This window comes from Pongo abelii, chromosome 1, assembly GCF_028885655.2.
Source record: "Pongo abelii isolate AG06213 chromosome 1, NHGRI_mPonAbe1-v2.0_pri, whole genome shotgun sequence".
NCBI classification, from domain to species: Eukaryota; Metazoa; Chordata; class Mammalia; order Primates; family Hominidae; genus Pongo; species Pongo abelii.
This window is the reverse complement of record NC_071985.2, coordinates 210,968,719-211,038,877: the sequence shown is the minus strand read 5'-3', so window position 1 is coordinate 211,038,877 and position 70,159 is coordinate 210,968,719. Positions and strand designations below refer to the sequence as shown.

The 70,159-nt window shown below is 54.9% G+C and overlaps 1 protein-coding gene across 1 annotated transcript; it reads left to right on the top strand.

The window, feature by feature from the left end:
- The first annotated feature begins 9,765 nt into the window (after positions 1–9,765).
- Positions 9,766–51,143, top strand: EPHA8 (EPH receptor A8). Its single transcript, XM_024231003.2, has 17 exons — positions 9,766–10,001; positions 15,545–15,609; positions 22,746–23,409; positions 33,623–33,778; positions 36,035–36,370; positions 40,481–40,605; positions 40,679–40,841; positions 42,390–42,483; positions 43,267–43,334; positions 44,470–44,634; positions 44,814–44,999; positions 45,285–45,346; positions 45,970–46,179; positions 48,218–48,367; positions 48,455–48,645; positions 48,857–49,030; positions 49,194–51,143. The coding sequence occupies exons 1-17, from the start codon at positions 9,908–9,910 to the stop codon at positions 49,306–49,308; spliced, it is 3,018 nt and encodes a 1,005-aa protein (XP_024086771.2). The 5' UTR covers positions 9,766–9,907; the 3' UTR covers positions 49,309–51,143.
- The last annotated feature ends 19,016 nt before the right edge of the window (positions 51,144–70,159 follow it).

Here is a 70,159-nt window from a genome sequence, read left to right as displayed (position 1 = left end):
CCAGAGCATCCCTTGTGTGGCACTGGCTGTGGTGATGAGAATAGTGGCAGTGACTGGGAAGGTGGCCGCCGTGGTGTGGGTGGGGGTGGCTCCGGTGTTGGCCATGACCCTGGCTCTGGCTCCTGAAATCAGACCTGCCCTGCAGTGGTGGAGCCATTGCCCCTCCCATCACGCCCTCTGCCTCGGCAGCTTGAATGAGAATCAGACACAGATCTTTAGAGCTGCTTAGCATCTCAATACATTCGGTATTGGGTATTACCAAGTCACTCTCCTTAAACCATTCCCCTGCTCGAGAGAGGTGCCCTCACCAACACCCACCCACTCACACCCACGCAGTGCCCGCCCCCACACACAAGTCACTGTCACCCAGGCACTGGCTTTGCTCTTTCTCTCTCTCATCTCTCTCATACACACACACACACACACACACACACACACGGAGACACACGCTCTCTCCCCCTCCCTCTCGTTCTGTCTGTCTGTCTCTCTAGAAAACACTGGCGTGCAGAGAGTTCCTCGCATATGTGAGAATGCCGATGCATTGTCCCCCGAACAAGGCAGAGTGGTGATATGGTTGTTTTTGAATATCAGCGACATTAACGCTCCTCTCTCTCATACCCAGCCGAGGCTTTCTCCCCCTGGGGGCAGCTTTGGGGCTGGGCAGGGAGAGGCGGGCGAAGGTCCTGTGAAGCCCAAGGACCTACTCTGTGCTAGGCATCCTTTTAATCTTCACAACCCTAAAGGACAGGGGGTGGTGGCCCCATTTTACAGATCCAGACTGAGGCTCAGAGAGGTAGAGTGAGCTCCCAAAGCCACACAGCACACAGGAAGGGTCAGGCCTGGAGTTTTTATTAAACCAGGTCTGACTCCAGAGCTCTTTGCTCCCAACAGTCTAGAGACTTTCCTTAGCCGCTTCCTGGGAGCCTGTCACCCTGGCTGTCCCCAGGGAGGGCCCCTGCACCGCCCCGTGTTCACACTTAGAAGTCAAGCCCAGCTTTGACCCGTGGACTTGGCAGAACCTCCCTGCTCCACCCACTGAGATTTTGGCCTCTCCTCGGGGCCATGAGCTCCTTGACCTTCCCCATAGAAGTCTGAGGGGCCAGAGAAGGGTCAGCCAACCCACCTGGTAACCCCCAAATCAATAACCCAGCACCCACGTGGCGCCTGCTCCGTCCTCACTGCCTACTTGGCCCCTCGCCCAGGCCTTCTGCACGCTTAGAGTCCTCCCCCTGCCGCCTGGCCCCAGCTGTCTCATGACTGTGTGCTTGGGCTTTGGGACCAAACAGATCTGAGTGTGAATCCTGACTCTGCCACTTAATAGCTGTGGCATCTTGGACACGTCACGTTCCCCCTTCCTGCCTGATCCCCATTTACATAGAGACAATGTTGATAATAATAGAACTCGCTTCAAAGGATTGTTATTAAGATTAATAAGAATAGTGACTATTCTGTCATTTTATCCTAGATGCAGAGAGCCCTTGGAGGCCCTCCCCCATGCGGAGCAGCACCCCAGAGAGGTAATGTGATTTGCCTAAAGTCACACAGGCAGGCAGTGGCAAAGACAATCCAGCCTCAGTTCCAGGGCTGGGCCAGGCCTCAAGGAGGAGCCAGGGCCTCCCTTGTGGAGGGCAGCCTGCCAGCCGGGCACTGACGAGCTGGTGTCCAGCGAGAGCAGAAGGGGCCCCTGCTCCCCAGGAGGGTGGTGAGAATCAAGGAGCCAGCTGAGGAATCCAGGTAGGATTCCAGCCCCAGCCAAGAGTGCCGCTGAGACAGACGAGGCTCTGGGACAGAGCTGACTTAGGCCAGGGGGTGGGGCAGGGGGCGGGTGGCTTCCCTGAGGACCGGCTGCCTGAGCCAAGCTGAAGGAGGAGTGAGGGGTGGTGGGGAGGAGAGGCTGAAGGAGGGAGCAGCAGAGACAAAGGCCGTGTGCAAGGAGGGGCACAGTGCCTTCCAGAAAGCTTGGGGAGCGGGAGGCGGGGACTGGAGAAGTGGTAGGGGCCAGACCCCGCCCCTCTCTCCCTGCACTTGCAGGTGTGATAAAGATTTGGGTCTTTATCCAGAGAGAGCAATGGAAAGCTCTGGAAAAGCTCCAATCAGGTCAGAGGAGGGGAGGGCAGGGGCAGGGCTGACCATGACCTTGTGCACTGAATGGCTTCCTGGCTGCAATGTGGCGAGCGGCTGGAAGGGGCCAGAGGGTGTGCACAGAGGCCAGGGATGCAGCCACCAGGGATGCGGCCACTGTAGCTGTCCCCGTGAGAGGTGAGGGAGGCTTAGAGCAGGCTGATGTCGGTGGAGATGGAGATCAGGCTGGAAGCATGGACACACTCCAGACATGTCCTGGTGGTATCAGCAACAGGACTTGGGCTGTCATGGCCACGTGGCTGGTGGAGAAGGAGGCACAGGGACAAGGTGCAGTTTCCTGACTTGTGCAACTGGGCGGCCCATGGTGCTGGGAGAGGCCCAGGGCGTCATCTGGGGCAGGGGCAGGTGGTGTTTGAAGGGCTGTGGAGGTGACAATGGGCTGTGCAGGGACTGTGATGGAGGTGATCTTGGGCTGTGCTGGGACTGTGATGGAGGTGATCTTGGGCTGTGCAGGGACTGTGATGGAGGTGATCTTGGGCTGTGCTGGGACTGTGATGGAGGTGATCTTGGGCTGTGCTGGGACTGTGATGGAGGTGATCTTGGGCTGTGCAGGGACTGTGATGGAGGTGATCTTGGGCTGTGCAGGGACTGTGATGGAGGTGATCTTGGGCTGTGCTGGGACTGTGATGGAGGTGATCTTGGGCTGTGCTGGGACTGTGATGGAGGTGATCTTGGGCTGTGCAGGGACTGTGATGGAGGTGATCTTGGGCTGTGCAGGGACTGTGATGGAGGTGATCTTGGGCTGTGCAGGGACTGTGATGGAGGTGATCTTGGGCTGTGCAGGGACTGTGATGGAGGTGATCGTGGGCTGTGCAGGGACTGTGATGGAGGTGATCCTGGGCTGTGCTGGGACTGTGATGGAGGTGATCCTGGGCTGTGCTGGGACTGTGATGGAGGTGATCCTGGGCTGTGCAGGGACTGTGATGGAGGTGATCCTGGGCTGTGCAGGGACTGTGATGGAGGTGATCTTGGGCTGTGCAGGGACTGTGATGGAGGTGATCTTGGGCTGTGCTGGGACTGTGATGGAGGTGATCTTGGGCTGTGCAGGGACTGTGATGGAGGTGACAATGGGCTGTGCAGGGACTGTGATGGAGGTGATCTTGGGCTGTGCTGGGACTGTGATGGAGGTGATCTTGGGCTGTGCTGGGACTGTGATGGAGGTGATCTTGGGCTGTGCTGGGACTGTGATGGAGGTGATCTTGGGCTGTGCTGGGACTGTGATGGAGGTGATCTTGGGCTGTGCAGGGACTGTGATGGAGGTGATCTTGGGCTGTGCTGGGACTGTGATGGAGGTGATCTTGGGCTGTGCAGGGACTGTGATGGAGGTGATCTTGGGCTGTGCAGGGACTGTGATGGAGGTGATCTTGGGCTGTGCTGGGACTGGGAGATGAGTGGAGTGGAGGGGAGACCGGGAGAGAAGGAAATGGGGAGGCCGTGAGAACAGCAGTTTGCTGAAAGGGGAGGAAAGAGGGAGAAGGCAGGGGAGTGAGGGAGGCTTTCGTTCTGGTTTGTTAGGACAGGACAGACTTGAATGTGAAGGATGGAGCAGCCTAGACCTCTGAGGCCCCTCCCCATCCAGTCGTCTTTCCACTCCAACTCTGCTGCTTGCTTAGTGGTTCCAAACTGTGGATGTGATTGATTATGTGTAAACAGCAGGAAGCAATTAGTCTGTGCATGCCTGGCCATTAATAAGCCTCTTATGTATTTAGAACAACACCTCCCTTACCCTTCAACCCGAGAACAAATGTCTGGAGAACCGCCAGGAATAAGCAGAAGAGACCTCTGGGCAGCCACACCATCGGCCCTAACCTCACACTCTGCCCATAAGGCAGTTGCTCGCTTACAGCCCCTTGACTCTTATTCTACAAACAATTCTAACAAGCATTCCTTTTTATTTTCAAAGTCCACAAGAGATTAGAAGCCACAATGCAGGAGGCAGTTAGAAACTGTCAGAGGCAGGAGACCTGCAGCAGACAGAAAAGGCAGCTGATAGCCTGAGGGAGAAGGAAGAGACAGAAACTCATTCAAGCCTGGGCGCCAGGGCAAATAAGTCCACCCAGCCCCGTGGCCCTGAAGGCACGTCTGTCTCATACTCCAAAAGCAGGGGCTTGGACGAACTCATCTCTAGGTCTTTTTTCACATCAAGATTCAGTGATTCTTGGTTCATAGTGATGACTGTCAACCACTAAGAATAGGCTAAATCACATTCAGTACTTGACGCTTAAAAAGGACTTTTTTGGGCCGGGCGCGGTGGCTCACGCCTGTAATCCCAGCACTTTGGGAGGCCAAGGCAGGTGGATCACTTGAAGTCAGGAGTTCGAGACCAGCCTAGCCAAAATGGTGAAGCCCCGTCTCTACCAAAAATATAAAAAATTAGCTGGATATGGTGGCACACACCTGTAATCCCAACTACTTGGGAGGCTGAGGCAGGAGAATTGTTTAAACCCGGGAGGTGGAGGTTGCAGTGAGCCCAGATCGTGCCACTGCACTTCAGCCTGGGTGACAAGAGCAAAACTCTGTCTCAAAAAAAAATAGGACTTTTTTGGAGATAATATTTTAAATTGTACATTTTAAGTTTTGGTGCCTTACAGTTTCTGAAGCATTCCCTTATGTGGAAAGGGGTTTTGTAATTGCCTATTTAATTATCCTGTTAGACGGAAACGCTGTGAGAACGAGGCCTGTGTCTGTGTGGCTCGCGGTCCTCTTCCAGCACCTGGCACGGTGCTATAGGGGGTGCCCGGTGCACATTTGTTGAATGAGTGAATTTAGTAATAAATTAATATTACATACCAGGTGCCACTCAATCAACAAACGTATTCTTACATCTAATTTCACCTATTTCTTTCTTTCTTTTTTTTTTTTTTTGAGATGGAGTCTCACTGTTATCACCCAGGCTGGAGTGCAGTGGCACGATCTTGGCTCTCGGCAACCTCTGTCTCCTGGGTTCAAGTGATTCTCCTGCCTCAGCCTCCCAAGTAGCTGGGATTACAGATGCCCATTACCACGCCTGGCTAATTATTGTATTTTTAGTAGAGATAGGGTTTCACCACGTTGGCCAGGCTGGTCTTGAACTCCTGACCCCAGGTGATCCGCCTGCCTAGGCCTCCCAAAGTGTTGGGATTACAGGTGTGAGCCACCATGCCTGGCCTTCTTTTTACTTTTTAATGTGATGCTAAACACCTTTTAAATTACATATGTGGCACACACCACTGTCTTTCTATCAGACAGGACAGTCTTAGACCCTTCTGCTCTGACTCTAGAGGCAAAGTACAAAGTTTAAACACATTCCCCATGGTCTGCGTGAAACTCTCCCACGTAACATAAGCTACTTCCTCACTTGTTTCTGGCTGGGACACTTCAAGGGCAAGGTCAGATCTTATTACCAGGGAACCCCAGCAGCAGCCCGGTGGAGTGCCAGCGCCATGCTCCATTCCCCTTGCAACTCCGGAAAACAGCTGGAGAAGGAACCTTACAGGTGGAAAAACAGAGGCCCTAAGCAGGAAAGCAACATGGGCCTCGTGTTAGGAATACGGCTCTTCCAAGATCTCCGATGACTCCACCTTCCAGCCAGAGGAGAGGAAGAGATTCAGATGCAAGTGTCCGGAAAGCCCTGTCCCCTTTGAGACCCCTCACAGAGTGAACCAAGCCTGCTCTGGGATGTGGGGTGGGAGTTTTGAGACAGCTTGAGTGGGCAACAAGAGAGCCAGGCCGAGGGCAGGGTGGCTCAAGGATGGGTGAAGATTTAACCACTCACCACTGACCCCTCACACTCCTACACATCTGTCTTCTGCCAGAACATCTTTTCTACCTGGGCCTAAAATGGCACCCGGCCTAGTTCGCCCGCAGAGCGCAGAGCCGCTGGGCTTCAGTCCCCTCCTCTAGCATGTAACCGTGCCTTCCAATCTTAGATCTCGTTATAGGTTTCCAAGCACGTTTGCATCTGTGAACTCACTTATGCTTCACAGCAACCCTGTGAGTTGTTGGCATTATCCTCATTTTATAACTGGAGAAACTGAGGCTCAGAAAGGTGAAGTGAAGAGAGATACATCTGGGAGGGTCCGCACATAGGTGAGGCTTGCCTGATGTTCTTTGCAATTACTCTTCCCCCTCCCAGAAGGAAAAAATATGGATCAGGGAGGAGTTGAAAGTGGGGAAGGACTGAGTCAGAGGCTGCCCTGCTCTGCCAAGCCCAGCTCTACCCACCGCGGCCCCCAGCTTGCCTGTTTTGTAGAACAAGGTCCCGACGTGCTGATGGGAGAGGGAGAGCACTGTTCAGATTCACCTCTAGGGTTCAGGCCAAGCCCACTTGGCAGGTACAGCTAGCACACCTGAACAGCTATCCAACTGTCCTGTAACTCTAGCCATGCTCACCTGGCATACTTGGCCTGCGGAGTGTGGCCCTTTTAGACAGCTGCTCATTCAGTCATTCAGCAAACGTTCCTGCAGCATCTACAGTGCTCCAGGAGGACCCAGCGGGACCCAGTCAGGACCCTGCCATGGACTCTGCTCTCAAGCAGTTCAGGATCCAGTTGGGGAGAGGAGACAAAAGAAGCCACAAGCATCAGGGATTCCGCCCATGCATCTCACAGGGCTCCCTGTCCGTCAGTCCTCTCGAATTTCATTGCGCTTCTCTTTAAAATGGGTGAAATCTCTGCATTGCGGGGATTCAATGAGAAAAGGCATGCCGAGTCCAGCCTGGATGGTGTTCACAGTGCTGTGGCGGAGCTGGGGAAGATTTGCCTCAGCAGGGAGCCTGCCCCAGTCCCCTTCTGAGGCTCTCCCCACAGCCCTGTGCTGCTTGACCCTTCGGGGAGGATGGAAGGTCAAGTCAACAGATGCAAGGTCAACTGTCTTCCTATGGAACTGACATGTCCCCAAGAGCCCGGTGAGATCAGCTGCCCCTCTAGGAGTTTCTTCCTTCCCATTGGCAGATGGGCAAGTTGCCCCTTTGAAACCCAGAACAGCAAAGGGGAGGGGTGGGAGGGAGAGACCCCGGGGAGAGGGCACACCTGGGCTGGGGCATCCTGGGAGTTTCACAGGGGTCAGGGAGACAGCTGAAAGCATGCTGCTCTTAGCATTGCACAGAACATTGGCAAAATGAATTCCTTATTTTGCTAAAGAGCTTCGGAATGTAGAGCAGACTCCTGACTCAGAGCCATCCCTCATGCCCACCAAGTCCTTCAAGGACTCCCCAGGTCCCGAAAACTTGGCTTTCTTCAGTTTCCTCACCTACAAAATGGGCAAAACCCAGATTTGGTTGGCTTCACGTACATGTGGGGATGCAGATCCCCAACCCCCAGCAAAGCCTCTCTCCACCAACAAATCTTTCTGCAAGCCTGGGATGGAGTAGGGGATGTCCAGGAGTGCTTGTGACTGTGTTCTGCATACTGTCTGCATTTTTTTCTTTTTCTTTTCTTTTTTGAGATAGGGTCTTGCTCTGTCTCCCCGGCGGGAATACAATGGCACAATCACGGCTAATGGCTCGCTGCAGCCTCAGCCTCCCAAGCAATCCTTCTGCTTCAGCCTCCTGAGTAGCTGGGGCCACAGGTGTGCACCACCACGCCCAGCTAATTTTTAAAAAATTTTTTGGTGAGATGAGGTCTTGCCATGTTGCTCAGATTGGTCTCAAATTCCTAGGCTCAAGCAATCCTCCTGCCTCTGCCTCCCAAAGTGCTGGGATTACAGGCATGAGCCACCATGCCTCGCCTTGTCTACGTTTTTCTGCCTCTCAACTGCCCACTTCTCTGACACCCCAGGATTGAGTTCCCAGCCACGGATTCTTCCATCTGATGAGCCTTGAAGCACAGCCCGGAGGCCTGTGGGCTATGGCCACTCTACTCACAGGTCTGCCTACACTACGGTGTTATTAAAATGTTTACATTAGCTGCCAACCTTAAAAATCAAGAGGTATCACATATAAGTTCCAGATAGACAACTTTTTCTTGAAAATGCAGAAAACTGGGCATGCATCTCCACCAGCAATGTTGGCTGGATCTGGGTACACTCTCCTAGCAGGCTCTGTGAGGGTGCCTGCCTATCTCATGTAGGCATTTGAGTTTGCCACTCTGGGTCTAGTCCAATCTGCTTTGTACTCACCTGCCCTCTTACAGCATCTCTGAACAATTTCTAGCTACTATCTGCTTAAATGCCTCTGGTCACAGGAGGCTCACTACATTAGTGAGGCAGTCCACCTGAGCTGCGAGGAAGGGGCTCCTATGGAACTGTCTTCCCCCTTTCTGTAGGAAAAAAAAGACACAGAGGAAAGAAGCAGGTGTTGGAGCCAAGCAGCTGTGGATCTGAGTACCTCTCTAGCATTCAACCAGCTGTGTGATCTAAGGCAAATGATGGCCTTTCTGAGCTTCTGTTTCCTTAGGTGTGCCACCTCTGCAGGGCTGTGTGAGGCTTAAACTGGAGCGAGTTTATAAAGCCCCTAGAGCAGGGTCTGACTCAGGGCACATGTTCCCCAAATGGCCTTTCTCATCCTATGTAACTTCCAGCCATGGCTCCAACTCTCCCCACCCCACAGTGACCATGAGAGCTGGGAGCGAAGGAAGAGGGGACTGGACGATGGTCTGTGCCAGACGGCAGTGGGAAGCGATCAGGCACTTGCTCCCATGGGCATCCACCCTCTCAGGAGGCTGCAGGTCTCTTGCCTGCTTCCCGGACTGCTTGGCCCACCAGGTGTGTGAGGGACTTGAGGGTGGCAGAGCAGGCCCAGGATGCAGCCCTATATCCCTGTCCTCCCCTAACAGCCCAAAGCCATCCCTGGATGAGACCCCTAGTCCTGGGGGATGGAACTGGAGACAGGGAAGGTCAGGGGAGGGAAAAGCAGGGAATGATAGTACCCCCTCACTGGAGAGCAGCTGCCATGACCGGCCACCTGGCTGTGCGCCCGGCCGTCTGCCAGGAGTTCCACCTGGGCCCTTTCATGCCACCCTAGGATATCGATACTGGTATTCTTGTTTTACAGACATGAAGTTTTAGACTCAGAGAGGTTAAGAAACTTGCCTAAGGCCACACAGCAGGACACTTGTCTTCCTGGTCCCTGAGCCTGTCCTCCTGACCACTGCAATCTAAGACCTCCCTAAAATCTCGTGGTCCCTAAATGCCAAGTTGTTGGGGTGCGGAAAGGGAGAGAGTTTTGGTTTTGGTGTTTTTTTGGTTTTTCACCTAAAAGTGCCTCTGAGTTTGCCGCTGAGCCCATCTCTGAGCCTCTGCCCATGAACTAGTGTGTATCCATCGGAGTGTGTTACCACGCGAAGCAGTCGGCGTTGGGGTCATGCGTGCAGGAGCGAGCGTGCGGTGGACGTGCGGCCCGCGCGTGTGTCCACAGAGGGAATCCCTGGGTGGGTCTGGTCCTGGTGTCGCCGGGACGTCCCGATGGTGGCTTCGCGCACTGGGGCCCTGAGTCCACGTGCGCAGCGCGGGGCGCGCCCCCGAAGGTGCCCACCGGGGGAGTGTGGGCGTGCGCACGTGCGGCGGCGGTGGCCGCGGGCCGGGTGGCCGTGGTGCGGGCTCAGTGTCCCCCACCCCCCCCGCTTCGGTGCTGATTGGCTCGGCGCTGTGACGGGCCGGCCCCCGCCCGGGGCGGCGGCGGCGGCGGCGGCGGGTGCGGGTGCCCGCGTGTGCGCTGGAAGCCGCGTGTGCGCCGGGGTGTGCGCCCGGCCGGGTGTGCGGAGAGCTAAGGAGCGCGCTCCCTCCCGACGCGCGGGCCGCCGCGGCCGAGCCCGAGGGTGCGCGGCGCCCCCGCCCGCCCGGCCCGGCCATGGCCCCCGCCCGGGGCCGCCTGCCCCCCGCGCTCTGGGTCGTCACGGCCGCGGCGGCGGCGGCCACCTGCGTGTCCGCGGCGCGCGGCGAAGGTGAGCGGCGGCGGCGGGGCGGGGGCGGCCGAGGGGCGCGGGGCGCGGCGCGCGCTGCCTGCGGCACAACTTCCTTTGCATCGACCCTGAGCTCCAAGGCGGCCGGGATCCCTCGGCCCGGGGGGCGGGGTGGCACCGCGGAAGAGACCCGGGATTAAGGGACAGAGCGGTGGAGATGGGAACCCGCGAGCTTGAGGAAGACGGACAGGTACCGGGGACTGGGGGACAGTGGGAAAGGACAGGAGACAGGACTGAGGGATGTGCAGCTGGGGACAGAAAACTGAGGGTCGGACGCCGGGGACAAGGGGACAGGACTGGACAGAACACAAGAGAAGAGGTAAGGAGGAGAGGGTACAGTGAGGTAGGGCAAGGAACAGGGTTGGGGACAGAGGACGGGGGGTAGGCACTGGGGATGGGGGGACAGGAGAATGGAGGAGGTTCAGAGGGCAGAAGGAAAAGGGGGTGGGGACGGCATTGAGAGATAGGAGCCAGGCGCTGAGAAACGGGACCCCGGAGAGCAGGACTGGCTTTAAGGGGAGGCAGGAAGGAGGGGTGCGGAATGAGAGTCTGGGAGAGGGGTCAGGGCCCGAGGGCCACAGTCTGGCGACGGGCTGGGGATAAGAAGCGAGGGCAGGAGAGTTCCAGCTGGAGGAGAGGCAGCTTCGTGGGCAGCAGGAGCGGCTTGGGGAGGAGAGGGCTGGGGGATGGGGAGGCCACAGAGAGATTGGGGCAGGCAGGCCCCGGAGAGCAAAGTCTTGTCAGAGAAGGCTGGGATGGCAGGGTCACTCTGGGGCCCTGTGTGGGAGGAAGGATTGGGGTGGGGAGGTGCACTGAGTCGTTGGGACCAAAAAGGTCTGGGAAATGACTTCTGGTGGTGGGGGCACAAGAAGAGCTGAGAGGGAGCACCTAAGCCTCCCATCCACACACCCCTTAGCTCCCTGGAGACCCCAGCTCCAACCGGCTCAGGAGGTTTCCCTGGGTCCCACTCCCCACACCCCAACCCCTGCCCTGACCCTCCTCTGTTCCCACAGCTCTGCCCCAAGGAAGCCAGAGCGTCTCCGTGCAGGCTCCCGGGGCTGATGTTCAGGGACCAGAGCTGGGTCCTCACCCTGCCAGGATGAACTTCCAGGTGTGAGCGAACTCTGGAGCCGGTGCTGCTCTTCCACGCCCAGACAGACCACACATCTGCCCTTCACACACAGCTCACCGAGATCCCACCCTACACACAAGCACACACACAGGCTACTTGGGATTCACACTTGTGACCCAGGCCTGTAGAGACTCATGTGTAGTCAGTCTCCCCACCCCACATAACATCCACAGCCACACACACAGAAATGAAGTCAGTACACATGGGCACAAACACACATGTACATGCACGTACAGATGCATACACATGAAAATACGCAACTCTGTGTCTACATATATACATCACACCATATATGTAAGGAGCCCGTCGCTTGCATCCATGCCCACGGAAATGCATGTGCACCAACAAACACACACAGACACAGATAAAATCATAGTCTCCCATGAACCCAGGGCCCAGCATGGAGGAGGAGGAACCCAGGGCCCAGCATGCAGGAGGGGCACGGCAGGGTGGCCGAGAGGTGAGATGCCGGCAGAGCAGGGCTGGGTGGGTGTAACAAGGCACAGGTTCCGGGGGCACTGGGAGAGGTCTGGGGTTGGGGGGTGCTGGGGAGTAGGAAAGCGGGCAGGATTGGAATCTAAGAGGCCTTGGGGCCCTGGGAGCTGCGCCTGAGAAGATGGCTTTCCGAGGGTGGGTGGAGGGAAGGGGACAGTTCATTTGCCCTGCAGGCTCTGAGGAGCCCTCCATTGAGGCGCTGGGAGCCGGGTGGTGCACCCCCAACCCCCTGACTCAACTCTCTTCTCTGGGAAGGAGGCAGCACCCTCTGGAATCACAGGCTGGTAGCCCCAGAGCCCCTCGAAGAGGGGGCTTGGACCAGGCTCATGTGCTGAGGACAAACCATGGGTCTGGGGAGGGGACCTGTGCAGTGGGTGGGGGCCAGCAGCTGAGGAAGAGGCAGGGTCTAGAGAGAGAGGCAGGTGGGGAAGTCTGTGTCCAGGGTGAAGGGAGGCATAGCCCAAGGGCGAGAGTCCACGCCCTCTCCGATCAATGCAGCGGGGTACCCACAGCCAGGCACAGGTTACCCATGCGAGTCAGACAGCCATGGGGTGGAGACCCGGGACCTGAGTTCCATGTGGCGCATCTGGGAGTCCTCTCCAGCACTGTCCCTGGGCTGGTCTAGAACAACCAGAGCCAGCCGAGGAGACTGTTGGAACTCAGGGAGGGGGCTCTGCTCCCAGCTGGGTCTAGCAAAGGTGACAGGACCTTAGCCTGGCCAAATACCAGGCCACTCTCAGAGCCTTTGCTGGGGCGCCCGTGGGCCCAGGAAGGGCCCTGCACCTGCAGAGTCGCCCCCTGACCCCTGCCAGGCCCAGGCCGCTTGTTCCTCTCTGGTGTGGCTTATCCTCCACTTTGAAGTGATCTCCAAGGCATTCAGAATCCTGGCTGATGTCCCCTGGCCACCCTGAATTCTCCAGCCTCACCATCATGCGCTGCGTCCTCAGGGAATGTAAATCAATTTAAGTATTAGTCTCAGCGAAATGGAATGGGGGAAGGCGACGGTGCTGGAGAAAAAAAGAAATCGCATAATGCCTTCCACAGTCGAACAGGAACGGCTTAGGAGTTATCTGTGCTTCCCAGAGCAGGAGAGGGACCCGTTTGATCCCCCCAGAACAGCCCAGGCAGATAGGCCTAGGAGGGTTGCCTATGGACATCTTTCAGTTAAGGAAACTGAGGCAGAGGAGTTAAGTGCTTCGCTTCACTGAAGGGCCCTGGGAGACCATGGAGTCCAATCCCCGTGTTTTGTAAGTGGGGAGATGGGCCCACGGAGAAGAATTGGCTTCACAGTCCGGCAGCGCAAGAGGCAGGAGAGAGGCCAGCTGTGGTGACCAGAGGGTCTGAATTCCCAAGGGGACCCAGGCCCAGGCTGGGTGGGCCTAATGCTGGCGTTCTCCAGCGCTCATCAAACCTCCTATGGACTTGGGGCTTCCTTCAAGGGACACTCTGCGTTCTCACCCATTCAAGGGGACATGGATGGGGAAGGTGGAGATGGGGACAGGGGAAGAGGAGGGAGGGGAGGGACAGAGAAGGGTCTGGAATGAATTGGAACAAACAGCCCTGGAATCCTATAGCCCTTCCTGAGTCCGATAGAATTGACTTTTGACTTATCTTTGGATTATCTGATCCCCCTGACTGGTTGATCAAGAATCAGCTGCAGATAAGGTGGGGCTTCCTCCAGGAGGGCAGGGCCTGGAGAGCGGTGTCTGCAGGCCCTGAAGCCCACGCGCTCCAGGGGGAGAATCCTAAGCGGTGGACATCCACTTGGGTGGCTCCGGGATAGGGACAGGTCTGGGCTGCATCCAGGCCAGGTCACAGAAGGGGCCCAGTCACCCCGAGACCTGTGTCCGGGATGCGGGGTGGGGCGGGGGGACCCACACGTGTCCTTCTCTCACCATCTTCCCAAACTCGGCTTTGCTGGTCTGGGGGAAACTGCAGTGCGGCCCCCTCCCCCTCCCACCAGTCAGCAGGAGGAGAGAGCTTGCCTGACCCAGTTTTCTCTACATTGCCTGAGAGGGAGGGAGGGAGGGAGGCGGGAAGCCTTCTCTCTGCCTCTGCCCCTGGTGTGGGGCCGGCTTGGGGAGGGGGAGGTCCCTCTGCGGACATTCGCTGTGTCCCCTGATCCCAAGTGGCCCCTGGGGACCCAGGGAGGAATGCAGGGAGGAGCATGGAAACCCCTTCCCTAGTTCTGCCAGCCCCACTCCAGCCGGCCTCCTCCAGGCTCCCTGACGGTGGGGTGGGGAGGGTGAGAGGCAGGAGAAAATCAGCAAATAAGAGCATCCTCACTCCAGCATTTCCTGAGGACACTTGTCTCCGTCTTTGAGGGGCAGGCTTAGAGCTATGCAAATCTCAGGCAGAAGGACGACCAGCCTCCCCGCGGGAAAGTTCCAGGAGAGCTCCACCTTTAACCCCCGTCACCTGCCCAGGCCTGCTGATTGGGGTGGGTAAAAGCCCATGGCTGTTGGCTGGGAGAAGAGGTTCATGGAAGGCAGAGTGAAAGGGAAAGCTGTGGGACTCTGGAGCCAAAAGCCCTCTCATATAGCAATCACCAGTTAGATCAAAAGGAAGCAGAGAGGTGAAGGGACTTAACCAAGGACACACAGCAGTTAGAGACGGCCGAAACCGGAGCCCTGATTTCTAAACAGCATAATGCATCTGTATCACCTTAAGTGAGGGCGTGACCACAAGGGACATGGAGAGAGGCGGGGGGCGGGGGACTTAGAGAAGGGGAACTAGTGTTGGTAAGGACCAGCCCTGGCTCCAGGCTTCACGTACTTTCGTGACCCTCATCCCACCCTTAGGTACTATGAACCCATTTTACAGACGACAAAATTGAAAGTCACCTGCTAGTAAGTAGCTGCCTTGAGACATGGGCCCAGGAATGTCTGACCCCCAAGTTGGGCTCTTTTCCCTACCATGTTGAGCCTGCGGGGTCCCCTTTGCAGAGGGCCTGACTTAGAGTGACTTTGCCCTTTGGACCAGTGCTCCTTCCCTGCCGTGGAGACTACCCAGAGATTCTGCTTCTCGGGCCCGAGCATCCAGGGATGGTGGATGGCCTGCAGTTGCTACAGCAAGTGCTCTGAATGCCAGTCCCGCCAGCTACACCTGTGGGGCTCTTGGCACATTCCCGGACCTCCCTGAGGCTCGGTTCTTTTATCTGTAAAATGGAGGTAATAATGGCCGCCTCTCAGGTTGTTGTGCGGGGCGCAGATGAGGCATCTCAAGCTCTCCTTGCAGATATTGGCACCTAGTAGGTGCTCATTAAGAGGCAGCTCTTACCCCCCTAAGCCCCTCCACACCAGATGTGCACAGAGGACGTGCTAGATGCCAGGCACCGTGCTGGGGGAACAGGGTAATTATGAAGCTGGGGCCAGTCCTCAGATGGGAGGTATGACTTTGCAGCATGGACTTTGAATGCCATCATGGCTCTTACAGGAGACAAGGGTCAGGTCATCATCACAAAAGCCTTGTGGGACCGGAATCGTTATCACCCCATTTAACAGAGGAGGAAGCTGAGGCTCAGGGAGGTGAGGGGGCTTGCCCAGGGACGCACAGCTCCTAAGTGGCACAACTGGGATTCTGAGGCCTGCCAGCTTCGAGCCCACCTCTTACTATCCCACTGTGCCACCAGCCAAGGATGTCTGGCACTTGGAACAGCTTGTGTTCTGGGAGTTCAGAATATTACTTTTTGGCCAAGAGGGTGAGAGGAAGGCTTCAGGGAAGAGAAAGAACTTAAACTGGGTCTTCAAGGAGAGGGGAAGACAGAAAGGGCATTCAGGCAGAGGGACCCGTGTGGGCTGTGTGCTGGGGGCTGAGTGTGGACCAGTGTAGCTGGGTCAGGCTGCTCTTGAGGAGCTGGGGAGAAGTAACTGATGCCCTCTTGTCTCCTGTTTTACAGTGAATTTGCTGGACACATCGACCATCCATGGGGACTGGGGCTGGCTCACGTATCCGGCTCATGGGGTGAGTGATGGGCACTGGGGACAACGTCATCCCTCTGTGAGCAGAGAGAGGCTGCCACTCACAGAGTCTGCATGAGATAGATCAAAAGGAAGCAGAGGCCCAGAGAGGTCAAGGGACTTACCCAAGGGCACACAGCAGTTAGTGCTGCTGATCTCTTAACAGTTTGGTGCATACGGACCCTTGAGATTACAGAACCAACCCTGGCACCAGATCCCTGATTCTTCAAGTCTGAAGCCCTAGGTCCGGGGATCCCCATGGCTGCATCCTACAGATTCATGAGGTGCCAGGCCCGGACTAAAGAAGGCCAGCCAGGCCTTCCTGCCTTCTGGGTTGCTCCCTCCCTCCCAGCTGCCCTGGCCTCACCAGTCCTCCAACCTTTGGAGTCTCTGCTTGTCTCTCTCCCCAATGTGGCCAAGTTCCCAGGCCTGGCCACAGACTCTGGACTCAGCCTTCAGGTCGCTGTGGGTCACGTGCTCACAGGCCGTGCCCCCATCCTCCTGGGCAGTGGCTGCAGTGAGCAGGCTGCACTGCCCCATCCCTCTGCTTCTCTTCTCTGAATCCTGTGGGAGCAGAGCAGTAGAGTAGGAGTGAGCCCATGAGCCTGGTGAGATCCCGGCTCTGCCCTTGACAAGCAGATGGCCTTGGGTCACCATTTCACTTCTCTGAGTCTCAGTTTCCCCATCTATAGGAAGGGACAAGTCTGTGATGACCTCCTAGGTCTGCGCCAGGGTGAGAGCAGATGACACAGTCTTGGCACCAAGTCTGGCACAGGGTGAGCCCTCAATGAACGTAGGCTTTTATGATGATCATTAACATTGTTACTCACGTGTATTATCTCACACAGTTACTGTCACATGAACTTCCTCTCACCAGCATGCTCAGAAACACACACATGCACACACACATGCACGTGCGTACACACAAATGCACACACATGCACGCACGTACACACAAGCACACACGCACGCGCATACACACATGCGCGCACACACGCACGCGCGTACACACACATGCACACACGCACGCGCGTACACACAAGCACACACGCACGCGTGTACACACATGCGCGCACACACGCACGCGCGTACACACATGCACACGCATGCACGCGCAGACACACAAGCACACGCATGCGCGTACACACATGCACACACACACAAACGCGCGTACACACACATGCGCACACACACGCACGCATACACACACATGCGTGCACACACGCACGTGTGTACACACGTGCACACACATGCACGTGTGTACACACACATGCACGCACAACACGCACGCGCATACACACACATGCACACATCCCTGCCACAGGCGCAAGCACATCGTGCATACTTGAGTTCTTTCATGTCCACATTCAGCTTTTATGGCTCTGAGGACAGAGGGATAATAATAATAATGATAATGATGATAACGACACCAACAGTTGACATTTATGAAGAGCCTTTCTTGACTTTGGGTAGAGTTTTCATCTGGGCCTTTTGTGGGGGGCCTGTGGTTGGAAGTCTAGACACGGCCCCGCTCCTCTCTCTCTGGGGGTCTGGTCACCAGGCAGCAGTGAGCTGAGCCTGTTATCAGCCCTCATGCACCGGGCTCCCGGGAGCCGGGGGCAGGCCACATGGCCCTGGCTCTCCAGGTCCCCAAGCCTGGAGGAAGCCTTGGTCGCCTGACCCAGCACCACTGCCTGAGGACAGACGCCAGGTTCTTGAGGTGTCCCTTTACCTCCCGGCGCGTCAGTTCCCCCATCTGTAAAATTCCTTGGTGTGGCTGTCTTCCTCGCGTGAGCGTGGTGTGGAAGGGCTTTGGTGCAGTGAGCTGGCCCCCACCGTGGCAGGGTTCCACCCATGAGGAGGTGGGTCCTGGTCCCTCCCTCACTGCATGGCGATTGGCTGAGATGGCATTCCCCTGAGTCCCAGCAGCTAGGAGGGCACGCCTGGGTCCTGGCTGGCTCCGGGGTGTCTTTATCCCGCTCAGAGCACCGGACTTGGTGTTTAGGGTAGCGAGGAATTGTCAGGGTTTTCAGCAGGTGGGGAGCATGGCTGGCCTCGTGTTTTAGATGCTCACACTGGCAGTCTTAGGTGGGTTTTCGTGCAGGGCGCTATAAAGCATAGCTCAGCGTTCTGGCATTGCATTCGCGAGTTAGAACAAATCAGGCAACTTAGATTCGCTGAGCTCTGAGCAGGTCACAGGCATGATCTCATCACTCCCCACAACCAATCCTTGAGGTGGGTGCAACCACCGCACTTCACAGGTGAGGAAGCTGAGGCTCAGGGCAGTGAGGAGTAATTTGCCCATCATCAAGCAGGTTCCAGCTGATGGCAAGCTGGGACTCAAACTTGGGTCTCTGTGGGCCCAGAGCCTGCGGTGAGTCCCTTACGCCACCTTCAAACTGCAGGCAGTGAGGCCCACTCTGTGACCGTTTCATGAGATGGGGAGGCAAGCCTGCACTCTCTGCTGAGGCAGGGACCACCTGCCATCTTCGGGGGGCCTGGAGACTGGGGTTTCTCGGAGAGGAGGGAAGGCTGGAATGAGATGCCTGATTCGCAAACTCTAGAGCTTGAACCTGTGCCAGGCTAGCAGGTGAGGCATGCAGAGTCCCACATCCAGGAGGTCTGTGGAGGGGCCTGGGAATCTTCTGTTTAATTAGCTTTCCAGGGAGCCAGGCATGGTGGCTCACACCTGTAATCATAGCATTTTAGGAGGCTTGCTTGCGACCAGGAGTTCAAGACCAGCCTTGGCAACATAGTGAGACCCTTTCTCTACAAAAAAAAAAAAATTAAAATTAGCTGGGCGTGGTGGTGCACACTTGTGGTCCCAGCTACTCGGGAGGCTGAGGTAGGAGGATCGCTTGAGCCTGGGAGGTCAAGGCTGCAGTGAGCCAGTGTACTCCAGCCTGGGTGATAGAGAGAGATCTTGTCTCAAAAAATAAAAATTAAAAATAATAAACTTTCCAGGTGATTCTCCTGCCCAGCTGGGAGGGGGAACCTCTAGAGATGGTCCTTGAGGTTCTATCCACCCCTCTGACTCTGGAGTCCATTCAGTAGCTTGAGGACAAGGGTCACCCAGGGCAGTCTCCAGCCTCAGAAATGTTACCCGATTATCAGACAGGTGCAGAGCCTGAAGGGCCAGGGCACTGGGTCCTGATGAGCGGGGGCTCCGCCTCCTGTAGTCAGTGTCATTCAGGGAGATCACTTACTTCGCCTCCACCTCCTCATTTATAACGTGGGGACAATCTTAGAACTGCTCCGTGCAGTGCCATCGATGGGCTGATACATGAAAAGGCCATTTTACCAACGAGAAACTGAAAGCTCTCAGAGGCGAAGCAATTCTACCAAGACTAGGGGAGGTCTGGCCCAGACCCCCTGCTCTTCATCAGGCTGCGTCCTTCCCTCTGCTCCCGGGAACTTCCACACGCTGGGAAGTGCTCCGCCTGCTCTGGCTAATTAACATGGACTAACAAATGCTGCTTTAGGTAAGTGGGCAGGTTAGTTTCCATTGTCTCACTGGATTCTCACCACCCCCTGGAGTAGATGGAAGGAGCAGACATTCGCTACCCCATTTTACAGAAGAGAAGCCCAAGCCTCAGAGAAGGGATGTGCCTCACCAAGCGCTGCACAGCTGGTTCGCTGCATTCTGATATGGGAGGAGGACAGAGTTGGGGGAGCAGCGTGCCAGAGTCAGTTTTTGGGCTTGAGAAGCAGCGGAGATGAGAGTGGCACCCATCATGGGGTGGGGGTGCCCCAGGCAGAGAACAGGGCTGATTCTGCCCTTGCACCAGACCTCCAGGAGTCTGTGCCACTCTGGGCATCAGCAGCTCCCGGGGCTGGCAGGGCTAGGCCAGACCATTGGCCCCGGTGGGGCAGCTGGAGTAGACTCAGACTGAGCTGATTAATTTATCCAGGTCCCTGGTAGGAAACAGACAGGGAGCAGCTGGCTGGCTCTTTGGTGCTCCATTAATTGTGACAATGACTTTAACCCCAGATGTGATGCTGCGCTGCTTGGAGCCTCTGACAGCAAAGCGGGGTGTGGAGCAGGGGTCCTTCTTGGGTCGGGGAGACTCGGAAGCCTAAACTCTTTCAGGTGAGGCTGGCACTCCCTGGGGCCCCTTTGGAAGCAGGAAATCCTCCCATATGGTCCCTGGAGGCAGGCACGGTGGGCTGTGAAGATGCTGCCAGTTCAGTATCATATTAGGGCCATTTGTCAACGGCCTTCCTGTGCCAGACCTGAGCTAAGCACTTTGCAGAAATTTTTGCACTGCATCCTCTCAAACCTCGCTCAAGTGGGGCCTGTTTGAGTCCCATTTTACAGATGTGGGCACTGAGGATCAAGACGAGATTAGATGGAGGGGCTTGGGATGGGCAGAAAAAGACTTGAGATGCCCATGACCTTCTCTCTAGTGCTTGTGGAATAAGCCCAGAACTCCACAGGTTCTCAGAGCATCTGGTCATGAAGCCCCCTCCCCTTTTAAGCAATAGGATCTCTAGTTCAAGGACAATTGAAAAAGGTCAGGGTGTTGCATGTGTGGAGGAACCAGGACGGGCCCAGAGACCAACCCCTCCCTCTGCCCTCATCCTCCAGCTCCTCCTCGGAGCCCTCATGAGTCCCTGAAGTCAGCTCAACAAGGACTGCTCCTGGCCAGCCGGTGCTCAGCAGCCGAGGAAGCTAGGGCTCTCCCCTCCCCTGTCTTCTGCAGACCTCCACCCTTGCAAGAGGGTCCTGCTTCATTGCAGTGCCAGGTTGACAGGTAAACTACAGATGCCCACACCCAGGAGGGCTGGGGAGGGGCCTGGGAGTCTTGCCCACCTGGATTCCCTCAGCTCTTCACCTTGCTCTGCCTAGTCTGGTGGACCCAGGGCACTTGAGGACAGGGAGTGTTCTTGGCATCTTTCTTTTTTTGAGACGGAGTCTCGCTCTATTGCCCAGGCTGGAGTGCAGTGGCACAATCTCGGCTCACTGGAAACTCCGTCTCCCAGGTTCATGCCATTCTCCTGCCTCAGCCTCCTGAGTAGCTGGGACTACAGGCGCCCGCCACCATGCCCGGCTAATTTTTTGTATTTTTAGTAGAGACGGGGTTTCACTGTGTTAGCCAGGGTGGTGTCGATCTCCTGATCTCGTGATCTGCCCGCCTCAGCTTCCCAAAGTGCTGGGATTATAGGCGTGAGCCACCGCGCCCAGCCAGGCATCTTTCTTTCTTTCTTGTTTATTCTGGTGAAATACACATAATGTAAAGTTTACCGTCTTAACCCTTTTTAAGTGCACACCTCGGTTACATGTAGTGCATTCACATTGCTGTGTGGCCATAACCACCACCACTGCCAGAACTCCATTCATTCTGCAAAACGGAAACTCCACACCCTTAAACAGTAACTGCCCCCTCCCTGCCAGCCCCTGACAACCAGCATTCTACTTTCTGTCTCTCTAAATCTGACTACTCTAGGTAGTGCGTATACGTGGAATCCTAACAATATTTATTTTTTGTTTCTAGCTTATTTCGTTTGGCATGTCTTTAAGGTGTATCAGAATTTCCTTCCCTTTTAAGGCTAATACTCCATTGTAGGTGTATGCCACATTTTGCTTGTCTACTGGTTCATTGACGTACAGTTGGGTTCCTTCTACATTGTGGCTATTGTGAATAATGCTGCTATGAATAGGGGTGTACAAATATCTTTTTGAGACCCTGCTTTCAATTCTTTGGGATATATACCCAGAAATGGGATTGCTAGATCATATGGTAATTCTATTTTAAACACTTTGAGAAGCTGCCATACTGTTTTCCACAGCAGCTGCACTATTTTACAATTCCACGCGTAATGCACAGGGTTCTAATTTCTCCACATCCTTGCCAACACTTATTATTATCATTATTATTATTTTTTTTTGAGAGGGAGTCTCACTCTGTTGCCCAGGCTGGAGTACAGTAGTGCGATCTTGGCTCACTGCAACCCCTGCCTCCCAAGTTCAAGTGACGTTCTTGCTGCAGCCTCCTGAGTAGCTGGGATTATAGGCACGCACCACTGCATCTGGCTAATTTTTCTATTTTTAGTAGAGACAGGGTTTCGCCATGTTGGCCAGGCTGGTCTTGAACTCCTGACCTCAGGTGATCCACCTGCTTTGGCCTCCCAAAGTGCTGGGATTACAGGCATGAGCCACCGCACCTGGCCTTATTATTTTTTTTTTTACAACAGCCATCCTAATGGGTATGAAGTGATATCTCATTGTGGTTTTGATTTGTATTTCCCTAATGATTAGTGATGTTGAGCATCTTTTCATGTACCATTTGGCCATCTGAATATTTTCTTTAGAGAAATGTCTGTTCAAGTCCTTTGCCCATTTTCTAATCGGACTGTTTCTTTTCTGTTGTTGAGTTGTGGGAATTCTTTATGTATTCTGGATATTAATCCCTTATCAGCTACATGATTTGCACATAGCTTCCCCCATTTCATGGGTTACCTTTTCACTCTGTCGAGAGTGTCTGGTTTATTTCGGAATCACTGATGCCCAGCCAGCAGGCAGCACAGAAGCAATTAACACTCAACTTTCTCACATCCTGGGATTCCCTTGAGTGGGACCCAGGCCAGCCCAGGGGAAGAGCAAGAAGAGCAGGGTGGAGGGAGGCTGTGGATCAGGCAGTCACTCAACAAGCAGCAGTGCAGGAGAGGCTGCTGAAGGATTTGAAGTGGGAAAGGCATAGTCTGGTTCATATATTAGAAAGATTCCTCTGGCAGCTGATACAGAAACTGGACTTGCTGACTTCCCCAGGCAAGTCCTCCCACTCTAAGAAAGATAGGAGGAGCCATAGAGAAGTGAGGGCAGAGCTTTGGCATCAGACAGGCCTGATTCCCGTCCAGCCATCGCTCGATAACGACATGACCTCAGACGTGTGGCTCACAGGTCAGAGCCTCTACTTCCTCATCTCAAGAGTTAGTAAATAACACTTTCCCGGAAGATCGTGGCCCTCTGCGAGATCATGTCTACAGGGGGCCTGGCATCTAGTAGCTATGACAGTCCACCAGGAGGCCAACTCCTTGGTCTTTTTTTTGCCAGCATCCCCAGCACAGAACACAGGGTCATTGGCAAAAGAGGGTGAGGTGCTGGCTCTGCTGTAGTGGCTGTGTTCTCTCTGCCCACAGTGGGACTCCATCAGCGAGGTGGACGAGTCCTTCCAGCCCATCCACACATACCAGGTGTGCAATGTCATGAGCCCCAACCAGAACAACTGGCTGCGCACGAGCTGGGTCCCCCGCGACGGCGCCCGGCGCGTCTATGCTGAGATCAAGTTTACCCTGCGTGACTGCAACAGCATGCCCGGCGTGCTGGGCACCTGCAAGGAGACCTTCAACCTCTACTACCTGGAGTCGGACCGCGACCTGGGGGCCAGCACACAAGAAAGCCAGTTCCTCAAAATCGACACCATTGCGGCCGACGAGAGCTTCACAGGTGCCGACCTTGGTGTGCGGCGTCTCAAGCTCAACACGGAGGTGCGCGGTGTGGGTCCCCTCAGCAAGCGTGGCTTCTACCTGGCCTTCCAGGACATAGGTGCCTGCCTGGCCATCCTCTCTCTCCGCATCTACTATAAGAAGTGCCCCGCCATGGTGCGCAATCTGGCTGCCTTCTCAGAGGCAGTGACGGGGGCTGACTCGTCCTCACTGGTGGAGGTGAGGGGCCAGTGTGTGCGGCACTCAGAGGAGCGGGACACACCCAAGATGTACTGCAGCGCGGAGGGCGAGTGGCTCGTGCCCATCGGCAAATGCGTGTGCAGTGCTGGCTACGAGGAGCGGCGGGATGCCTGTGTGGGTGAGCGCACCATGGCCTGGGCATGGGTCAGCCGGCAGCGGCGCTTGGTCTGGGCACAGCTGCCAGGGTGTAAGGGGGGACGTCAGAGCCCACAGGCACCTGGGTGGCCCACACAGCCCCTGGGAAGATGGATAAACCTCCAGTGTTCCTACATCAGCAAATACGCCAGGCCACCTGTGTCCGTGTGTTGGGGAAGGACGTGGGAGCAAGATGGGGGAGGGGAGAGGGAGGGAAACAGACTTTAGCCGGGTGGTGCCTTCTGTGGGGGTACAGCTAAAGGCCTGTGCAATTGGGTATGCTATGGAATTCCTACCCGGATTAGGGAATGATACCGCGGGCTAACTCAGGTCAGACATAGTTCTAAGCACTTTGTGAGTATTAACTCATTGAATCCTGGCCACTACACTATGATGTAGGAACTACTATTATCCTGGTTTTATAGATGAGGAGACACAGTGAGGCAAAACAACTTGCCCAAGGTCATGCAGCTGGGGTTGGCAGAGCTGGGATTTCAACTCAGAAGTCTGGCTCCAGAGTTGGTGCTCGAAACCGCTGAACTTCTGACCTGTAGGGTAGAGGGAAGTGGGACCGGGGCCCTGGGTGAATGAGCACAGTGAGGGGTATGAAGCCCAGGGCACCCAGGGAGTACAGTCTGGGTTGGGCCTGTCCCTGGGGCCCTGAACAGGCTGCTTCTGTTCAGGGGGAACTTATCAGGGACCTGTGCGAGAAGACAGGCAAGGCCCTTGTGGAGGAGGACAGTGAGCAGAGAGCCCCTGGGCCACGACTCAGGGTGGCAGCTGTACCCATAGGTGTGCTGCTGGGTTCCTGTGTCGGAGCAGGAGCAGGGCATGCAGATGAGGGAGCCTAGGCCCAGGTGATGTGCATGAGTGTGTGTGTGCATGTGTGTGTGTGCATGTGTGCGTGAGTGTATGTATGCATGTGTGCATGTGTGTGTGCATGTGTACGTGAGTGTATGTGCATGTGTGTGTGCCTGTGTGCGTGAGTGTATGTGTGCATGTGTGTGTGCCTGTGTGTGTGAGTGTATGTGTGCATGTGAGTGTGTGCATGTGTGCGTGAGTGTATGTGTGCATGTGTGCATATGTATGTGAATGTATGCGTGTGTGCCTGTGTGCGTGAGTGTATGTGTGCATGTGTGCGTGTGCGCATGTGTGCATGAGTGTATGTGTGGATGAGTGTATGTGTGCATGTGTGTGTGCCTGTGTGCATGTGTATGTGAGCATGTGTGCATACGTATGTGTGCATGAGTGTATGTGTGCATGTGTGCGTGTGTGTGAATATGCGTGTGTGTGTGCCTGTGTGTATGTGTGCGTATGTGTGTGCATGTGTGCGTGAGTATATGTGTGCATGTGTGTGTGCAGGTGTGCGAGTGTATGTATGCATGTGTGTGTGCATGTGTGCGTGAATATGCATGTGTGTGCATGTGTGCGTGAATGTGCATGGGTGTGCATGTGGGCGTGTCTGCACACATTTGTGCATTAGTGTATTATGCATGTGTGCGTGTGTATGTGTGCATGTTTGTTTACGTGTGTGCATGTGTGCGTGTGTGCATGAGTGTGTGCATGTGTATGCGTGTGTGCATGTGCGTGAGTGTAGTGTGCTTGTGTGTGCATGTGTGTGAGTGGATGCATGTGTATGTGTGCGTGTGTGTGCATGTGCGTGAGTTTACCAGTGTGTGCATGAGTGTATGTGTGCAAGTGCGTGAGTGTATGTATGCCTGTGTGCATCTGTGTGTGTGCGCATGTGTGTGCATGAGTATGTGTGCGTGTGTGTGCACGTGTGCATGAGTGTATGTATACCTGTGTGCATGTGTGTGTGCATGTGTGTATGTATGCCTGTGTGTGCACGTGTGCATGTGTGTGCATGTGGCGTGTGTGTGTATGCATGCATGCGTGAGTGTACGTGTGTGCATGTGTGGGTGTGTACATGTGTGCGTGTGTGTGTGTGCATGTGTGCGTGAGTTATGTGTGCATGTGTGCATGTGTGCGTGACTATGTGTGCATGTGTGTGCATGTGGCGTGTGTATGCATGTGTATGCATGTGTGCGTGAGTGTATGCATATGTGTGTATGTGTGCATGTGTATGTGTGAATGTGTGCATGCATGTGCCTGTGTGCGTGAATGTGTGCATGTGTGTGTTCCTGTGTGCATGAATGTGTGAATGTGTGTTCCTGTGTGCGTGAGTGCATATGTGTGTGCACGTGTGCGTGAGTGCATGTGTGTGTGTGCATGTGTGCGTGAGTGCATCTGTGTGTGCATGTGTGCATGAGTGTATGCATATGTGTGCATGTGTGCATATGGCATATGTATGTATGTGTATGCATGATGCGTGAGTGTATGCATGTGTGCATGTATGCGTGAGTGCGAGTGTGTGCTTGCCTGTGCATGTGTGCGTGAATGTATGTGTACGTGTGTGCATGTGTGTGAGTGTACGTATGCATGTGTGCATGAGTGTGTGTATGTGTACGTGTGTGTGCGTGTGTGCGTGAATGTGTGCATGTGTGCGTGAGTCTATGCCTGTGTGCATGAGTGTAAGCGTGTGTGTGCGTGTGTGTGTGCATATGTGTGTGTATGTATGCATGTGTGCATGAGTGTATGTGTGCATGTGTGCATGTGTATGTGTGCATGTGTGTATGTGTGTGCATGTGCGTGTGTGCACGTGTGTGCGTGTGTATGTATGCATGTGTCCGTGTGTGTACGTGCGTGTGCATGTGCGTGAGTGTATGCATGTGTGTATGTGTGCATGTGTATGTATGCATGTGTGCACCTGTGCGTGTATGTGTGTGTACGTGTACATGTGTATATGTGTGTGTGCATGTTTAAGAGTATGTACGCATGTGTGCATGTATGCATGTGTACTTGTGTGCATATGTGTGAGTGTATGTGTGTGCATGAGTATATGTGTACATGTGCATGCATGTGTGTATATATGCACGCATGCACGCATGTGTCCATGTGTGCATGAGTGTATGTATGCATGTGTGTGCATGAGTGTATGTGTGCACTGTGTGCATGTGTGCGTGAGTGTATGTATGCATGTGTGCGTGAGTGTATGTATGCGTGTGTGTGCATGAGTGTATGTGTGCACTGTGTGCATGTGTGCGTGAGTGTATGTATGTGTGTGTGCATGAGTGTATGTGTGCATGTGTGCATGATTGTGTGCATGTGTGCGTGCATGTATACATGAGTGTAAATGCATGGTGTGCGCGTGTATGTGTGCATGTGGAGGAGTCTGTGCAGCCAGGTACCCCAAGAGTGGGGAACACTAAGCAAGCTTGTGTGGACAAACAGCAGGTGTCCAGCTGTTCCTGGTCTTGGCCTGGCTTCTCTCTGTCGTTTTCTTTGGTCTCACGAGTGGCTGGGCACATGATGGCTCAGCCCCCCGGGCTCAGTGAAGCCTGGCTGTTGAGATCACTGGATCCCCTGGACAGAGGAGGTGAAAGGGAGGAGGTTGTTCCTATGCAGGGATCAGAGAGACAAGAGCCTGTCCCCAGATACCCTTAGTGAAAACTGGAACGGGGCCCTTGTCAGCTGCTGGGAATATGCTCCTAGCCTTTTGCTGCTACTACACAGGCCCTGGGGCCACAGTGAGAAGGACTTTTAGTCCTCATCACCCATCCCTCTGCCCCCAGCAGGCAGGCAGGAAAGGCCCCTGAGCGCTAATAGGACTGGGCATGACATAGGCTGACAGCCTCAGGTGATAACAGGTGGGGCCGGAGTCCAGCTGGCTCCACTTAGGAGCCGTCTTGCCCAGAGATCTCTGGGGCCAGGATCTTCCCTGCAGCCACCAGGCCCTTTGAAGCCCTTCCCAGAGACTCTCTGGTTTTCTCTTTTTTTTTTTTTTTTTTTTTTTTTTTGAGACGGAATTTTCACTTTTGTTGCCCAGGCTGGAGTGCAATGGGGTGATCTCAGCTCTCTGCAACCTCCACCTCCTGGGTTCAAGCGGTTCTCCTGCCTCAGCCTCCCGAGTAGCTAGGATTACAGGCGCCTGCCACCACGCCCAGCTAATTTTTGTATTGTTATTAGAGACGAGATTTCACCATGTTGGCCAGGCTGGTCTCAAACTCCTGAACTCAAGTGATCCACCTGCCTCGGCCTCCCAAAGTGCTGGGATTACAGGCTTGAGCTACCACGTCCAACCTGCTCTCTGGTTTTCTTAAGAAATCTTGTTTCACATCCCCAGTTTCTATGAGTCTTCTCCTGTCCTGAGCTCTAAACCCCAAAGCACCTTCTGTGGCATTTGCCCATTTCTGGATTTGTTCTGCCCTCTGTAGCCTCGTTTGCCAGGCTCCCCAGGCCACAAGCCTCTATGGTTACTATCACAAACAGCCCTGTATGTCTCAGTTTTGCACCGGGGAAGAAAAACAACCAACACCCCTATTGCCTTCACAGCTTGTAGCGGGGCCCATCACATACCAGCTCATTTGTTCATTGCAGCAAGGCAGGTATCACAGTTCCATTTTACAGATGGGGAAGCTGAGGTGTAAGAGGTAGTGTTATCTGCTTAGGCCTTACAGCTAGTGAGAGCTGGAGGCTGAAGACAGATCTGTATTGCTCTGAGGCAGGTACAGGCTTTTTAGCGTCCCTGGCCTGCCCCGGGCTGCTTTGTCCGCCAGAGCTGCTCCAAACCTCCCCTCATTCAGGTGGGGCTAATGAAGGACCTTAGTGATGATTTTTCGTCTTTGATGTTGTAATAGTTATCCATTCTGCTGAGCATCTACTGTGTCCCGGCATTGGGGATACAGGTACAGGGAGTCCCTGCCTCTGGGGACTTAGCAGTTTCTTATCCTTACAACAGTCCTTTAAGATAAGTATTATAGTCCCATTTTACTGATAAGAAAAACTGAGGTCCCTCAACTTAAGTAGCAGAGTAGTGATCTGATCCCAGGTTGCCTGACTCCAGCACCTTCAATTGCTTCCTCTGTGCACAAAGCCCTCTGCAAAGCCCCACTTCCCTCCTCCCTGGGGTAGCATTCGGATGGATGGTTAGCAACTGGTACAGCATAAGTCATAACAATCTGGCTGGTTGGCCGGTGCATATGCACTCAGGGTCGGCCACCGTCCCCAAGTCTGGATTTAGCCAGCGAGTACAAATACGCCAATCATTTGTCCCGGGTGAACTGAGCCACATTTGTCTGTAGGAAGGAGACCTGCCCTCCTGTCTTTGGGGTCAAGACCTCGCTTGGAGGTCTCAGGTAACGCTGCAGTCTCCCCGTGTGGCAGAAGAGGGAAGCAGAGCCCAGAGAGGGGATGTGTCTTGCCCAATGTTCACAGCGCATCAGGGGCGGGGCTCTGAGTGGAAACCCCAGGGCCTGAGTGGCAGGACCTCACGGGGGCTGGGAGAGGCCAAGGCCACTCCTATTCCCTGGCACTGCTGCCACATTAATAGCAAATAAAAAGAAATGCTGAAGTGGGGTTAGGGAATTGCAGCATATTTTGAATTTTACATTTAAATCATAATACAACGTAATTATGCCAGTTGCAAGATAATTACAAGTTTTATAAAAAATATTAATTCATAGTGCACTGCAGGCAGTGAGATTTGGGAATGGAAAGCCCGTTTTAAGTCGCACAAGGAAAGACATTTCTCAGCCCCGTTGGTGGCTTCTGTGGCTGTGTAACCTCATTTGGGAAGGTCAGCACGGGTCCCAAACTAAGGCCCTTCACAAATGGGAGCCAGGTCCAAGAGCTTTCTACCTTTCTACCTCCAGGTCCCCCTTTCTACCCCTGGAGAAGCCCTTGACCTCTTTAGAGCTGCCTGGCTCCTTGGTGGATGGCCTGGGGCAAAGGAAGGGCTGGGAACAGAGTGGGGTACCTTTCCTGCAATACTTGAGATGTCTTCTGCAATCTGGGGCTGCCCCTGCCCGGCCTGAGGGAGTCTTCAGGAGACCTGCTGAGGTCCATGGGGCCCCTGCCTGGTTCGAGGACATCCTGATCCCTTTTGGGCAATTCTCTCAGCAAACAGTTAAGGAGAGGAAGGGCGTGGAGTCAGGGGGTCTCAGCTTGCCCAGTCCTGAGCTTTTGTCCTTCTAGTGACAGGAGCAGGGGTTGACAGCCTGAGACCCACAGCAGGGGCCAGGCCCCCTTCGACAGCTGCCCTCCCTGTCTCGGGTTTTGCCCTCAGAGGCACCCTCAGAAGGTGGCCAGGCAGTACTTGATTTTGCAGAAGACAGTATAGCCTGGGATAAGGGACCCGCCAGGTCACATGGCTCTTTAGAGGCCTTGCTTAGATTGCACTCAGACCTCAGAGACCCATGGAAAAATGTCAGAGCCATGTGGGGCTCGTCCAGTTTACCACTGGGGAATTGGAGGCCCAGAGAAGTGAAGTGACTAGCCCAAGGGCACACAGCGAGGGGTGGTTGATAGAATCTCACATTTCCCAACTCCTTGCCCAGAGGAAGCTCCCCACACTCCACAACTCCGGATCCAGTGACCTCCCCACACCAGGCTGCACTCCCCAGCACCCCCCACACCCTGGTTCACCCCAGAAAGGGGAAGGGCCTCTCAGCGCATCACCCAGCGGAGCAGCGGCTCAGAGCCTGAAGTCCTGGTTGCTGTCCTTCCTGTCACCTGGACGCAGAATATAAATCACCCTTCGCAGCCCTAATCATCTTTCTATAAATATCAGAGAGTCTCATTTCGGAGGGGGAGCAGGAACAGCGAGCTCTTTTGCCTTCCTGACTGTGTTTAAAATCTGATTTAGAATTAATTTCCTTTGGTTGTCCACCAGCGGACACCTTATTTGTCAAATCTCCGGCTCTTTGCGGGGGAGAGCAGAGAGGTGGCCAGGGCCACAGGCAGCTGCTGGCCTGACAGGAGGCCTGGGCAAGGTGCCCTCGGCAGGGGCAGGAGCCCCTCCTGGCTCGAGGCCCAACACCCAGGCACGTGCAGGCTCCGGAAGCACCCTGGGTCGACAGGCAGGGCCGGGCCCCAGCCCAGAGCCGCTCCATCTGTCTCAGCCATTAATTCCCGGCCCAGCCTCCAGGTCTCTGGGCTCCCTGAGGCCTGGTGATTAGTATTCTTATTAAAGATTATTTTATTTTCATTGCGTGGATTAATCTGGCCTTGACACATTATAGCCATATGGGTATTAGCCGAGCTTGTGAGAACTGCCGACAGGTGAGCCACAGCGGCGCAGCCATCTCTTAGCTCTGGGACGGTGCTGGGAGGACGGGGGAAGGCCATAGCTCCAGAGGCTCCCCGCCCTGGCTGCACATTCTGGCTCTGCTGGGAACCTGGGGCAAGGCACTCAGGCTCCCTGAGCCTCTGTTTCCTCTTCTGTCGTACAATTGTAAGAATTCCAGCTACATCAAATTGTTATAACAACAAGTGCCAGGCACTGCCCTGGCATGAATTTACGTGTCTTCACTCATGTCATCTTTGCCATCTCCCTCTAAGGCGGGTAGAATTATGATCTCCACCTTAGAGACGAGGAAACTGACTTCCAGCAACTTGCCTAATGTCACCGAGCTCAGATAAAGGGGGTTAGACGAGGACAGGAACCCAGGTGCTATGCCCGGGCTTCTGCTCGGGCCTGACAAGGACCAGGTGGGCCCTGGAAAGGGTCAGAGACTTGCAGGGCCAGCCGTGGTGCTGGCTTCCCTCAGGCCCCACATCACGCCATGAGGCTTTGCCTGTCCATCTCCCAATGCCCTGGAAGCTCCCTAAGAGCAGGCCCAGCTCTTACTTCTCTTGGGTCCATAGTAGAAGCTCAGTAAATGTTGGGGAAAGGAATAAACGAGGGAGGGAAGAAGCAAACGGTCTCTGAGATGCTAATCGTTGTGGACTGGATCATTACAGTGAGGATTACTGTCATTCAGCTCAATAACAGGTTCAACAAATATTTGCTGACAAAATGCAAAGCCCTCTTCTGATGATGCCACCCCCAGCAGCCCCCGGGGTTCAGAAGGAGCCTGTGCCCAAGGCTGTGCCCCAGGACTGAGCCTCCCGGGGGGACTTCTGGGAAGAGGAGGCGAGATCACAGTGTGTCAATCAAGACTCCCCACGACTCCAAGCTCCTAGACCTGAGCTCAGCCCCTAGGCAGACCAGAGCCCTCATGGGATCCTCTGGAGGAGAGGGAAAGATGTTGCAACACTGGGGCGTATTTTCCCTACCCTGCAACTTACAAGCTCTTTCTGGCTCTGCAGCTTTCTAGAGTATGAAGCAACTTCAGGGCGTTACCATTTCTCCTGACTCCAAGTTTTCTCTCAAGTTTGTAGAATTTTACAAATGAACCTGGTTTTAGCTTTTATAATAAAGAGATACAATCAACATCCAGAGAAGAAATACTCTGCAATGGCATGGTGTCTTTGTAATTGAAGCTTCTCTCAGGCACTGACTTTTCCAGAACAGGATTTAGGGGAGAGAGAACCACAGTGAGCTTCCCAGTGGTCCCTGTTGCAAAGGACTTCAGTTCCATGGACGGAGCTGGGAGCTGTCTGGCTGGGTGGCATTTGGTCCACCTGAACCTCTGGGGTCTCTGCCCAGAGCAGATAATGGTGGGATCCATTCAATTTGAAAACTCCTGCCTGGAGTTTAACAGCATCTGTCCAGGGCTAGCACTGGACCAGGTTCTGGGACATTGAGATGGGTGAGGGAGTCCTACTCTGTTTGCAAGGATCTGCCCACAGGGGCCTCCCAGTCTAGAAGGAGAGTCAGATACTGGCAAGCGAGTATAGCCATAGTGTTGCAGGTGGTGAGGCCAAGCAGGGGCTGCAGGAGCAGGGCGGGGAATGGTCGTTTGTGTGTGTGTGTGTGTGTGTGTGTGTGTGTGTGTGTCTAGAGTTCCAGAAGGGACAGTCAAAATTAATCTTAAAAGAGGAGCTCAGTAGGTGGACAAAGGAGAAAAGACATCACAGGAAGAGGGCACAGCACGTGCAAAGGCCCCAAGGCAGGAATCAGACTGCTGGGTATGGGGATCAGCCAGTGCTTTAGTCTGGCCTAAGGATGGGGGTGAGGGGCAGCACTAAAGGAGGTTCCAAGTGGGTTTTGGCCAGGCAGGGAGGGATTTGAACACCAGGTTTCATTGTCTAAGCCGTGGGGAACCTGTGAGGCATGAAACAGGCAGTGACTGAGTGAGATATGCATTTTGGAGACTCCCTCAACCTAGGGTATCCCGCTCCCTGCACAGTGGACTCGTTCTTATTCTTTAGGCCACAACTCAAATATCATCTCCTCCCCTGGGAAGTAGCTCCTCCCACCATTTACCCTTCCATCACCTTAGCCCCCTTGTTCTCTCCCTCCCTCCTAGCAGTGATCACAGCTGAGAGCCAGTGGCTCTGGTTCACAGCCCTCCAAGGCCCAAACAGGCCTGGTCCAGAGTTGTGCTCATGAACAGTGGTTGACTGAATGCATGATCACGCAGGCAGCTGGGTGGGGGGAGGCAGGGCTGGAAGCCAAGTCTGAAGGCTGCTGTGGGTGAGAGATGAGGTAGGGTGCGGCAGTGGCTAGAGAGAGGGTCAGTCCCAGCCACAGTGACAGTGACAGTGACAGTGTGGGCCTGGGAGGGGAGGAGCCTGCGCTTCTTGGATAGTCACCCTCCCACGGGGGCTTGTAAAACAGACCCCAGGTACCTGCCCTGGCTCTTCTAACTCAGCTATCTGTGGTGGGGCCAGGAATCTGTATTTTTATGGAGGTGGCTCCATGTCTGCCCGTGTTTGGGAGCGATGGGTCTTACCAGGTGTCCCCCCCTTTCTAGTCGCATTCCCAACACCCCCGTCCCTGGCCTGCTTCCTCATCCCACCCAAGTCACTTCCTGGGCATTTGATCCTCAGCCCCACGGCCCTGGCCCCTAGGCTGGCGTCGCGCGTAAGGACCAGTGTCCCATAAGGGAGAGAAGGACAGCATCTCCACGCCTAAAGCTGGAGACAGGGCCTGGGGGAGGGGTCAATTAGAGGAGGGCTGGGGAATTTGGAGATGCTCAGGGGTGGGGCTGAATTTGAGGCTGGGACCCCCATGTCAGGGTCTGAACCTCAGCTCTGCCCTGACTAGCTGTGGAACCCTGTGGAAGACACAGGCCCCCTCTGCGCTTCAGTTCTGCCCCCTGCAAATGAGGGCAGCACTGGGCAGTGTGAAGGTCTGCACCTCCGTCCCTCTGGGGGACCCCTCAGGAAGCTGTGGGCCGCAGTGTGAGCTGTCCCCGAGGCCTGCCAGGGTGGCCCTGCTGGCTCATGGGCAGCTGCCTTCTCCTCCACAGCCTGTGAGCTGGGCTTCTACAAGTCAGCCGCTGGGGACCAGCTGTGCGCCCGCTGCCCTCCCCACAGCCACTCTGCAGCTCCAGCCGCCCAAGCCTGCCACTGTGACCTCAGCTACTACCGCGCAGCCCTGGACCCGCCGTCCTCAGCCTGCACCCGTGAGTACCACTCTGAGATGCCAGCACCCTGGAGCCCAAGACTGGGCCGGGCCCCTATGTTTGGTCCTCCAGGCCTCAGAGAGCCAGTTCTCTGCTTGTGGGGCAGGGGCAGGTGGCTCTCTTGAGCCAGAGGTCAGTCTGGGGTCAGGCGGTGGGGGTGACTCTGACCCCTCCACGGTGGCCTAGACCTCTCTGGGCTCTCAGCCTCTGTCCTGTGTCACCTACACTGGAGGGCAGAATGGAGCTGGCCTCACTTCTTTCCCCATACTGGGCAGTTTTTGTCATCTTCTGATCTAGCAGCAATGCCGATGTCCTGGGGGCCAGGTGGGCAAGCCAGGGTGCTCGCCTGTGCGGAGAGGGTGAGGGTTAGGGCAGCAACCCCTCCATCACCATCATCTTTGATGAACTTGTTGGAACTGCTGAATGCTGAGAGCTGCCTTACATGTGTATAGTGTGTGTGTGTGTGTGTGTACACATGGAGTTTGCATGTCTGATTCTGTGTGTGCCCTGGGACCCCTGCAGTGATTGTGTGGTTGCATGTGTTTGCGTGGGCAGCTGCTCTTACAGATGACGCCTGTATCGTGTTTGGATGCCTGCGTGTAAATGTGCGACATGTAGTTGAGCTCACATATATAAAGGATTTGTCACATATATTAAGGATTCTTAGGAGGAGGTGTGTGTGTGTGTAGGTGTGTGTACATCTGGGTACCTGAAGGGGACTCAGAAGTCCTTGTAAAGCTTGAATGAGGGTGTCTTGTGAGCTCAGCACGTGTGTGTGCGCGTGTGCACACCTGGCCCTGCAAGGGTGCATGTGCCTGGAGAGGGTGTGGCTGCATGTGCACGTGCCCTGCAGACCTGAGGTATGAGGGGATTCTGCGCCCATTGCCTGCAGGGCCACGTGACTGTCCTACCTTCTGCTGATGCAGCTCCTGGATTCTCTCCTCTCATCTGTCCTGACGGGCCACTCATACTCCCATTCCAGGCCTGGGGAGGGACCACAGCCTGCCCAACCCAGCCCAGTTGCCAACCCTGGGCTTTTGTGGTAGGGCAAGAGGCACTTCAGACTATTCTGATTTTGCTCTGAATCTGCCCAAGCATCGACCCCCATCTGCCCCTCCCATGCATTCATCACCACCCAGCCCCAGCCTCCCCGCACATGGCAGGCGAGGGCCCAGGTACGTTCATGCTCATATGCTTGTGCACATACATACAGACACACACGCCCACCCTCCCACCACTGCCCTGCCCAGATCTGTGCATTTTCCCCATGTGGGACCTGTTGGGGCAGAAAAAGTGGCCGGGTGACATGGTGACAGTGTGGGCTCCTCGGCAAGGCGAGTCCAGCCCCAGGTCATGGACGCTTGCGTGAAGCTGGCTGGACTCTAGTTTCTTTCCAAACCCACAGTTCAGTGCTTTTAGGTTCTGGAAAGCTTAAGACCATAAAGGCTGAGCTTTTAGTATTCTATACCCTTCAGATGTTAAAATTCTCTTCTCTTCAGATTGTAAGATTCTGATTCCAAGATCTTACAATTCTATCTTCTGAAGATCTAAGATTCTCTGCCTGGGATTCTGAGAACTGGAATTCTGAGGCCAGGGGTCCCCACAGACCCTCATGCCCTCTTGGCTCAAACCCCCACCCCAGCCCCTCAGGCCCCCAGCCCCACGTCCTGGTCTCCTCAACCAAGGGGTCACCCCTCTCTCTCTCCAAAGTCTTTGTGCTGCCCAGACAGAGGCTCCCATGCCCGGGGTTGGGGAGCAGCTGCTTGGTGCACACAGCCATGGGGATACGCGGTGGGCTTCCGGGGGCCTCCACTTAATTCCACAGTGCGTGCTCAGTGGCATTTTGTATCAGATCCGGCACAGAAGGGTCAAGGAATAGATGTGGCTGCAGATACCTGGGTCACTTACACACGGGGTGGCTGCTGTGGGCGCCCCCGGGACTGTGCGGTCTCTCTCCCGCTCTGGGTGAGCACTGGGATGCCCAAACCCTGGGATCATGGTGGTCCTGATGGGTGGGGGGGATGGGGTCCCAGGGTTCTGCGCCCAGACTCTGACATTGTGGTCCCAGTCTGATGGCAGAGACACAAACTCTGCCCTTGGGGAGGCTCCAGAGGATGGAGTAGATGTGACCTTATCCTTAAGGAGCCCTAAATATGATGGGGAGCCCTTCCCTTGGGGAGCCCCAGGTCTGATGATAGGAAGACAGGACAGCCCAAATAAATAACCACTGCCCCATCTGTCATCCTCTGCCCTCAGGGCCACCCTCGGCACCAGTGAACCTGATCTCCAGTGTGAATGGGACATCGGTGACTCTGGAGTGGGCCCCTCCCCTGGACCCAGGTGGCCGCAGTGACATCACCTACAACGCCGTGTGCCGCCGCTGCCCCTGGGCACTGAGCCGCTGTGAGGCATGTGGGAGTGGCACCCGCTTTGTGCCCCAGCAGACAAGCCTGGTGCAGGCCAGCCTGCTGGTGGCCAACCTGCTGGCCCACATGAATTACTCCTTCTGGATCGAGGCCGTCAATGGCGTGTCCGACCTGAGCCCCGAGCCCCGCCGGGCCGCCGTGGTCAACATCACCACGAACCAGGCAGGTAGGCGGAGAAACTCCGTCCTGCAGCTTCCCAGTCCCCCAGCTTCCCCTGCCCCAGGCCCATCCAGGGATCAGAGCTCTGCCGGGGACGTGCTGTGGGCCTTTAGGCAAGTGCCTCTCTGGCCCTGCCCTCCTCAACAGGACCCAGAGCTGGAGGCTCTTCATTGCCTTTAGAAAAGTGGAACACGTTCTATAAGTAAGAGAAATCCCAAAAGCTCAGAGGCAGGCTAGTGTGGCCGTCGAAAGCCTAGGTTCCAGAACTTTCCCTCTCTGTGCCTCTGTTTCCTCCCTGGTGCAATGGGAATAATAGTACCTGCCTGAGGTCCTCTTAGGAGGCTTAAATGAGAGGAATGAAATTGCTTAGCCCAGCACCTGGCCCGTAGTAAACGCTCAATAAATGTCATTTAAAAATCACTCTGATGATCATTTTCCAGAACAGCTGCTACAGCTGCCCCTGGGATAGACTTGGCTGCACTGGCTTGGACCGCAGTAGCGTATCTATCAGTTTCTGGCCAGTTGGTGGGCTGAATTCACCCCCGGAACCTTTTTCTTCCCAAATTCTGGAGGATCCTGCCTGTCAAGTGACAGCCTGACCCAAGAGCCCTCCTAGGGCAGCTTCCTATTAACAGACACCCTCACCTGTGCCCAGGACCCTTAGGCCCCCACCCACCATCTCCTCCCAAAACCACGCAGCCCTGGCCCCGAAGACACTATGCCCACCATGTCACAGAGGAAGAAACTGAGGCCTGGAGAGCACCCAGGGCCACCTGACATAGGAAGTGGCAGAGGCAGGGCTCAAACCCAGGTCTGTGTCACTCCCAAGTGAAACGGGTCCCCCCAGCTCTGAATCCAGGGCATGCTGCTCCCTGGCGCCAGGGCCTCAGCCCTTCAGAAGATTCCCTCATTTGACAGCCCTCGTGGAACACCCCCTAAATGCCAAGTGTGGTGCCAGGTGCTGGCAACACAGAGAGAGAGTGAGCCATGTGCCCCGTGGTAGAGCCCAACCCTGGCCCACCTGTCTCTAGGCACCTGAGGCCCGTGGCAGGCTGGTCCCAAGTGGAGCGGAGAGCAAGAGAAGCCCACAGCATTCGGGCAGCATCCGGGATGCCCCAACATTAAAGAGGAAACTAGACCCTGCCTTGAACCTGCCTTCCCCTCCGGCCACCAGACCATTTCTCTTCCCATACGACCCTCTCTGTCCGTGCCTGGCATATCTACTTCTTCCTCTCCCCTGCGGGCCTTCTCCACATCTTTCCTCACCTCTCCACAGAAATCAGCAGCCCCGCGTGGCCACATCCATGGACGCCTCTCCCCCTTTCATTTCCTCCTCCTGGAAACACTTTTCTCTTGCTCCTGTGTCCCAGCCCATCCCCATTTTCCATCGACCTGTGTGGCCTGTACCTCTCTGTCTTTGTAGCCCCACCTCCTTTAAATGGCCTTTAAAGGCCCAGGGTCCCCAGGAATGTCCTGGGCCTTCCCCTTTTTCCTGTGTGCCCAGATCCATCTTTTCTGGGCGGCTATTTCAGGGCCCATGACTTTGAATTCCACCCACCTTCGTGCTAACAACCCCCAACTCGCAGTCACCAGTGCAGACCTCTCCCCTGGGACCCAGCTGCCCACTCCCATCTCCATTCGGTTGTGTGAAAAACAAACAACCCTGCCACACCTGCACCTGCCCCGCCCTAGGACATGGCACCCCCAAACCCAAGCTGTCATCCTTCACTCTCATGCATGTCACATCCATCCCCCCTAAAGCCCCAGGGACCTCCCTTCAAAATGTCCAACTGACTTCCACCCCCAACGAGTCCATGCCTGGACCACCCAAGGAGGCCCCTCTTGCCTAACCCCCACAAGACATTCTCCACACCAGTCCTGAGTGAGCTTTAAAAATAGAAGTGAGGGCTGGGCGTGGTGGCTCATGCCTGTAATTCCAGCATTTTGGGAGGCCAAGGCAGGAGGATCACTTGAGGCCAGGAGTTTGAGACCAGCCTGGGCAACATGGCAAGACCCCATCTCCACAAATAACTTTTATTTTTGAGACAATGTCTCAGTCTGTCGCCCATGCTGGAGTGTAGTGGCACAATCACGGCTCACTGCAGTCTTGATCTCCGGAGCTCAAGTGATCCTCCCACTTCAGCCTCCCAAGTAGCTGACCAAGGGCACACACCACCATACCCAGTGATTTTTTTTTTTTTTTTTTTGTAGAGATGGGGTCTCCCTATATTTCCCAGGCTGATCTGAAATTCCTGGGCTCAAGTGATCCTCCTGCCTCAGCCTCCCACAGTGCTGGGATTACAGGCATGAGCCACCGTGCCCAGCCCCACCAAGTTTTTAAAATGAAAATACATGAGATCAAGCTGTCCTCAAAGCCCTTCACAGCCCAGGCTGAGCGCACATGCAATTCAGACATTCTCATGGCCTGCGGACTCACATGGCTTCGCCCCTACCTGCCTCTCCAGAGCACCTCTTTCCCTGGCTCACTCTTCTGGCCACGATGGCCTCCATGCCCCTGCTTGAACACGCTGGGTCTTTCCCTGCTGCTAGGCCGTGGCCTGGCCTCTCCTTCGGAATGACTCACTCTTCCCCTGACATTCCCATGCCTGGCTCCTCTGCCCTGGAAGCTGCCCCAACCACCTCAGCTGAAACAGCCCAGTGCCCTTCCGGGCCCTGCAGAGGTCTTCTCCATAACAGCACCCCTTCCTACCTTTCCCAGCACCAAAAGAACCCCCATTCTCCTGTTTATTGGACGCCCTGTCTCCTTTCCTGGGACAGAAGCTCCTTGAGGGATGTCTTGGCACTGCAGAGTTCCCGGCTCCTAGCCCTGTGCCCAGCATGTGATAGGCACTCAGGAGTCCCAGAGGATCAAGCGACAGCTCTAAGCAAATGGGGAGGACTGTGCTCAAAGACCACCTGCCCCTCCTGCCTCACCGTCGCCACTTCTCTACAACCAACTCCTCCCTGGAGCCCTCTCAGACGTGAACCCCATTCCCCTTTCGCTCTGGGCCCTGGTCTCACTCTGTCCACCCCCATCCCACAGCACCTCCTGCCTCAGTTTTTAAGAGACACACCCTGTGTGTCCCTTGCAAACAGTGGCCTCATCGAATCCTCCCCTCCCCCTGGCAGGTGGTGCTCACTAGCTTCACTTTATAGAAGGGGACCTGGTGTCCGCAGACAGCAAGTGACTCACCCAGGGTCCCAGCTAGCAAGAGAGGGAGCCAAGTCCCGAACCCACGCCTGGCTCCCAGACTGGTGGGCTTTCCCCTGGACCACACCCTTCCAGTGCAACTCTGGAGCTGCTTCTTAATTTCTCATGCCAGAATCCTCAGCAGCATTTATTGGGCACCCACTGTGTGCAGTCCCTGCCCTCAGGGGGCTCCCAGTTGTGCTGGGGATGCCCAGACATGAGGGAAGACTTAGTCACGTAGGGCAGAGAGTCAGAACTCGGGGTGAGCAGAGGGGAGGAGGAGGCCTGAGGGCTGGAGGGGCAGGGAGGACAGGGCAGTTCCCTCTGTTTGGCTGTGGCTGTGGCTGTCTGACACCTCCTAGCAGCCTCCCAACAGGGCTGACCGCACCTGAACCAGGAGGGAGAGATGCATGAAGAAAGGCATGGGTGACTCTGTCAAGGAAGGAGGGGTGGGTGGGCAACCAAGTGTGACTGGGAGAATACTTGGGGCTCAGCTCACCCCCTTCCCTCAGCATCCAGAACTGTCCTAGGTACGCCCTCCAAACCCAGGCAGTGAGGGGCCAGTTCTTCCATTCTTTCTGCACTTCTTTCTCCTGACTTTTCCCCCTTCCTCAAGCACTCCCAAGCAGCTGGTCCATGTCGGGCCCTGGGCTGGGGGGGGGGGGGGCTCGGACCTCTTCTTGTCCAAGCCAACCCCAGCATCCCAGACCATGCCAGGCCACACCAACCCCAGGGGACTGACCCCAAGTGGCCACCCGCGATTTGTTGGGAGAACTGGAGGGTGCTGGCTGTCCTGGGGCTGGGGCAGGACCGTCAGGAAGCTGAGCAGGGCTGGAACCAGGATCCCCAGGTGGATCGTGGGAAGGGGTGGGAGAGAGGCCACTCCTTGTCTCCTGTCCACCCATCTGATGAGATTGGCCGCCCCAGCCCCGTCCCAGGTGGTAGTGATCCGGCAAGAGCGGGCGGGGCAGACCAGCGTCTCGCTGCTGTGGCAGGAGCCCGAGCAGCCGAACGGCATCATCCTGGAGTATGAGATCAAGTACTACGAGAAGGTACCACGGGCAGGATGGAGCGGGAGGGGCCGGGCCAGCAGGGCAGGGCCCACTGACCACTGTCCCGTGGCAGGACAAGGAGATGCAGAGCTACTCCACCCTCAAGGCCGTCACCACCAGAGCCACCGTCTCCGGCCTCAAGCCGGGCACACGCTACGTGTTCCAGGTCCGAGCCCGCACCTCAGCAGGCTGTGGCCGCTTCAGCCAGGCCATGGAGGTGGAGACCGGGAAACCCCGTGAGTGCAGGGAGGGGGTGGGCGTGGGCGCAGAGCAGCCCAGGTGCCAGGACCCTGGGGTCAGGGGGTGGCCAAGGAGAGAGCTAGTGCAGGCTGAGCCAGTGCCAACCCAGGATTTCTGCTCTACTTGCCCTACCAAGTGGGGTTGTTGGAGTTTTTTATTTAATTGAGACAGAGTTTCACTCTGCCACCCAGGCTGGAGTGCAGTGGTGCAATCTCAGCTCACTGCAACCTCCACCTCCCAGGTTCAAGCAATTCTCCTGCCTTTGCCTCCTGGGTAGCTGGGACTACAGGCACCCGCCACCACACTCGGCTAATTTTTGTATTTTTAGTAGAGATGGAGTTTCACTATCTTGGCCAGGCAGGTCTCGAACGCCTGACCTTGTGATCCACCCGCCTCAGCCTCCCAAAGTGCTGGGATTACAGGCATGAGCCACTGCTGCCAGCCTAATTTTTTGTGTATTTAATAGAAATGGGGTTTCACCATGTTGACCAGGCTGGTCTTGAACTCCTGACCTCAGGTGATCTCCCACCTTGGCCTCCCAAAGTGCTGGGATTACAGGCATGAACCACTGCACCCGGCCTCTGTCAGCATTTGCACAGATGAAAAACCGAGGTTAAGAGAAGGAAGGTTGCTCGCCTGAGGCGGCAGAGATGGTGACAGCCCCCCACACACAATGGCTGGTACTGAGATGAGTGTCAGGGTCTGGGACCAGCAGCATCGGTCTCACCTAGGGACTTACCAAAACTGTGAATTCCCAGTCCTCACCCCAGCCCTTCAGAAACTCTGTGGGTGGGCCCAGCCATTTGGGTTTTAACAAGCCCTCGGTGATCCCCAGGCACTGTCACATTTGGGACCCTCTGACTTCGAGGCTGTCCCTTTCACTCTCCTCCTGCCCCAATCTCCAGCCTGAGTCAAGGTCTCCTGTATGTGCACCCACTGCATGGTGGAGCTAGGACAGAGCTAGTGACTGCCCACCTGGCGCTCCCTGGGCGTCTGAGTGCCTCCAGTGCTCGTAGGCCTGGCAACCCCTGGTGACCACCCGGATAGGAATCCTGAGCCCTGCATCCTATGTACCGTGTGGCCTCGAGTCAATTCCTTGAGTTCTCTGAGCCTCTTTCCATCTGAAAACTGAAGATAGTGCTGGGGTCTCTCTGGAAGGGACGTGGGGAGGGTTTACTGGGGCTTGAAGGTGCAGCTCTCAGCACACTCCCTGTTGTCACTGTCAGGATAACAGGAAGGACAGGAATTTATTGGCTCAGAGGACACGTGACTCTTCTCTGGTCCCACAGCCGCAAGAAGCAGCGGCACCAGCATTAGGGAGCCGGGCATCCAGGTCTCAGGAGCTTGAAGAGGAAGCTTAGTAGAGGGTGGGGTGGGAACAGAGGAGGAGCTGGCCTGCGCCCTGACTCTGGGCTGGCTCATGGCTAAGGAGGCTCCCCACTGGCCCCAGGGTCACAGCCAGGCAGGCTCAGAGGTCTGCCAGACCCCTGGGCCCAAGGCCAGGGCTGAGAGCCTGGTCCCCCAACCCTGGCTTTCCCCTGCAGGGCCCCGCTATGACACCAGGACCATTGTCTGGATCTGCCTGACGCTCATCACGGGCCTGGTGGTGCTTCTGCTCCTGCTCATCTGCAAGAAGAGGTGGGTGGTCTGGCCCAGCCACACCCAGCCCCTCCTCTCAAGCGCCGTACCTCCTGCCTGCCCCCAGCCCCACCGAGCCGGTGGTCCCCGTGTGCCTGGGGCTGGCTCACTTACAAATACACCACCTCATTTAACCTAATGACATGCCAGTGATGTAGAGATTCTGACCTCACTTTGCAGGTGAGTAAATTGGGGATCAGAGAGGTTAGGCTTCTTGCCAGAATCACACAGTTGATAAATGCCAGAGCTAGGACATGAGCCTAGGTCTGTCAAACTCAAGCCCATACTCTCAGTTACTTTGTCCTCTCCCACTCCATTTTGGAGGGAGGTGGAGACAGGATAGTGTGTGGGCTTGGGATCCCAGACGATGAGAACTGTAAGGATCATCTAACTGATGGAGAAATGGTGACCCAGGGAAGGGAAGGGGCTGGCCAAGGTCATCCAGTGTAGTTGGCCACAGAAGCCTCATCTCCCAATGCCCCCACCAAGGGTGGTTTCATATAACATGGGGCTAACAGCATCGTAGACTTTGCCAAGAGGATCAGGTGGACTCGAGGACATTTTGAGGATCCCACAGTGCTAGTGACCATCACGGCTGTCACAGTTTAGCTGGGTTGAGAGCCTGGAGTCAGGGACTCTCCCCTGCACACTTTGTAAGGAGCAGGAGCTGACCTGTCAGGGGAAGCGGCATGAAGAGAGAAGCCATGACTCGTCCCCTGGTTGGGGTCAGGTCCTGGGCTAGGGATGGCCTGGCCTCAGGCAGGGCGGTGCCCTCCTCTGCAGGCACTGTGGCTACAGCAAGGCCTTCCAGGACTCGGACGAGGAGAAGATGCACTATCAGAATGGACAGGGTGAGTGCAGAGGCCCAGTGGTCTGGGGCAGAGGGAAGGCCACAGGGGGACCCAGTGCTGGATTGGGGGTGGCACAGATGGGAAGGAGGAAGGTGCCCAGTGAAAAAACCAGAGCCCAAGAGACAGATTCCAGGGTGTCACAGAGACCTGGTGCCCCAGAAGGCAGCGCCATTCATGCCTCCTGGACTCCCAGACCCCATTCAGGATGCTAGAGATCCTCTCCCCAGGGAAGGGCACACGTTTGTATATGATTTCGGGGTGGGAGTGCATATACTCTTGGACAAGAACCCCTACTACGGAGAGATTTTCAGGATCCTGTAGAGATCCCAGACAACAAGGCGAATCTGGAGATGCCTCCCTCCACGCCCCACTCCTGTGCCCGTGGCAGACATTAGCATCAAGCATGGTGCTGATTCCCACTGGGCCTGGGTGCAGCCTCAGACTCCTCCTTAACTACTTTTTATTTTAATTTAATTTTATTTTATTTTATTATTTTTTTCTGAGACAGAGTCTCACTCTGTTGCCAAGGCTGGAGTGCAGTGGCTCAATCTCAGCTCACTGCAACCCCTGCCTCCGGAGTTCAAGTGATTCTCCCTGCCTCAGCCTCCCAAGTGGCTCAGATTACAAGCATTCACCATGCACTACTAATTTTTGTATTTTTAGTAGAGACGAGGTTTCACCATGTTGTCCAGGCTGGTCTCGAACTCTTGACCTCAAGTGATCCGCCCGCCTCGGCCTCCTAAAAAGCTGGGATTATAGGCATGAGCCATCGCGCCCGGCCATAAACTATTTTCAATGAATTAAAGTTGACCCTTGTGGCAAAAACTTATTTTTGCTACATCCCTACTCCAGAACAATTTAGAAAGATCTCAAGGACTGTAAAAGTGACCCCAGAAAATGACAGACATGCCCAGAACTCACTGGAGACTCCACAGCCCCATAGAAACCCCAGAGCAACTCCAGAAACCCCACTTTCACTTGGGAAGTACTTATGGGGTGCGTGTTGTTTGCTACCACATCCAGAGACTCCCAGAGACACCCCTCACCCCACCCCAGACCCATCCCAGGCCCAGGGAATGCCAGGAAAAAGCAGTCCCTCCTGGGCCCCACTGAAGGCCCTCCTCCCGCCCCTCAGCACCCCCACCTGTCTTCCTGCCTCTGCACCACCCCCCGGGAAAGCTCCCAGAGCCCCAGTTCTATGCGGAACCCCACACCTACGAGGAGCCGGGCCGGGCGGGCCGCAGTTTCACTCGGGAGATCGAGGCCTCTAGGATCCACATCGAGAAAATCATCGGCTCTGGTGAGTCTCAGGGGTTGTGAGGGCGGGGCCAGCACGGGGCAAGGTGGGGGCACCCAGGGCAGAGGGAACGTGTGACCCAGGGGTCTGGCAGGCCCAGTGGGTCCAAGGGCCTGGGAGGCTGGGGGAGTCTGAGGGTCCCACTGCCCTCCCTCCCCGCCTGCCCCTCTCGGGGCTTGCAGGAGAGTCCGGGGAAGTCTGCTACGGGAGGCTGCGGGTGCCAGGACAGCGGGATGTGCCCGTGGCCATCAAGGCCCTCAAAGCCGGCTACACGGAGAGACAGAGGCGGGACTTCCTGAGCGAGGCATCCATCATGGGGCAATTCGACCATCCCAACATCATCCGCCTCGAGGGTGTCGTCACCCGTGGTAGGTGCCAGGCAAGGACAGCCTCCCCCTGCAGTGCCCCTCCTGCCTGGAGAGGCCTCTGGGTCCATCCCCTCATCCATCCTGCTCTGCCCCACCTGACCCTGTCCTCTTGGTTCAGGTCCCCGAATGACTCGGGGTGCCCAGAGCCTGGGACCCCAGTGGAAACCCAAGGCACCCTGGGGCTTCCCGTGCTGGCACAGGTCCTGGGATGGCGGTATGCTCCTGGGGTCTCTGATCAGCCTGAGCCCCAAACCAAGAGCCGTCCTCTCCCCACTCTCCGCCCAGGCCGCCTGGCAATGATCGTGACCGAGTACATGGAGAACGGCTCTCTGGACACCTTCCTGAGGGTGCGTGTCCCACCCCTGCCTCTCGCATGGGCTTGGGGAGGGAGGTCCAGTCTGGGTGTTGGGAGATAGTGCAAAGCCCTCTAAGCCCCCTCCCTGGCTTGGACACCACAGGCCGGGGGACCAGAGGCAGGTATAGGGAGGAGGTCTTCGAGGTCAGCCAGTCGAACTGCCTTTCAGCCCCCATTGCATGAAAGTCCCTCTGCTCCATGGGATCCTGCTGCCCTGCACACAGGCTGAGGGGGGTGCCTCTGTGGGAATCCAGGCCCCACCCAGCTGGGGGGCATGCTGGCTGTGGTGGAGATGGCTGGATTCCCAGCTCCTGCCCAGTTTCTTTGCTGGGTGCTCTTAGGCACAGAGCTTAACCTCTCTGGGCTTCCATCTCTCGTTCCACAAAATGGGTAAGCAGTCATTGCTGCCCCACCTGCCTCGCAGGGCTGCTGTGAGGATAAATGAGACCAGGAGAATAACCCTTAACTGCAAAGTGCTTCAGAAGTAGTGGCGCACTTGGTAAATTGCAAAGCACCGTCTCAACTCGAGAGCATCCTACAGATGGGCGGTGTTCCTGTTCACGGACCAGGCACCTCTCTGGGCTTTCCTGAAGCCCAAGCCGTGTCCCCCTGCAGACCCATGACGGACAGTTCACCATCATGCAGCTGGTGGGCATGCTGAGAGGAGTGGGTGCCGGCATGCACTACCTCTCAGACCTGGGCTACGTCCACCGAGACCTGGCCGCCCGCAACGTCCTAGTTGACAGCAACCTGGTCTGCAAGGTGTCTGACTTCGGGCTCTCACGGGTGCTGGAGGACGACCCGGATGCTGCCTACACCACCACGGTGCGTCGCCCACACTCCTTCCGGCTAGACTGGGGAGTGGGGAGGTGGCACCGGTGGCACCCAGGGCCCGACAATTCTTCTGCAGGTAGCTGAATGAAGTTGGCAGTTTTGGGGTGGCCCTCAACCTGGGGCACATCCTGTTTCTCCTCTTCACGCCAGTGCTTTCCTCTGGGAAATGGGAACAGCCTTACCTGCCTTTCCTCTGTCACCAGGTGGCCAGGGGAGACCCCAGGGCTGGTCCCTACGGTCACTCACTCACCAGGAGACTTCAGGAGGGTTGGAATCTCCCCGAATTGTACCCAGACTCCACATCTGTCTCTAAAGTTTGCCTAAAACCCAGCTGTTTTCAAACACGTTCCATGGGGATTCGGACCTCTCTAGAGGTGCCTTAGGAGCAGCCTTAAAGGCAGGAGCTGAGTGCGCAGGAGCTGAGTGCACAGGGGCCAGTTTCCACCCTGGCCCCAATAGGAGCCCTGCCTTAGCCTCTGTCCCACAGCCTCTGAGTAAGGTTTCGCATGGAGAAAGGATCCTGTGACAACAAAAGAAAGAAGGAAGGAAAGGAAGGAGGGAGTGGAGAGAGGGAGGCAGGGAGGAAGGAGGGAAGGAAGGAAGGGAGAGGGGAAGGAAGGAAAGGAGGGAGGGAGGAAGGAGGGAAGGGAGGGAGGGAAGGGAGGAAGGAGGGAAGGAAGGGAGGGAGGGAAGGAAGGAAAGGAGGGAGGGAGGGAGTGAGGGAGGAAGGAGGGAAAGCAGGAGGGAAGGAGGGAAAGAAGGGAGAGACAGAGGGAGGAAGGGGGAGGGAAAAGAAAGGAGGGAAGGAAGGAGAAAAAGAAAGGAAGGGAAGGGGCGGGAAGAGGAGGGGAGGGGAGGGAAGGGATGAAGGGAAGGAAGGACGGAGGGAAGGAGGGAGGGAAGGGAGAGAAGGAAGGAGGGAGTAGGGGAGGAAGGAAGGGAGGGAGAGGGAGGAAGGAAGGACGGAAGGAGGAAGAAAGGAGGGAGGGAAGGTGGAAAGGAAAGGAGGGAGAGAGGAAGGAGGAGGGAAATGAGGGAAGGAAGGAAGGTGGAAAGGAAGGAAGGAGGGAAGGGGAGAGAAGGGGAGAGAAGGGAGGGGAGGGAAGGGAAGGGAGGAAGGGAGGGAAGGAGAGAAGGAACGAGGGAGGGAGTGGGGGAGGAAGGAAGGGAGGGAGGGAGGAAGGAACAACAGGAAGGAAGGAGAGAAGGAGGAAAGGAGGGACGGAGGGAAGGGAGAGAAGGAGGGAGGGAGTGGGGGAGGAAGGAAGGGAGGGGGGAGGGAGGGAGGAAGGAGAGAAGGAGGAAGGAAGGAGGGAAGGAGAGAAGGAAGGAAGGAGGAGGGAAGGAGGGAGGAAGGAGGGAAGGAGAGCGAAGGAAGGAGGAGGGAAGGAGAGAAGGAGGGAGGAAGGAGGAAAGGAGAGAAGGAAGGAAGGAGGAGGGAAGGAGGGAAGGAGGGAGGAAGGAGGGAAAGAGAAGGAAGGAAGGAGGAGGGAAGGAGGGAAGGAGGGAGGAAGGAGAGAAGGAGGGAGGCAGGAAGGAAGGAAAAAAGGAGGGAAGGGAAGGAGAGAGGGAGAAAAGTGGGAGGGAAAGAAGAAAGGAGGGAAGGAAGGACAGAAGGAGGGAGGAAGGAAGAAGGGAAGGAAGGAAGAGAGGAGGAAAGGAAGGAAGGGAAGAAGAAAAGAAGGGAGGAAGGAAGAAGGGAAGGGAGGAGAAAGGAGAAGGAAGTGGGGGAAGAGAAGGAAGAGGAAGAGTTAGAAAACGACTAGGCTGTGGCCCCTGAGCCCCCTTGGCTTGTGACTGGTATTGGCTGAGCACCTGCTTGTACCAGGCGTCTCACTCCTTCCTTCCTTCGTCCTCACAGTGGCTCTTGTGAGGCCTCCCTCAGGACAGGTGCTCTGGGAAGGTGGGGGCTGTGTTGTCCCTCTGGACCGGAAAACAGGACCCCAGTGTTTAGCTCTCTGACTCAGACGGCTCGGGGGACACCCTGCCAGGCCTGGGCAGCCCCTCGACTCTTGTGTGTCCATTGCAGGGTGGGAAGATCCCCATCCGCTGGACGGCCCCAGAGGCCATCGCCTTCCGCACTTTCTCCTCGGCCAGCGACGTGTGGAGCTTCGGCGTGGTCATGTGGGAGGTGCTGGCCTACGGGGAGCGTCCCTACTGGAACATGACCAACCGGGATGTGAGTGCCGGGCCCTGGCAGGGCCGCGGGCGGTGGCGCCTCGGGGTGCAGGGAGGGACGGCTGAGCCCAGCGCTGATCCCCTGCAGGTCATCAGCTCCGTGGAGGAGGGGTACCGCCTGCCCGCGCCCATGGGCTGCCCTCAAGCCCTGCACCAGCTCATGCTCGACTGTTGGCACAAGGACCGGGCGCAGCGGCCTCGCTTCTCCCAGATTGTCAGTGTCCTCGACGCGCTGATCCGCAGCCCCGAGAGTCTCAGGGCCACCGCCACTGTCAGCAGGTGCCTTGTGCCCACCCCAGCTCCTTGAGGCCCAGCTGCCTCCCAGTGTTGCCCCAGATCTGTCCCTGGGACAGTTTGGCCCTGACACTAGGACCAGGCCCAGCCTGGGCCCCCGGCCCCTGCCCTGCCTAACCCCTTCCTCAGCCTGCTTCTTCTGGGGGTCCAGCCTCCCGAACCCTCTGGCCACTTACCAAGAGCCCCTGTGCTTCAGGTGCCCACCCCCTTCCTTCGCCCGGAGCTGCTTTGACCTCCGAGGGGGCAGCGGTGGCGGTGGGGGCCTCACCGTGGGGGACTGGCTGGACTCCATCCGCATGGGCCGGTACCGAGACCACTTCGCTGCGGGCGGCTACTCCTCTCTGGGCATGGTGCTACGCATGAACGCCCAGTGAGTGACGGGTGGGGCTGGGGGCCCATGCATGTGGGGGCAGGGGCGGGGACCCAGAGGCAGGGCCGCCGGGGAGGCTACAGGTCCAGATCCATGGCCCTGGCTGCGTGCGCGGCTTCCAGCCTCCCAGGCCCAGCTGGCTAGCAGCACCCTTCCTTCACAGGGATGTGCGCGCCCTGGGCATCACCCTCATGGGTCACCAGAAGAAGATCCTAGGCAGCATTCAGACCATGCGGGCCCAGCTGACCAGCACCCAGGGGCCCCGCCGGCACCTCTGATGCACAGCCGGCAGGGCCCAGGCGGCCAGCAAGCCCACCCCAGGTTATGCCAGTGGCAGAGGACGTGCGGGGCTGGCAGCAGGCAGGGCGGCCCCAGGACTCTGCCTTCCTCTCGGGCGCTAGGAGGGCTGAAGGCTTCACCACAGGACCTGGAGTTATCGGGTCAGTGGCCTTTGGTGGCCACCCTGGCCAGGACACCTGTCCCCCAGGGCAGGCACCTTCTCTTTTCCAGAGCCTGGGGCCTCCACGCCACAGAGTCCAACAGGGACATCACTCACCTGCCTCTGTGTGCGTGCATGTGTGTGTGTGGTGGGGGGTGTTCTCACAAGGTCATGGGATCCCTTGTGAACAGTGTGTGATCAAGTGTGTCCACCCCTTCAGGTCTCAGCATGGACGTGTGCATGTTATGAGCGTGTGCTTGTCCATTAAGTCTGGAGGCACATGTGGGTGATGGTGGATGATGTGTCATGAATGAGGAGGTGTGTGAGCAGGGAACTCAGTGTGACACCACCAGGTCCAGCACCCACGGGGGCGGGGGAGAGGCTCACCCCTACGTCCCCCCACGCATGGAGGCTGGAGCCAGGGGCCACTTCTGAACTGCACCAGCACCAGGCCCACCCTCGTCTCTGCCTGGGTGAGCCCACCCTGGCTGTATCTCAGGTCTGGGTCCTCCCTCTAGCCGAGGAGGCCACCTGCAGCCTCCACCCGGCTCTCACCGCTGCTTCAACAGGAAAACAGGGTTCCCGGCCAGTCCTGCTGGCCGCTTTCATGGAGGCATCACAGCAGAGCACATGAGATGCCCTCAGCTGGGCTTGGCTGCCTGGCCAGGGCCAGGGGCTCAGTAGCCGCCTCTAGCCTCTGATGCCTTCCCTCCACGGCCCAGGTCTCCTCACTCAAAGTCTCTTCACCAACCTTTCAATGCCCAGCCCTGACAACTGCCCTTTGTCCCCCAGGCCTAGGATCAGGGACCAGAGGATCCTATCTTCTCAGCCCCCAACCCCCCCCCCTTCCTGTAGCATATGGGGAGACTAAGGCCTGGAGAGAGGGGTGATGCCCCATTCCAGGTCGCACTGCAACCAAGTGTCAGAGTCGGGGCTCCGGCCTCCCGCCAAGGCTCTTGTCCCCATACACCATCCCACAAAGGGCGCTGGCAGTGGAAGTGCCCTGGAAGCTCCTCCCCACTCATACTGACCTCCCCATTACGGCCCACCAGGGTATGTAAATATCTCTTTTCTACCATGTCAGAATATTTTTTCCTCACTCCTGACAATGCAAAAATGGTCTTCAAAGCACATAAAAAGCACCCAGGGTGAGAAAGCCCCATCCCGGGGCTGTTGGCAGGCAGGAAAGCAGGAACCCCACTGTGTGCCCCCTGCCAGCCCCAGAGGGAGCGGCGAGCCCAGCTGCCCAGCCCTGCCCCCCCTCCCCATAGCCAGCACAGCTATCCCGCGGGGACACCAGCACTGAGCCCCCTCTCCCTCCTGCAATAATTTGGGGAGTCTCAGCCCCATCCAGGTGCCGCGGCCAGCTCTCTACACCTCTATATATTATATTACTATATAGCCGAGCTGTTCTTCCTTCCTATGGAAGTCGGAAACATGGTCAGAACACGATCTGGGGGGGGGATCCTGTCTTCCTCCCCACCCCACCCACTCTTACCCGATTTCTGGGCTCTGGATCCTCATAGTCATGGAGGCACCAGGGGCCTGGCACTTGCAAAAGTGTGGCCCCTCACTCTAGTGTGTGGTCCCTCTCAGGGTCCCGGGGATCTGTCTCTCTGTGGTCTCCATCTCTTGAACTTACCCACAATAAGAATAAATTCTGCCTCATCTTTGCCTGTGTCCCCCATTTTTTCCCCATCTCTGCAAGCTTGACATCTCCTGTTGGGGGAGGGCCAGCCTCATACTGAGCACCTACTGTTTGCATCCCATTCATTTTTCTCCCCTCTGGTTTTCTCATCTGTCTGGGGAGGTAGGATTAGTGCATGGATTGTACATACAGGGAAGCTGAGTCCTGGTTCAGCCAACCTGCCTAAAGCCAAGGACAGACCAGGGGATGAATCAGAACCTAGATTTGTCACACCCCAAATCCCAGGCTCAGCTAGGAAGCACCCCACAGCCCCAAATTCTCTCTTCCAAGTGGTGCACATGGTACTTAACCATAGAGTCCAGTCCCAGCTGGGCATTGCCCTTCAGTTCTCTTTGGAGAGAAAGATGCCCCCCTGGAAGAGGCGTACACAGGGAAAGGACATTTCCTGGGAACAACTTTCTCAGGATCAAGGGGGGCCACTGGGAGAGCTGGGTGCTGGGAGGCAGAACAGGGAAGACAGGGTCCGAGCATCTTCCAGAGTTACATCAGGGAGCCGAGGACTCCCTCTGCTCATGGGGAGAGGGAACAGCAGCAGGGGTTCTGGGCAGGAGACACAGACAGAGGCAGAGCAGATAACAACAGCATCCATTTGTGCCAGTGGCTCAGACATTTGGAAAAGGTGCTCCAGGGTCTTAGAGATGAGGGAGTGGATGATCTCCAGCTGAGAGAAGGGCTTCGCTCCTGAACCTCCCTCAAACTGGGGAAGTGGGAACAGGCAGAAAACACCTACACTGCATTTCCTACATTGTCTCACTCAGAATCACAATAGCCCTATGATATTGAGAATATCATCCCCCACTTACACATGGGCAAAGGCTTGCTTGGAGAGGCCAATGTCCCACATGGCAGAACTACCACGTAAAGCTAAATCTGTCTGATTTCAAGCCAGCTATGCTTCCCCTGAGACTCCAAACTAAGCACCAGGCCCTTTCCCCACAAAACCAGTTGTTTCCTATGAGGAAGAATCTGTTACTACAGACTTCTCTTCCCTTAAGGGGAAGAGACCCTAACATCCTATTGGATGATAGGATCCAATCATCAGATCCTAATCAACACCTGCTCTGTGCTGGGCACCACTGGGGGTACAAGACAATGAGATGCAGCCCTTCTTCTCAGAAGCTCAGAGACTAGGTGGAGCTGCAGACTGCCCAAAAGAGGTTCCCTCAATCACATCCAATGTGCTAAGTGTCCAAAAAATGGAGCACACAGAAGTGTTCTAGAGGGTCAGAGAGAGCCTTGACGGGCAGGTCTGTCATGGAGGACTTACTGGAGGAGGAAGCATTTCAGTTGAGCACTGAAGAATGAGAAGGGTTTGGAGGCTAATTTCGGAGGCAGTCCTTTGTGCAAGGCATGGAATGCAGAGGAGAGGAAGAATACAGCCAGAGCAGAAACAAACCATGTTCATGGATGGGAAGCCTCACCGCCACAACGCTGGCTATGCCCTTCCAATTTAATCTATACCTTTTTTTTTCCAATAACAATTGCAGTGGGGTTTTCCCGGCAACTTGACAGAGTCATCCCCAAATGTACATGGAATAATAAAGAACCCAGAATAGCCAAGACAATTTTGAAAAAGAAAGAGGAAGAAGAAGGGAACCTCACCCTAGCAGGTATCAATAGGCACTATGGAGTTCTAATAATTAAAATAGTGTGATTTGGTCCCAGGAATAGACCGACAGATAATAGAACAGAGAATAATGCCTAGGGGCAGATCAAAATATATAGGAGAGTGTGAAACACGACAAAGGGTAAAATGGTCTTGTTAACAGATGATGCTGAACAATTGAATATCCCTACTGGAAAACAAAATTGGATCCTTGCTCACACCACTCACAAAATAAGTTCCAGGTTGGGTAAAGTCCTAAATGTGAAGAGCACACTATAAAACTTTTTAAAAGAAAACAGAGGAAAGTAACTTTATGATCTTAGAGTAGAAACTAAACAAAACACAAAAAGCATAAATGATTTTTAAAGTGATAAATCTTATTACAATCAAGAACTTCTCTTTGACAAAAGATGAATAGATTTGTTAAAGCCACTGGCTGGGAGAAGATATTTGCAACCCATATAAGCAAGAGACAATTAGTTTCCAAAAGAATTTTTTTAAAAAACTCCAGAGAACCAATCTACCAAAACATTCCAGAGCAATAGGAAAATGGACAAAAAATGTGAATAAGTACCAGAGGAAGAAATTTGAAAGGCCAAACAAGATATAAAAGAGTCTCAACATCGCTAGTAAACATGGAAATGCAAATTGAAACAATAATGAGATGGCTCATTACACCAATCCGATTGGCAAAATTAGTGTCTAACGGGAGTATTGATGAAGATATGGGGGAAATACCAATGTTTATAAACTGATGGGAATTTAAATTTGCACAACTACTTTGGAGAGCAATTTGAAAATGCTTGATAAACTTTAAGACGAGCAAATCTATGATCCAGCCAGCTTCGCCACTGATGTGTGATTCTTAGGTTAAGTTTCCTAATCGGGGCCGGAGTCAGGGATTCTTGTGCAGTGATTTATTGAAGCAGAGCTCTGAGGTGAAAGGGAGATGGGATGGCAGATAGGGTGGAAGCGCTAGGCAGTGATATGTTCTCATTTGGAGATTAGCTTCAATCTGATCCCATGGGAGCTCTGGGGCATGAGTGACAACACAGAGTCGGTCTACCTCGAGGCAAGGGAGCCAAGATTTTCCACCCCCATGTCACTCAGTCATCAGCTGTGGCCACCCCATGAGGAGGATGGGGAAGTGGTGTAACTGTGGGCAAGGGAGTTCCCAAGAAGAGAGTAGCTCTGAGCCCTTAGTGTCAACACTCACACCTGGAGGGTGGGAACACCTACAGGTAAAAGGCATCTGAGTGGGACACCAGCAGTGTTTTCCACCACGTCCCAGAGAAGCACACTCATATGCAGAAGCATACATGTCCACGGGTATTTATTGTACCTTAGTGTGTAATAGAAAGACAAAGAGGAGCCTAACTGCCTCTCAGCAGGAAAACAAAAAATAAACTGCTTTATAAGTACAATAAAATAATCAACCACAGTTCAAATGAACAAACTAGATCAACATCCATCAATAGGGATAAGTCTGCAAACATAACAAGGAATGAAAAAAATAAATAACAAAGGAACCTCCACAGGTTTACACCATTTATGTGAACTTTAAAAAAATATATGTAAGAATTGAATACACAGATTTTGAATGCATAACTAGGTAATGACAGCATAAAAATATTCACGAGACAGATAAACACCAGGTCAGCACAACTGTATCTGTCTTTCATTGATAGCTCTTTTGTAAAAATAGAGGACTCTGAAGAAAATATGGCAAAATGTGAATATCCATTTAATCTCGATGTGTGTCTGCTACATTCTTTCTCAATTTTCTCATATGTTGAAATGGCCTATAATTTTAAGTAAGAGTGTTTAAAGAACACAAAGGGGACGAGGCTATATGAGAAGTCTCTGTACTTCCTGGTCAATTTTGCTGTGAACCTAAAAATGCTCTAAAAAATAAAGTTTCTTATTTTTAAACATCCACAAGGGAGGGAGGGGTTCTGCAGGCTGCCCTCAGGAAACCTGGGGTCTCAGAAATGGGGGTGGGGAAGTGGGGGGATGGTGGGTTGGGGAGGTTCGAAGAACTGGCTCTTCTGGGCTGTGGGGAGGACTGACGCTGTCCATGGTCCTGGACTCCGGTGGCGGGGGCTGGTTGTGCTGCAACAGACCCGCAGATCTGGTCAGCTCTCTTCCCAGAATGTACACGGAGCCTAACCATCTCCTCCTGCCCCTGGGTCTGTTGCCACCTCCGCTTCCCTCAGCGACTGCAGAAGCCTCATCAGTAGCCTCCCCACTTCCTCTCTGGCCCCCATAATCCGTTCTCCACACGCAGCCAAAGGGATCTTTTAAAAACATAAACCAGATCATGCTACATTCTGGATTACAATCCTGCAAAAGCTTCCTATCACGTTTACAATAACATCGAAAATCCTCCCCCAACCTGCAAAGCCCCCCGTCATCTGCTGCTGCTGGCCTCTCCAATCTCTCTCCAACTATCCTCCCCTCTCTAGTGCCTTTCTTTTCTTTCATTTATTTATTTAAAGACAAGGTCTTGCTCCCATGTCACCCTCACCCAGGGTGGCATGATCTTGACTCCCTGCAGTCTGGATGGATGTCCCGAGCTCAATCAATCTTTCCTCCTCAGCCTCTCAAGTAGCTGGGACCACAGGCGCATACCACCACACCCGGCTAATTTTTTGTTTTGTTTTGTTTGTTTGTTTTGTAGAGACGGGGTTTTGCTATGTTGCCCAGGCTGTCCTCAAACTCCTGATCTCAAGTGATCTGCCCACCTTAGCCTCCCAAAGTGCTGGGATTACAGGCATAAACCATGGTGCCTGGCCCCAGCATACCTTTTTTCCCCCCCTTAATCTGGCCCCATCCAAATCTCTGGGTTTGCCTCCTGTCCTTACTCTCCGGCAAGCCCACAGGAAACCTCCAGCCAGGAGGAAACACCTGCAGGCTGATCAATACTCTCACCCCTTTCCCATGGCTATGGCGTGTATGTTTTCCACCAGAGGAATGTCCTTCCTCTCCCTTCTGCCCCTGGCCAATTTCAACGCACACTGAAGATCTCAACCTCTGGCTCCCTTCTCCTAATTCGAGGTTAGATGCCTCCCTTCTCTGAGATCCCACAGATTCTGGGGCTGCCCCCATTGAAGCACTTATCTTCTACTGTCATCAATCTCTCACTTTCATCGTGAATGGATTAAGGCCAGAACTATCTCCACTTGGTCAGAGAACCCCAGTGCCCAGCCCAGGGGGAGGGGGGACATGGTAAGAATTCAGTGAATGATAAATGCACAGGCAAATCGCCCTTACAGGGGCCCTGAGGATCTTCCCTAAAGCAGGGCCAGTTTCCTCATCCTTCCCTTTCATGTGACCTTGAGGAAGTCACTTCTCTTTGAGCCCTGTTTCATCCTCGGTAACATGGGGCCACCACTTTCATCTGCTCCACAGGCTCGCCATGAGGATTGAAGGGTAATGTGAGGATAGCATGCAGGGGACAGTGTTTGTCACTGTTGCTGGGGGAGGGGGGGATTGGGTGTCTCTATGAAGGGGCCAAGAGCAAAGTTCTTGGCAAGCATGGATGAGTCTTTGGGAATAGGAGGGGGGGCAGCCCAAGTAGTCGGGTCCCGGCCCCACTGTTGCTCTTCTGTCGCTCACTCCACCTGGGGCTGGTGGCCTGGACCCAGAGCTGGCTGCCCATCTTACTCCATCCCCAAAGCCCAAGAACCTCTGTATGACCCTCCAGCTCCTCCACGCTGGGCAGCTGGTGAAGGGTCAGCTGCTGGATGGAATTTGCAGTCCTCAGAGGGTTTGCATTTCCATGTCTCCCGTGTTGGGGATGGTGGAAGGTGATGAATAAAAGATGGGGACGGGGGGAGCTCCTGTGGCTTTAAGAGAAATGTGATGAGCATTCAGAGTGGGGAGATTAGCGCAAAACTTCTCCCTGAATACCAAGAACGCAGGTTTCAGCATCCAGTGCAAAATCAACCAAAATCAACCAGAAAGCCACCTTTCTGCTGTGAAGTGGTAGAACCCAAGGAAGGAGAAGGCACCCCGCGGCATTTGGTGGGGAGCAGGAGGGGACGGGGGGTCACAGACTCAGGTGAAGAGAGCCTAAAGCATCAGGAGAGAAGTTCATGGATGCATGGCCAAGGTGACCAATGGGTGGGACCAGGGTGGGGAGCAGAGGGGCGTCCAGGTGCAGCCCCTTCCCTCCCAGGTTGGAAGCCCTCTTCAGATGCTAAAAGTAATAATCCCCACACACACTCACATTAGAGGGGCTGTGGAGGGAAGGCTGTCTGCATGGCCTCTGACGGGAGCCTCTGTGGGTGGCTGATTGTCATCATTGTCACTAATGATGGGGAGTTGCTATTTACCGAGCTTTTATCCTGCACCACACACAGTGCCAAGTGCTTTCTGTGCACTGTGCTTTTCAGTCCTCACAGCAACTTTAGCAGGGTGTTGCTATTACCATCCCTTTCTCACCAGTAAGAAAACTGAGGCACAGAAATGTTATGTAACTTGCTCCATGTCACACAGCAGGTGAGTGAGAATCAGGATCCAAACACAGGTCAGGCTGACTCCTCGAGGAGGGGCAGTGTTGGTGTGTGCTGGGGCTGGGAGAAGGGTTGAGGATGTGGGCCCTGTCTGAAGTTTGGGAGTCACCCAGCCAGCCGGCAGGTCACACCTGAATCTGTCTTCCAATTTCTCCTGGGGGACAGCATCCCAGGCCCACTGGCCAGGGATAATGAGTGATGAGTAGAGGGATGCTTACTTTCTCTCTCTCTCTCTTTCTTTCTTTCTTTCCTTCCTTCCTTCCTTCTTTCTTTCTTCTTTCTTTCTCTCTTTTTCTTTCTCTTTCTTTCTTTTTCCTTCCTTCCTTCCCTCCTTCCCTCCCTCTCTCCTTCCTTCCTCCCTCCCTCTCTTCTTTCTTTCTTTTCTTTTCTTTTTTTTTCCAGACAGTGTCTTGCTCTGTCACTCAGGCTGAAGTGCAGTGGCACTCTCACAGCTCACTGCAGCCTCGAACTCCTGGGCTCAAGCGATCCTCTCACCTCAGCTTCCCAAGTAGCCAGGACTACAGGCACACACTACCATGCCTGGCTAATTTTTTAAATTATATTTTGTAGAGACTGGATCTCACCACATTGTCCAGGCTGGTCTCAAACTCCTGGCCTCAAGTGATGCTCCCATGTCAGCCTCCCAAAGTGCTGGGATTACAGATGTGAGTCACCAAACCCCACCTCACTGTTATGGATTTGTGCTTAGATGTGAGTAGATGACTAGCAGGGGTTGTGACATAGTTGTGCAGGTCATGGTGTGTGACTGTGCAAAGGGTACATGTGGCATTATCTCCACGTGTGTATATGACTGTTGGTGTACCACCGGGCATGTGTGTGTCCATATGAGTATGGTTGTGATGGGTAAGTATATGCTATGAGCATGAGAGTGGCTGATCATGGGTGTGTCTTTGTGTGTAAAATCCAGTTACTAAAATATATAAAATACACAAATGGGTTCAGTGCGGTGGCATGTGCTAGTAATCCCAGCCACTTAGGAGGCTGAGGCAGGAAGGCCACTTGAGCCCAGGCATTCAAAACCAGCCTGGACAACATGGTGAGACCCAGTCTCTACAAAAAATAATTTTAAAAATGACCAGTTTGGGTGATAACCTGCCTCAAAAACAAAACAAAACAAAAAACAAAAAAAAGTGTACGTGTGTGTGTGTGTGTGATTGGTGTAGGTATAGTCTTATATACACGATTGTATATGTGTGTGCTTGGTGTGCATGTGTTTCCATGACTGTGACATGGGCCAGGCTGTGACTGGGTGTGAATTGTGTGCCTATGTGTACAGAGAGCTGTGTGTGTCTGTGCACATGCCAAGCCAGGATGGTCACCTCTGATTCCTCTCTCCCCACCCCCATCTTGCCCCCAGGAGAATTTTATGTCTGTTGAGACGCTCAGAACAGGAATCATTTTGCCTCCATGCAAGGATCCTTGCAGGGACAGCCTGGACATGGAGTGTTCAACTGCAGATACTCAGCAGAGCCCCAGAGTCCTGCTTAACATGTTTCCCTTAAGATCCTCCCAGTGTCCCTCCCGGCCAGGCAGACACTCCTGGCTGTATCCTCAAGAAAGGCCAAATCTCAGAAGGATTATGCACCAGGACGTTAGATGTACTATATACTGTATATCTTTCTCCCCATTTCACAGCTGGGGAAACTGAGGTTCGGACAAGTTAAGACTTTGCCTTCAACTTCAAGTCCAATTGCTTTCTCTGAAGGTTCCCTAGTTTTCTGAGAAAGCAATTCAGCAATGACTGAAACCAAGACATTCAATTAGTCGCTCATTTATCAGTTAGTCAGCACTCCTATCCTGTGACCACACAACCTGGGCTGCCAGCTCATCACCAAGTCTCTGAGGATGCAGCCACCACCTTCCTCGGCCTCCCTCAGCCTCCAACTCAGCAGGACACACGCAGAGCCATAGCATGGCTGAGCTGTCCTTGGTGCTGAAGCGGCATCCGCCGGCTCTTACCTCTGGGCCCTGGGCTGGGATGGGCTACTTCTTGACTTCGAGAAGCTGCAAACATTGTTCCCAAGAAGTCCCCAGGACCTGGGGCTGGATTATTGGGAGCAGAAACTCACGATTTTCCCACCGCGTTCTATGCTGGCCTAGCACATCTAGAGCCTTGCCTCTCTTGTAGCCTGAACACCCCTTACGCAGATTCTCAGGGGCAGGGTGAGGCTGATGCAACCCAGGAATTGGCTGCGATACTTGCTGGCCTGAGCTGAAGGGAAAGAACAGAGCCTTGGGTGTGTCCAGGGGATGGAATCGTGGTGGATGGGGTTCTGGACGCCACGGCATGGGGAGATGGTGGCAAGACCCTGGTGAGGATGCAGGAGCATCACCAAACGCTGTCTGTCCTCAGGTCCCTTGGAATCTCTCCTGGGAAAGGAACCCAGGCTAGATCTTTGCAGAACCAGATGGTGGATACTTTGGGAAGACAGATTTCAGCTCCACTTAAGAAACCCTTTCTTACTGTCAGAGTTCCTCAACAAGGAATCATTTTTGCCTCCAAAAGAAATGAGCTTCCCAACAATGAGAAAGAAAAAAACATTATTTTTCTAGGATTCTCATGGCAGCAGACCAGCTCTTAGGCACAATGGCTACCTTTTATTAAACACATATTATGTGCCGGCAACAACCCAGAGGTATATGTATTATTAGCCCTATGATACAAATGAGGAAACTGAGGCTCAGAGAAGAAAGGCGACTTGTTCAAGATCACACAGCTAGGAGGTAATTGGGCTGGGGTCACACTCAGGTGAGTCTGACTTCAAGCCTGTGCTGTTAACCTCTGTGCTACGAAAACTCCCTGAACCAGTCTGGAAGGCAGAGCATTTCTACCTTTCCCCACGCCCCGCAGCCTTCTCTCAGCTCCCTCCCCTCTTTCTCCCCTTGGGTTGAGTTTTAAGGAAGAAATAAATGAAAAATGGATGAGGCACCCAGCCTAGGGTGTGGGGCCTGATCCGATTAACACTGATGTTTCTTTCATGAGGGATGGGACGGTGTCTCTCACCTGCAGCAGCCCAGGGCTTGGAATAAGCCGCCTGGAAGTCACTAAGGCCACCTGCCTCCTGGCTCCGTGGGTTCTCCGGCCTGCCCCACCCACCATCTGCCACCACCTTCCCCTTCTCCCTCCCTCTCCACGGCCCAGCCACAGCTCTCAGAAGCCCTGCTAAGCTCCTGCACCATCTCTGAGACAGCCTGGGGCAGCATAATGAGCCCAGGCTTTAGAATCAGACTGGAGTCTAGATCCCAGCTCTGCCTCTCACCAAGAGACTTGAGAGAAGCCAGAGAGGCTTCAGCTTCCACTCCAGTAAAATGGGGCAGATGCCTGCCTGACGGAGTCACTGTGAGGTGTGAGCTAATGTGTCTTGGGCTTGGAACACAGTTTACCTCTTCCTGGGTAACACTCAATAAATGACCATTACTGCTCCTGCCGCTCCCACCACTGCTATCGTTATCTTGACGAATGGAAGTATTTCTTGTCCTGAGTTTTGATGACTCACAACCAAAGAGAGAAATGGATGAAAATCAAGGTGATTTGTGCTGAGGCCCCATTTACTCCTCAAGGAAGCGCCAAATTCCTCCTCTCCTGTCACATTGGTGTCAGGGATGGGGGGCAGTCAGCAAGAGGGAGTCGAGTGACCAGAGCTCGTGTCGGGGGTTTGCCTTACCTGACTTTGTGACCAAATAAGAGACAGATGGCAGCTCCCGATGGATACCAGAGGCACTTGGATCACTGAAGAAGCTGATGTTGTCAACGTGGCTTCCATCTGAGAGCTGGTAGGTTTCCTAAAGGGAATTCTAGGGTCCGGCACAGTCACTGCCCTGCCAAAGTACATTGGACTTAGCGGCTATATCAGCTACGGAAGAGCAGAGCACACGTGAGCTTCCTGTGAGCAGCCCGGCCTCCAATACGGAAAGATTCCACCCCTCTGATGCTGAAAGTCCTTGGCCCAACTGCCTCCTCTCCCTGAGCCTCAGTTGCTGCTCTGTTAAATGGGGGCAATAACAGAATCTACCACACAGTGTGGCGGCCAGGGTCAGATGGAACAGATGAATGAGGCAGAGGGATGGGGCAGCAGCCCAACAGGCTCCCTTTAGGACTTCCCAACCCCCCAAGTCCAAGTCCCTAGGGCTAGGACCCTGAACTGGGTCTGAGTCCCCCACAGAAAACTGGGCCCTCATAGGGGTCCAGGCAGTGTCCCCACTGCCCAACCATGGAGCAGACGTCACGGCTGCTCTGAGCCTCCTTGCCTTGCGTGCCAGATCATGCATGTGGCTGTGAGGGGGAGGAGGAGGAGGGGGAAGAAGCCGGGAAGCCTGGGGCCCAGGGGAGCACCCCGCACGCCAGTCTCGTCACGCAAGGGGCTTAACACGAAATATGAAGCCATCTGCCAGGTCTCCTCCCACTAATCTGTCTAGGGAGGGCTCAGCGATTCCAGCCTCTGTCCCCAGCTCCAGCCTCCAGTCCCTGTTGCCTGGTGTCAGCCCATGCAATGGTCCTCTCAATGGACAGCCTAGCCGTCTGCCTCTCTCCGGACCTGCTGCTTGGACTGTCCCTGGGCCTGTCTGTCTGCCTGTGATTCTGTTGGTCTACCCGTGGGTCATCAGGCTTCTTGTGGGTCACGCTGGCTGTCCATCCGTCATTCTGTTTGCCTGTCTGTTTTCCTTTGTCTACCCGGCAGTCAATCAGTCCGTCTAGCTGCCTGTCTGCCTGTCCATCCACTTCTTGCCCCCTCTGTCTCTGTCCCCACTCTTGGCCCTTGCTATCCCCAGCTCTCTGCCCATTTCTCTCATGTATGGCACTGAGTTCACTCATCACCAAGGTCACCCCTCTAGGCCATGGGCCAGGGCTGGCTGCCTCCAGTGAGGTAGAACAGGCCCACTGCTACCCTCAAGCCCCTGTCCCAGTTTACACTCCCCAGCCTCCATGGCCAAGCCTCTCCCTTCTTCCAGTCCCCATCCCCATGCTCCTCTCTCCAGCCTTGAGTGTTAGAGAAAGATTTAGCTGAAGGTATTTGGGGGAGACTAGGTTTGAATTAATGGTAAAAATCAGGTTTTCTGATTCCATTTCAGTTTTATCTCTCGACTGGTTTTCTCCATTACCATTGAGCAGCAGTTGAGAACGGCTGTTCTCTGCAGTATTTATGGTAATGCAGGTTAATGTCTGAGTTCGAGGAGCTCAATTAGCAAATTCATGGACAAGGGGGTCCGTTCACGCTTCTCTTGTGAAGCTCGATGATTCATTAGCCACAGGGAGACTCCGGGTTTCATGTCCGCATACAAAACGCCAGCCGCTGCTCTCCAGGCATGGTGCCTGGCTCAGCGCTGGTGCTCAGGGAGCCCATGACTCTGCTCCCCATGCCCATCATAGTGCTTGGCACAGAGTAAGGCCTCCATGTTTCTTTTTTCTTTTTTGTTTGAGATGGAGTCTCACTCTGTCGCTAGGCTGGAGTGCGGTGGCATGACCTCAGCTCACTGCAAGCTCTGCCTCCTGGGTTCAAGCGACTCTCCTGCCTCAGCCTCCCAAGTAGCTGGGACTACAGGCACGCACCACCATGCCCAGCTAATTTTTGTATTTTTAGTAGAGACTGAGTTTCACCACTTTGGCCAAGATGGTCTCCATCTCCTGACCTTGTGATCCGCCCACCTCAGCCTCCCAAAGTGCTGGGATTACAGGCATGAACCACCACACCCAGCCGCCTCCATATTTCTTTGACACTCACCACAGGGCACATGGTAGATGCCTCTAAACATTTAATAAATCAATTAATCACTTCATCCCCAGTGCCAGGTATGGAACCCCAGAACAGAGGAGGTGGTGCTCAGTGTTTGCTGAAGAAATTGACACACCCCAATAACCTGTGCTTAGCATGGCATTGCCTCCTGGTAAATGCTAGGTGAGTGTTTGTTGACCAACTAACTGACTGACGATGGATGAATGAATGAATGAATGAATGCTGGTCTTCTCCAGCTGCAAGGCTACTCTGATCTCCAGAATCCCACCTGGAGGGTGACTAGAAGAAACAGGATCTCAAGGAGGGGGTCTTAGTCCAGAGGCATAGGGCTGGAGAAGACGTGCAGAGCTCCTGCCTCCACCTCAGGTGAGCACCAGACTTCAAAATGTGGAGCGGCCATTTTCAGGTTTGTAGCTTTGGGTATGCTGGACTGGGGCTCACAGGCTGGGGAGAAGCCGCAGGTCACACCCTACTCCTCTACTAGGTGCCCAGCTGTGATTCTCAGGGGAGGGGAGCTAGGCAGGCAGAAGAACCCATTCTCCTGGTGACTTTCCAAGACTGGCCTCATTGGAGACTTGTTTCTTGGTGATGTGAGGCAGGATGATGAGTCTCCTTTTGCAAATGTGGAAACTGAGGGCCAGAGAGAGGAAGTGCCTTGCCCAAGCTCACACAGTGTGTTAGCAGTTGAGACAGGCTTTGAACACAGGTCTTCTGTGTTCTTTCTACTGTAGCCTCATCACATTCTTTGTCCTCCTTGGGCCTCTGATTTCCAGCAGCCTCCCCTTCCAGCCCTCCATTCCTTCGGCACTAGAATGTCAGCTCCATGAAGGCAAGGAGCCTAGTCTCTTTGTTCACAGCTGTCTCCCCAGTGCCTAGAACTGGTCTGGCAAACTATAGTAAGTGTGCAAAGCCGCCTTATTGCATAAGTGAATGACTGACTGACTGAATGACTCTCTTGCCCACCCGAGAGGGTGGGGACACAACACAATGAATAGCATCTCCCATTCATTAGGCTGCTACTCTGTGTGTCCCCAACTGCCATTGTTCCAGTTTTCCCAGCTGCCCTGTTGGGAGAGCATTTACCCTGTGCACGTTTTCAGCTGAAGAACCTTCCTCTAGAGAGGCGACTTAACTTGCCCCAGGTCGCACAGTGAGCCAGAGTCAGGCTTCCAAACCAATTCATTCTGCATCCGAACCTTGAGCCCATGCCCACCAGGTACCTGCCGTCTGCACTGCTAGCTGGAGGCTGGCCCCCCACCTGCCTGCCCGCCAGCTCCCTCTAAGGCCAGCCCCGAGACTGACAGCTTCCCAGCCAGGCAGGTGACCCAAGCAACCTGCGGGGTCACCTCCCCAGGCTGGAGCCAGAGCTGTGACAGGGAGACCAAGAAAGGCCGAGCCCAGTGGGGGCAAGGCCAAGCCCTGAGCCGCTCATTGCCTGCCCCGCCCACCGGGGGTCTCATCAGTGTCAGCAGTGGCCTCTGGGTGAGATGAGGTTGACATTTCCTGTACATCCTGCCAGAGGCTGCCTGTCTTTCCTGGGAAGGGGCTTTGGTGGGAGGGGCTGTGGGATGACAACTACGATGTGACAGGCAGGCCTGGGAGAACAGTCCAGGGTGCTCTCCTACCCCAAGAATTTGACGAAGGAAACAGATGAGGCTCCTGCCCCACGCTGAAGGCTCACAGGAGTGGCTGCTGGCATTGATGGAGGGCTGTGAGCTGAGCGTGCCAGGCTGTGAGCTGAGGGCCTCACTTGTGTCCTCTTCCTCACCCTCACAGCTATGCATGGGGAGGCACGAGGAACAGCCCCATTTTACAGTTAGGGAAACTGAGGCTCAGGGACGTGAAATCAATTGCATGCAGTCACGTGAACGGAGTGGCAGATGCAGGACCGAGTTCTGTCTGACCTCCGAGCCTTCACCCTTAAACTCCACTCCCAAAGATTTCTATGGAAAAACGTAAGTTACATAAAGGTGACCCCTGCTTTCTGGGAGCTTCCTTCTGCAGCTTAATGAGGGAGGAGAAGAAGCCACTGGCTGGGGAGGCAGAAGACACAGATTCAATAATCCTGCTTCTACCACGGACTCCCTTGCTGTGTGACTCTAGGCTGCTCACTTAACGCCTCTGACCCTCAGCTGTGACATCCTTACAATGGAGATTTCACACACCCACGTCTGAAAGGGACCATCCTGCTCAATGATCCCTGGAGGCCCCTCCACCTCCCTGCTCTGATTTTCTGGGTTTGAGTCTTGAGGGCAGCAAACAGCACGGCCTGTGAGGAAGTCCCACAGTGTAGTGTGGGGCAGAGCCCACCGAACCCTCATCAGGGGATCCGACAAGCAGAGAGTCAGAGAGCGCAGTGACTTGCCCAAGGTTACACGGCACATTAGCATCTGCAAAAGCATTCCCTGTCTAGCACCTTCCGCCATGCAGCAGTTGCAGCCATAAAAATGTTCAAAGAAATGTAAGAGTTTTAGCTTTGGCTCTTGTTTTTTTGTGTGTTTTTTTGTTTTGTTTTGCTTTAAATCTTTATTCCCTTTTCTTTGAAGAGATAGCACATTGGGTTTCATAGAAACTCTTTTTTTTTTTTTTTTGTCCTTTTAAGCAAAAAATAAGCAAACTCAGTCTAGAAGACCCTGAAGACAGAAATGGCATCTCGGCTTCTTCCCATTATCCCCCCGGAGGCCCGGTGGCTGTCTCCCCGAGTCCCCAGCGGCCAGCACCGTCATGGAAAGGCCCAGCGGGGGGACTTGCCGGACCAGCTGCTGCATAAACAGCGAGCAACTTCAGACAGACTGGAAAATCAGGCGCCACTTCAAAGGCACAGTGACAGGCGGCAAAGCTGGTGGGAGCATGGAGGTGGCCTCCCCTGACGACCAGCTAGGAGCGGGAGGCTGGACTCACTGTGGTGTTCTCACTGAGAAACAGCAGACCGAAGGATAGCCATTGCCTCCCCCACCAGCAGGAAGCTGTTACAATATTTGTCAACCTGTGAGCTCCAGGGGGGCAGAGGAGCCCGCTTGGGAGAGCTGAGGGAGGACAAAGGAGCACTGGCTGGGGTCTAGGACACGCAGGCTGATGCTTCCCAAAGCCAGGCTTCACCTGCACAGCCAAGGGCCTTGGGCAGGGGGCTGGGTAGCCGGAGTCCAGCATGGCCCTGCCCGGCTCCCAGCCCACATGCCAAGCCCCATCTCTGTGCCAGGCAGTATGTGAGGCACAGCAAACCTTGGAGGCAGGTGAGGAGAAGCTGAAAACGCTGGCCCCCGTGAGGCAGCAGGAAGCCCTCTGCAAAGGTTGGAACGGAGCAAAAGTGTAGAAGTGTGTGTGTGCATGTGCACTGTATGCACGTACGTGTGCACCCACATGGTGGTGTCTTTTAGCAGCACCTATTTCACGCTCACACCTTGCTAGGTTCACTCATTCTGCCTCGGGCCCCCCTCTCACCCCCAGCTCTTTCTGTAAGTCACTAAGGCCACCTGCTTCCCGGCTCCGTGCGTTCTCCGGCCCGACCAGCCCTGCCCACCGTCTCTGTCCTACCGCTCTTCATCCTTCTCCCATCACAGGGACGTCGGAGTGAGGCAACTCCGGATGCGGCCCATCACTTCCGGGCAGTGTGGCCTTAGACAAGGGACTGCACCTCTTTGAGCCTCAGCTTCCCCGTCTGTAAAATGGGATGCATGGCTCCACCTTCATGGAGAGGTGGAGGTACGCAGAGCTTCAAGCTCATGCCTGGCGCACATGAGCCCTCCACATACACAAGCCCTTCCCTCCCACTTTCCCCACCACCTTCCATCCTCTTCTCCCCTCTCCTCACCTTTGTTCCTTCCCAGCCCCTCTCTGTGCCTCTGTTTTTCCATCTGTAAAATGGAAATAATGCTACCTATCTTCAAGGCTGGTGGTGAAGATTAGGGAAGAGATGTTTAAGCAGGGCCTGTGGTTTCATCACTCACTGGCCGTGCGATCCTCGTCATCCTGATGTCTACATGCCTGGCACATAAACGGAAGTGGTTATTACTGAATGGGGAGGGGTGCTGTGTGTGTGTAACTGTTTGCATTCATCTTAAGTGTACCTTTGGCTCTTGCGTCAAATGGCTTATGATGCAGGTGTATGCCCCTGAAACCACCACCTGAATAAAAAATGTAGAGCATCTCCAGCACCCCAGAACATTCCCTGTCCCAGTCACTACCTCCCCTCCACCAGCAGAGGTAACCACTATTCTGATCACTGATACAGCCAAAATTGCAGGGAAAAGAATAGACTGAATGGGCAAATGGCAGCCAGAGGACCAGGGCTGGGGTAGCCAAGGCAGGGATGCTACGGTGGACGTTTGGGGGTGGTGGGATGACGATACGCTTGAGGTCTCAGGGGACCCCTTCTCTAGGAGCCTCCTGCTGCCAGAGGGAGAGGCAGGAAGGCTGCCTTGTGGCTCGTGGTCACACGCATCTGGGGCCTCTGGGCTGGACCGGCCCAGCAGAGCTGAGACTTGGGCAGCTGCAGCCCCAGGCCCTTTGATGTGACAGAGATGGAGACACATGCACGCCCGGCAATTAATTAATTGTGACTTTCACTGCACAGCGGCCGCTTCCTATTGATCTCCACTCGTCTGGAGTGAGAGAGACAATTAGGAGGGAGTGCAGCAGCGGCAGCTAATTACCCACTGAATAAAAACCGTGCCTTTCAATTTATTCAACTTTTATCACAAAAATAACCTGGTCACTCCCTCCTGCTGAGAAGCAAAGGAGGGTGCTCTGGAGTGGTGCCCCCAGTTAGCCCCTCACGGATGCTGAGAGCCTCAGAAAGTCATGGCCGCTACCTCATTGCCAAGGAAGACGCCCACACACACCTGGGTTCTGGGAAATGGGGCTGGGGGACCAAGGGCCGCTATGTCATCAAAAACAGCCCTCAGGTAAACTCAGGCAACAGACCAAATGAAGTGAGACAGAGGGCTCCAAGGAACCCAGAGGCTTAGATGAAGGCCTGGGAGTGTCCAAGTCAAGCTGCAAAGACTCCTGAAGTTCCTATTGTCCAACCCCCACCCACAGGGGCAGCCTGGTGTGCAGCAGGGGAAGGCGCGACAGCCCTTGGTTCAAACCTCAGCGATGCTTCCTTGGATTTTTATTTTATTTTATTTTGTTATTATTATTTTTTTGAGACAGAGTCTTTCTCTGTTGCCCAGGTTGGAGTGCAGTGGTGCAATCTCAGCTCACTGCAACCTCTGCCTCCCAGGTTCAAGCGATTCACCTGCCTCAGCCTCCCGAGTAACCGGGATTACAGGCATGCACCACCACGCCCAGCTAATTTTTGTATTTTTAGTAGAGACAGGGTTTCGCCATGTTGGTCAGGCTGGTCTTGAACTCCTAACCTCAGGTGATCCACCCGCCTCAGCCTCCCAAAGTGCTGGAATTATAGGTGTGAGCCACCACACCTGGCCCTTCCTTGGATTTTCATTGTCCACCAATACTTAGCACCTTCAAGGGAGAGAGTGCCACTCCCATTTTACAGATGTGAAAACTGGTCCTCAGAGAGGCAACGGTGCCAGCTCAAGGCCACACAGCACATGTGCTAACGCCTAGGGCAAGCAACGTCACCTAATCAGGAATGAGATCTTTACCATGCAGGGAAGTTGTGAACATTTAGATACAATAAAACAACAACAACAACAAAAACAACAACAAAAACTGCCTGGCCCTGCATGGCGCCATCCATGATGGGGAAACTGAGGCTCCAAGATGGGGTTGCTTACTCAAGGCAAGCACATGGGCTACAGAGGGGCAGAGGGAGCAGAGGACTCCCAGCCAGCCCTCTTCCTGCTCCATAAACATCTCTCTCTCTATGTTCAGACCCGCTCTACTGTCTGCTGGATGGTGGGAGGGACCCTTGAGTGAGTCACCCACCGGCAGGACTTTGATGCCCTTAGATTTGCCTGGGTTTGGGGTAGCTTCTTCACAAGGATTTTTTTGTTTTGTTTTGTTTTGCTTTGTTTTTTGAGACCGAGTCTCGCTCTGTCGCCCAGGCTGGGGTGCAGTGGTGCAACCTCAGCTCGCTGCAACCTCTACCTCCCTAGTTCAAGCGATTCTCCTGCCTCAGCCCCCCAAGTAACCGGGATTACAGGCACTGGCCACCACACCCAGCTAATTTTTGTATTTTTAGTAGAGACGGGGTTTCACCATGTTGGCCAGGCTGTTCTTGAACTCCTGACCTCAAGTGATCGGCCCACCTTGGCCTCCCAAAGTGCTGGGATTGCAGGTGTGAGCCACGGCACCTGGCCTCGAGTATCTTCTTAGAAGCATCGCCCCACAACCCCATGGGGCAGGCAGGATAGTACTTGTTAGAGACAAAGCTATTGAACTCTGAGAAAGGAGGAGGAGGCTGAGGCAGCATAGGCTCCGCTGGGCCTAGAACCTGGCTCTCCAGGGTCCCATTGCCCTCTCCAGGTGCCTGGGCAGAACTGCTGACTGTGGCCTGGCTCCAAGAGTGACTTGGCACTTACTCCCATCACCCCAGGCTGGCCCTAGAGTCCACCCCATGGGCCTTTGCCTCCTTTCCTTCCTGCCAGGGTCCACCCAGCCTTCAGAAATCCCCCTGAAGCCTCAGTTACCGTGGAGAGTGGGGGATGAGGGGAGGATGGCTTATCCCACAGCTGCTGCCCAGATATGCCAACTCCCACCTGGCTCTCCCAGCAACTGCCTGTCTGCCTGGAGAAAGCCAGGCAGTGGGGGCTCTCCCTGAGGAGGAAAGAGCTGGGTCAAGGGCCCTTTGCCCTGTTTGCCCTATGCCTCCACCCCAAGCCCCACACTCATGCCCAGGACAGCCTTGCAGTGTGGGCAGCCAGCATCATGTTACCCACTCAGTGGAGGGAGGCTGAGCAGCTCTCTCCAGACCCCGGGCACCTGCTTCCTTTGGATCCAAACTCCCCCTTGGGTCTCACTCTTCCCATTAATTTGGCAAAGATTCCTTGAGCCCGCACTATGTATTCCTTTAATAAATCATGTCTGGTATTTGGTGAACGCTTACTATACACTTGTCACTGTTCCGAAGACATTACCCTATTGACTCCGTTAACTGTTGTCACAATCATGTGCGGTAGATTATATTACTATGTCCATTT

Bases quoted from the DNA above. Each gene is read 5' to 3' on its own strand.
- EPHA8 (XM_024231003.2), top strand. From the start codon at position 9,908: ATGGCCCCCGCCCGGGGCCGCCTGCCCCCCGCGCTCTGGGTCGTCACG. The intron at 10,002-15,544 runs GTGAGCGGCGGC...CCTGTTTTACAG, and splicing joins GTCCGCGGCGCGCGGCGAAG to TGAATTTGCTGGACACATCG. The intron at 44,635-44,813 runs GTGAGTCTCAGG...CGGGGCTTGCAG, and splicing joins CGAGAAAATCATCGGCTCTG to GAGAGTCCGGGGAAGTCTGC.